Raw genomic sequence first — 60095 nt, 5'->3', positions numbered from 1 at the left:
AAGTACTATCTGGGCTAATTGTCTGCTTATAATTTGATGACTTCGCTGTTCTGAAGTCTCCGAAGGGAACCTTGGCAGTCAGGGGGGGAGACTCAGACTGGTGATTTATGAAAAGCCACAATCAATATGTGATATTAATTTTGAAAATGAATGTCAGAATGATGTAGTCCTCGGGTCATTTAACGTTTCACGCTGTAATGTGCTTCATGGCACCGGATCAGAAGCTTTCTCTGTTCCAGTAGTGAAACGACAAAATTGCTCAAAGTCAGGGGATTGTGTGACAAATGTACGCAGCGTGTCTCAGCGGATTACTGTTGAGAAGGCTGAGTGTGCCGATATATAGCACTTAATACAAGTTCAACACAATGAGTGGGGACAGACTGATGGAAGTGCTCTGTTAGTGAATACAGTTGGTTAACCGTACTGCAAGTAATGGTGAAATGCTAAATTAATAACGTAGGGTTAAATCAATCACAGTTCACATTGTGCATCCGGTGCAGTCAACAGTCACGCTAGCTAACGACAAACATAACTACTGCTAGCATGATTTTAGCTAATGCTAGCTACGCTGACAAGCTATTATTTTTTCAGCAGTTTTCTTAAACTGTTTTTTTTTTTTTTTTTTTTTTTTACAAAACTGCGTCTGTTAACGTTTCCACTCTCTCAAACGAGTAACTTCGCAAAAAATAACTTTTATCAGGACTTTTGGTCTTGTTTGCTGTGTGTAGAGGGGAAAAACAAACCAACCGTGTCAGCGCGTGGGTGGGGCATGACGCGTCAAACTGCGTCAGAGGCGGAGCTAGCTTACCGAGTGACTAGGTTAGTTCCCGCGGGTAACTATCTGTTAGCTAATGTAACATACAGTGGTATCTGTTACTTGTATTCCAGATTACTTGTTTGTCAGCTATTGACTCCAAATGAGTCTAGACGCACTATTTCAACAAATCCTTCTAACTGAACATCAACTGACTGAACAGACACAGAAATTCAAAGACGGTATGACTGACGTTTAAGCTAACACGATAAACTATAACGTTAGCTAGTAGCTAACATTGGAAGACTAGTTAAAATGCTACTTAGCTGGGTTAGCAACATAAACAATGAAGAAGGGAGGGTCCCCCTCTTTATCCACCCACAGTTCAGTTTATATAATTTAAGGTGTATTTCTTATGCTCATATTTAAGTCACATTATAAACAGTGATTTGTGACAAGTTGCTCAATGTATTGCGGTCTTCTTTGGCAGGTTATTAGCTAATCAGTTATTTTTGTTTCAGTCAAAGTAGCCATCATCAGATGCAATGAGAAAATCAAGAACGGCACAGAAAAGTATGAAAAGGCCAGTGAGGAACTTGATGAAAAGGTGAGGCTACATTACAGTCTAGTTGTTCTCATTTATGTGTTGCTAATAGATGAATTATAATTACATTTTGTGACTAGAGCCACCTTTATAATGTTTAATGGCTTATTAAATATTAACAGACTTGTTGTTATAGATAGATAGATAGATAGATAGATAGATAGATAGATACTTTATTTATCCCCTAAGGGAAATTCATGATGTTGGGGGGGTTCTAGTCGATTTTCAACAATTTCAGTACCTTTCAAAGTAAGCCAGCGTAAATAAGTGATGAATGTTACTGCTGCCCGTTTGATGGTAGGCTCCTGGTGATTCAGAACAACCTGATATTTTCACAGCATGGTACTCTTTTGCATCATGGCATATCATTTAGTTTGACTTTGAACAGTACATCTAGATAAGTGTTGCGGGTTGTTGCACTAGGATCAGTAAAATTGTACATGAAGAACTGGTGAATAATTTTGTTAATATATTGTCCATGGTGTCAAGAGGGAAATTTATAATTTTACTGTTTATCCAATAGGATAGACTTATAAAACAGAGATGTTTTATGATTTTTTTTCTGTATTATAAATACATAAAGTTTATTTTGTTGTAAAATACATAGATGTAATTGCTTTACCTTGAGTCATACAGAATTAGTAGCATTCACTCATGAGGTAAAGAAGTGCATATTGGCATATTGACGAGCTGATCTGCTTTATGATTTAAAATACTTAATGTTTCCCATTCGTTTCATCAACAGTGCATAGGATCGATTGCAAGTGCCAATGTAAAATCAATGGCTAATTTCCACCGGATAGCATTAGTGAAACCTTTTAGTATGTGTGAGATATGATGTCAAAGGCAAGCTTGTTGACCTTTCAGAAATATTGCCAACTTGTTCCTGTACTTGTAAAAGTGGACATCCGATCAAAAGAGCAAATGAGTAGATCTAATGAAATAGAACACTGTGTCTGTCTGAGTATTAAATTCCTCTGAAGACTTACCTTTTCTGACCCCTTACAGTGGAATATTGAAACTGTTTACATCATAGGGATACACAGGGTGTGTTTACAGCTCAGTGTGTTTACAGCTCACATGATGTAATGTTTCACAGTATGTCAGGGCTGTCTTAAGATAATTATAGTGTTTAGAAAACTTGGAACCTGATTCCGCTCGATGGAAACGTACAGGAGCTCCTCCACTACTGTATGAGAAGCAATAAACTCATTTCCTTCTTGACAGCTCGAGTAATAGACTGAAAGCTGCACTGAAAATCATGCCTGAGGCAACTTTAAAAAGCATCCTCCATGAATATACCTTCCTATATAATGTGGCAATTTTCTCTCCTGTTGGGACGTACCGCGCAATTACACAGAATAAAAGACAGCGGGAACTAAATAAGAACAGTTAGAAAGTGAGTGGTATATATAGATGTGCTGAAACCTCTGTTTTTAAAAATAGTCAAAGGAACAAGTCATTTTCGTTCATCATTTCCCAGTACAGTACAGTATACAATACATAATGATTGCGCTACCTACCCACCCTAGAATTTTCATCACATCTCATTTCTCCTCCGCTGGGATCAGTAACATCTCTCTGACATGTAAAGTATCAGTAATGCATCTCCCTCTCTGTACATCTGTCTCTCAGGTTGCATCTTAATTTCCCACTCATTTATTTACGCTCCAGGCGCAGCAGTCGTCTGTGATGAGGCTGCAGCACGACCTGATCAAGAAATGTGAAGACCAGATGTTGAAGAAAATTGAGGAGCTGCTCTGCCAGAAGAGACATCTCTGGGAACGTCTAGTAGGTTGAAGCCTGAATCAATATTGACATATCATATAGTAAAGGTTATATGTAATATGGATACACATTACCATATCAGGCATATCATTCATATCAGCAGACTTTCTTAGTTCAGCTGTGCCATATTTCTGTCAGACTCAATTTTTTTTTGGAATTAATTGATTAATTGGTCTATAAAATGTCCAACAGTCCAAAATCAAAATAAATTACATTAACAATGATAGAAAACAAAGAAAAGCAGCAAATCTGTGTATTTGCAAAGCTGAAACGTTTGTGAAATGACTTCATGTATTTGACTCACAGACGTTAAGCTATCCACCACATTTTTTTGACGTGTAAACACGGTTTGATTAAAGAGCTGTCATTCTCGCTAAAGGATACTTCTTAGTTAATCCCAGACACATGCTAATGTAGTAAGAGACCCTTAACAAAAAGCATGCTGTTTTACTCTTGAGGGATACACTCATTGATCACATTATATGCCCACACAAGCCCAGGTTGTCAGCCCACTCACAGGGAGCACTGTGGGGTAGGAAAATACACAAACCCATGGAAATGTAAGAGACTGCACAAAAGTGAAAGTGAAATACTGCGATGCCTTCACTTAAAGAATGAGATTTTAATAAAATTGTATCATTAAAATATATATCACTAATAGCAGAAGTCGTTGTGGCATCGCAATCTGTATTTGCATTATTGTTGGTGAGCATTTCTCATGATCCTGCTTTCCATACCAGTCCAAGGTAAAGAGGGAGTCTAAAGAAGAAGAGGAAATCTTCCTTCAAGAGATCTCAAGGTTCAACAGTGACTTCAGTCTTCGAGGGAACAGAGAAACAGTGTTCGAGAGCCAAACACACACTGAGATCCTGGACCTGGAGAGGGAGGTGGAATCATTATACAAAGGTCATAAAACACTGTTTATTGTACTGTTGTCACAGGAGACAGACGTTATATAATGCAGATGTAGGCCCTGACTCCTCATTTCAAAATTATTATTTAAGTCTTGGTATATTATAGAGTATAAGTAGATGAACAAGTGGTAGTAGGTAGTTGAATTATAATCATGGGCACGATCCCCGACATGTTGACAGTATATCGCTGACACAGTGAAGAGGTAGTCAATATGATTTCAGTAAGAATATTATTTAAATCTATTGAAGGTGAGTGGAGAATGAAAAAAACCGAATGAAAATCAGAGCTCAGTAATGAGATTCACGACTGAAGAGTGTGAAAATGAAAAGCTGTACTTTTTAATTAATAATAGGATGTTGCACGGATCACAGACTGAAAGAAGCTGGAAGGTGTTGGAAAGAGAAGAATTTATCATTGTGGAAAAACGCTTAAAAAATATACTCAAAAAAACACGATCCTTCCGTGTGAAAATCTGTCAGTGGCTAAAAGACAGGATTTAGTTTCTGTACAAAGCTTCTGAGCTGTAAAATACCTCATTTTATTACAATATCTAAATTCTGCACAGCTCACAAACGAACTCACCTGGCCTCTGCAGCACTAATGACACTCTAGTTGTGAACAAACCACCACTCGTGTGTTTGGTAAAAATAATTAGCAATTAAAAAAGTAAGATATCAGAAAGTTAGGAGTTTTGAGAACATGTGTCTCATGTAGTGATTGTTGTAGAGAATTTTCATGGCACTGGTTTATTAGAAGACAGTATAATATATTTTTGAAGTCTAGCAACATTCAACATTTAATGATAAATTATACTTTAATTTGGTTTCGACTCTTTTCATTAGTTCCACAAGATTAAGGCTATAGCTCCTATTGCCAATGGCAACCAACGTCTTCCCATTACTCATTATATCTGGGCTCAAGGGAGCACCATTATGTGATTGTGTGTACAGTTTAAGTGAAGTTCAAAAATGCTCACTTTGCACCTTTTGCAAAAGAAGTTTTCTTTGGTTGAGCAGTTTAACTTCAATCTAAATCTCCCTTCTTCTCTCCCTCCTCAAGCAGACATGGAGCTGATGAGCAGCAGTAACAGGCACATGAGCTCCATGCAGGAGCAGAAGAGAGCGCTCCAGCTTGAACTACAGGGTCTGGATAACAGCCGGAGAGGTGAATACCAAATGTTCACTGTATCTCGGATAATCTGGTTCTGAAAGAGCAGCTGCAGAACTGCTAAACTTTTTTTGACTTCTCACAGTTTTCAGTTTATAACCCCATTTTTAAAATACATTCACACAGTCTATAGCAAACCATCACTTTTCCAGCTTGTTATTAAAGTCATGTCTTTGACTTCGACGGAAATCAGGGCTATAAACGTAACTGCTGCCAAGCCAGTTAGAATCTGATAATTCTACCACGCTGCCAAGCAGTTTAATACTGAGCCCAGATGTTGGTCATAAACCATGTTAGTTTCTGGCCTCATGGTTAGGTTGGAGGGGACATCACTGATGTGAAATTTGATTTTTAATTTGCTTGACTTCACACACACACACACACATTCAGTCTGCATACTCAATAGAAAGAAGACAGGTATAGGTGTGTTCGGAACAAAAACAGCACCGTGTTACAGCAAGAGCATTGCAAGGTCATGGTGGTGGCTGCTCTAAACTTAGTCCCATCGTCTCAGCCACCTCAGCAAATGTCTTAACGATGCACCTACAGTACGTGTCTGTCTCGTTTGAGAGAAGTCATTTTTGTGATTTATTACTCTTGACTACAGACCTGGATCGGCAGTTGAGTGTGGCTGAAGCAATGACAGCGTCTCTGAGAGCGGAGAGCCTGTTTGTCAGTCAGAAACCTCTCACTGACAGCACCTGTCTAAGGTGAGTACCATCAGCTGTCTGGATGCTAAGGGAGGTTTTAATATTTAGACACACAGACGCAGTTTGCAGCACCAGATTTGCTCGCAATTACATTTAGTCACAGAATATAATCCTTATGAGACACAAAAGAGTAAACACTAAATGCTGCGGGGAAATAAAAGCAAATAAAACACAAAGGAGCAAAATAGAATAAAACAAAATGTAAACACAGCAGTAAGCCATTTAGCAGCTCATAAAACATGTTATTTCGCAGAGGTTTCCTTTGAGCTTCCTGATATTTTAAATAGTCCGTGCTGAGCAGCTGTGATGTTGCATTAGTTGAGCGTTTTGTGGACTGTGAAGGCTGTCGGGCCCTGGTTTATAAAAATACAACCACTCCCCTCTCCTCGCTACAGCTCTATGTTTTAGTATAACTGATAAAAAATCATCTTAGTAGCACTAATAGCACAAGTCATTCTTGAAATGCACTTAATACACTTAAAAAATAGTGTTAACAGCACAATACAACCCAGCATTCTGCATGCTTGTTAGATAAAAGGTGTATTTACGAAGGGTAGAACTGAATCATGCTGTGAAAAGTGCTGAATAGACCAGTACCCAGCTCCCGCCTGCGTTTCTCTTCCTCTGTCCTCCTGGCTGGGGTCCAGCTCCAGAAGTGTAAATAACAGAGCATTAAGACCATTTGGCTTAATTAAGGCTTTGATCTGCAGTGTATTTCATTCAGTCAACAAGTGTTGGAAAAAAAAAAAAGGCAAATGTGATTGATGCAGGGAAGTGAATGAGGGGCGGCGTGTTGCTTATCCAGCGACTTACCAGCAAATAAATACTGTTTGGTTTTAGTGGAATCATACATCAAGTTTCAAGTGGGAAAAAAATCTAACTTTTGTTTGTAAACCAAGCGTATAGAGGAACGTGAACACCCATACCTTTTACATAAACATACAGTACATATATACAGTATATATATTGAATTAGATATACAATAGGAGGAATTCCCATCCAAAATACACTGTTGCTCATAAAGTTGGAATAAAATATTGTTTTACCTCTTTCCGTGAAATGATTGTGACAATGTGATTTATTGCATTTCACCTGGGTAATTGAGACACATAATGTAATCATCGCACCTGGTCAAAAGTGATTACTGATGCATTTAGATAGAAATAAACAGAGGATTGTGTCTGAAAACAAAATTATTCCAACTTTATGGGCAACAGTGTATTTGTATTAAGGACGGTAAACTGGTAAACTGTGTGTTTGTGTCACGAATGAACGAGTGAGCAGAAAATTGATAATACAAATAGAAGTCCTTCAATGAGTCTTTGTAGTTAGCTAACCTGCGTCCGGGCTTCAGAGAACTATCTAAAGACATCTGAGGCACATGAACACTATGGAAATGTAGGCGTTAACACTTGTGAGTTTCACCTCACTGGGAAATTTTATTTAGAAATATGTTTTCCATTTGAACTGGGGAAATACCCCATACCCTCCTCTGGTTGTGACACTTAATTTATGACAGCATGGATGGATCAAACGGAGCCGACTACACATGCGAACAAGTCTGTGCAGACAGTCGATGTAGAATAAACAGAACCACATGTTGATGCTTCTTGACATCTACTCTCCAAGTCTCTGAAGCTCTGCTGGAGGGATGGACACCATTCTTCCCCCCCAAAGAAAGAAAGTTGCATCATTTGGTGTTGATTCAGAGTTAATGATGGTGGTTGGGAGCATTGTCTTCTCCAGTATATCATTCACAGCATCTCCATCCTCATCAAACCAGTCACTAACCCCCCCCCCGTGCTCCGTATAGAGACGTCTGCATTAGCTATGTTTGTCTACTCATTCATTCAGATCAGTACTCATCACTATCAGTAAAAAACCAGCAGCTTGCGGCGTCTTTTCTTCTGAAAAGGTTATGAAACTTGTGTCAATCATGGAGTCTGTCACAAAGCCAGATGCTGTAATTTAGTAGAAGTTCGCTGTGAGCGGTAAATCTACACATTTTGAAGTTGCACCTCTGACACTGAGTGGGAGAATAAATGCCTGTGTAAGTACAAAGCGCAGATTTCCAAGAATAAAAACGTAGCTCAACAAAACAACAAAACACTTGGTATTTAACCTTTCTGGATGAGTGCTCACACGTTCCTTATCTCCTTAGATTCTCGAATCCAAACACAACAACGGATACAAATAAGGAACAACAGCAACGTTTTTGTAAAGACATGAACATGTGTCTGCACGTCTCAGTAGAATATGAATTAGTTGTAGAATATGAACTGAGGCTCTTCCTCTGTTGAAACATGACTGGTAGGTGAGCGCTGGCCCACCTTGTTTCTCCACAAAGGGACTTCCTTTATCTAATTAAAGAGTGAAGATCAATAGTGTTCCAGGAAGGAAGGGGCCATTGTTATTGCTGATGCCACCACTTTGGATAATGTCTTTTCTACAATACTATGGATGTGAAGTGATTAACAACCCCCCCACCCCCGAACCTTATCTAGATGATAATGTCTAAACTTTCAGTTTTTAAATCAGAAGACGAACATGTATTAATTTATTCTAACTCTCTAAAAATCACATTTAATCAAAGACGGTTTCACCATGCCTGTTATTAGGACAAGGTACAAAATCTTTGCTTTCACTTTCAGCTGTGTTTTGCTCATCTTTATTATTTATTATCCTCTGTCCTTTACTTCATGTTCTTGCAGCCTTGCCTTAAATCACGCATGTGGCTAGCATGTCCTGTTCATCCATCAGCCTCGTTAAACATACTAGGTATGTCATTACCCCCCAAGCTTATTAGCCTCAGGAAGTGCTGAGGATGTGGCTTTGGAAGAGTGAGCCCCCCCCTCCCCCTTTCCTCTCACTCGTTCTTATGATCATCCATTCTGAACTGAAGCCATCAATCCTGTCTTCAGCCTCCGCAGCGTCTCTTTAAAACACATATTTAACTCTCCGCTTATTGATTGTTGGAAATTGAATGCGTGTCAATTTGAATGAGTGCTACAGTCGTTTAAAAAGTGTTCATTGTGCAGAACAGAGCGGCAGCCCGTGCGGATCATTCACTGTCACAGTGGAAAGATACCTAAAGTATTCAGTCGATGTGCTCGGGGAGTTTTGATGTGTAGGGTTTTCTTCATTGATGTATCACTGCTACATTATTTGTGAAGGCTCATTTAAAGATGTCATTGCAGTGCAGGAATCTAATAAAAACCTGCAGAGACCACCAGTATCCAAAATGCCAAATGAGCATCTCGCTGCGAGAAGCATCACTCTTCTTCTGCGACTACGCTCACCTTAAAAATCTGATTTGTGTTAAGTTTCCACGGTGAAGTGTAAAGTTTAAAAACACTGCTGTTGGTTCTCCAGACTGTGAAAATGCAATTAAAGTTTGGTTGTTTTATTGTTTCATTAACTTCCAATAAAAGGAAGAGAGAGGTAGGAGGCTCGTCTCAGATTCATGTGTAGCTCGGTATGACTCCCTCACACACCTGCCATAACAGTTAAATCACAGCCAAGGTATCAGGTAGCCTGGACCCCAAGTCAATGATTTTTCCAGAGGCAAAGTGAACCGAGTAATACAATTTCATGTATGTTTATGAAATTATTGGGTGAAATATTTACTTTGCTACAATAAGAGCAGACTGTTGTTTCAGTCTATGACAGAGGGACAGCGCTCTCCTCTGTGGTCACTGCATCAGGTTCATATACTGTACTTTTACAGTTTCCTTGCTCATGAAATGCAGGTAAAACAGATCAAATGTATTTATTTTTGTGGAGGAGAGATTGTTACAGAGGTACTGACTGATTGTTTTCTGTTTAGGAACAAAACCTTCACCAAGGTGTCACAGCAGTAACATGTATTCTGTGGGGAAGGTAACCAGGTTTTCATGATCATATGATTATCAAAATAAAAGTCAGTCAGATTCATGCAAATAAATATTTCAGTTGTAACCAGTGTAAGGTCAAACTCTCGCATCCCTCCGTCATCCCTTGATCCGTCCTTCCTGCAGCTTTGTACTTTAAACCTTCCAACCAGCCTTTGAGATTTGCTCCAGTTGGACGACTGCAATGTGAGAGAAATTTCTAAACTTGATTTACTGCTGTCGGTTCATTCTATGCTTAGTAAATTTGTCCCTCGGGGCCTCCCGTATATCTTCATGCCTGTGCAGCAAGCCCCTAGGGACGGCATCACCCCACACACACACACACACACACAACAATGGGGATCAGACGTTGAAACATTTTACATCACGACTGCGGGGTTACTCTTAAATCTGTCCTGTTACTTTTATCAGCAGCTGCCTCAAGTCTGGTGTCTTCTGCTGTTTGAAGTCAGCAGGTGGGTCACAGAGATTTATAACGACGCAAGGGATCCATGTGTCAAATGTTCACTAAATATCAGGAAGTCCCTAATTTCCATTAGCGACGAGGAAACTTTAAACTTACAACAAATTATTCTGGATATTTCATCCGTCAGAACATTCATGTAAACTTTACCTGCTGTGGAAATTTGGCTACAGGGTTTGCTAAAGGTTTTAGTTGAACTATTACCCTGAACCAGACTATTTCCAGTAATGTAAAGTGTTTTTGTGCAAACATACTGAAACTTAAAACACATCAGTCATGTAAGCTTTCTATTGAAATAGAAACCAACTGTTATCTTCACCTGATTATCTATGCGTTGGGTTATATTTTGCATGTGTTTTCGGTGTCACTATGAGCATGAATACCAATGTGGAAAACAGGTTTTACTTTCATTTAGTTCATTTTCTCAGTGGAAAAAACACAATGGCAAAGTAACAGATAACGTAGTGACACAAACACAATAAAAAGGAAACAAACTTCATTTTCTCAGGTAAGAAAACATCAAAAGGTTTAAACTCAATATGTAGAAGTGAAAATGCTGAAGCTAATCTTTGCAAATGTCCCTTTCGTAAGTTTTCTCCCAGCACATTTTCAGTTAACTGACATTGGTTTCATTTGTTTACCAGATTGAGGAAGGAGCTGGAGATGCATAAAAAGGCAGCGCTTGAGCTTCGGCAGGAGGAGCTCAGCTCAGAAATACGGCTCCTGCAGTCAGTAAGTTGCTTGTGTTATGAACAAGGCTTTTGTTCAGGCTAATAAAAACTATTTCAGATAGCACACAGTCATTCATATGCTTACAGAATCAGACGGGATTATTTGCATGTCATACCAGGACAGAAAAATAATATCTTTCAAGAACGGCTAAGGTGTAGCACGCCGTTATTCATTTTCAAAATGTTGCCATGGGAAAAGGAAGTTCAAAACCTTTTCATAATCAGCCTCTTTCTGTAGCGGGTTCTTTGTATTCTTTCATGCAGTTTATCTTTTTTCATTATTTGCAGATGCTGGACAGCAGCCAAGGGAGTGAGCAGCATTAGGTTTGGCACAATGATGATACAGGAAGGTTACACTGGTTCACTGATTGTCTCGGCTGTTAAAAACAAAAACAAACGCGCTAATGAATAAGAAAAAATGAGAGAAAAGAAGGAACAAAAGAGAAAGATTCTAAACTGAATGTGCTGTAATAAAATTAATCTAAATGTAGGTTCCATCTTCATGTTAGGATTGTTTCTTCTTTAGTTTTTAGTTTGAGAAGTTACATGAAAACAGCAGATTCAATTGTGAGTAACCTCAGAGCTGAAACTAAATGTTTTTCTATGAAATATTTGTCATTTCTTTTCTACTCCAAAATACACTGTTCAATTTATTTATTTTAACAACTAAACACACATATACATAGTGAACAGAATAATGTGTGTGTGTGTGTGTGTGTGTCTGGTAGAATATAAAGGAAGTATTCTTAAAAGTGATTGTATACTGCCCTCTAGTGTACGAAGACTAACACTGCAATAACAGGGGTTGTTGAGTTACATACTGAAATATCATTGAACAGCATGTAAACATGGGTACAATTATTTTATTATTGCATGATAGTTGAAGGCTAATAACACTTTAATTTCTGGTTAATTTTAACTCAAGCACTGACATTGGATTTTGTACTTTTAATTTAAATAAAACAAACAATGAAATAAAAGCACCGGGTCACTAATTTTCACTGTTGAAGCTGGGCTGCATGAGCAATATGGCTAAAAATATTATCACAATATTTTTTCATATTGATTGATGTATATCACTATATGTAGATTTAACACTGGTAATGAGGAAGGAAACACATTCAGCATGCCTTTTAACTTGAGCTCTTATCATATCAGATATAATGAAAAAGCAGACAAGAGGGACTGCTGCTGGAGTCTGAACTAACGTTACCACAACAAGCTTATTGTTTGGCTTGTTGCGTTTCCCGCCTTTCTCACCACTTGCCAACTGCACGTTATGCAACGGATATCGTTCTGCTGTTTATCCGGCTTTAAAAATCCTGTTTTTGGTAATAATGAACTGGTGTCTCTGCGCAGGTTAGTCGAGTTCCTCCACACCAAACTGGGAAAAAGCTTTTTTTTTAATCATGTTTAAACAGGAAAGGGCCTCCAGTTGGAAACCCCACTAAAATATTGCTGTTGTGTGCTGCAGCATCAAGATTTCCCTTCACTGGCACCAAAGGTCAAATGATGAAAAACGGCTCCAACAGTAGTGTGTGAAGGATTGTGAGGGATGATCCAGATACTAAAAAGATGTAGATGAATATGGACAAGTGAAGGCCTCAGCACACATGAAAACAGAACATTATGTCTGTTGCCACCTTGTGGGCGATGTGTGACATTACAGTTTATCACTGTTAATCCCTCAGTCCAGAGAGAGTTATTTCCGTAATTGATGATTAGACGGTCTGTCGGCCTACACCAGAGGGTCACTGTGCGGGTCATTTTCTCTCTGATTAGAGTGATTCCTAATAGAATGAGTGGAATGTCAATGGCTATCTAATGAGATACTGCATTCTCATTTTGACTTTTTAACCTTGACCTCCGTGAGCTGTGTCTGGATGTGTTAGCGAAAAAAACCTGAAAGCAGACCGGACAGCAGAACAGAGCAGTCCATTTGGCGGAGTGGTTAACCTCGTTTAATCTGCTGCTTGAATCCAGATCTTGCCATCAAGATCATTTTACTAATAGTCACTCACATAAATAGTGAGTGACTGCTGGTAAAATGGAGTCAGACGTAAAGCAGCGAAGACGGCAGTCAGACACTTGCAGGTGTATCCATCCTTTTGACCTAGAATGGATTTATAGCCAACAATCGATGGAAGACATTGCTTGTTACAGCACCTGACAGTGTAAGGCCTTTTAAAAACACATACAGTATAATGTAATGCATCTTCGTTTTAGCCTTGGTGTGTGAAACCAGATGCACTGACACTGAACTAACAAAGGAAACCATTCACTTTTCAACTAATTCTAAAACTTTATTTCATCTTAGAGGGACTTTCACAACATTTGTGACTTTGTTGATGCATCTTCATGTTCATCCACACACAAGACAGCCATGCTGCGACTCCCCCTGTATGCCTTCACTCTTCAGTTCAGCGGTAAAAGTTTCGATGATGCTCCTCTGCAGTTCGCTGTTGCTCTTGGTCGTCAGGCAATCCTGATGTTTTGGAAAATACGCCGTCTTTGCCCCTGAAATTCGAATAGGTGTCTCTGGAGAAGGAAGGAAAACAAGTCAGGTTGGTCTTCGCAACTTAACATCCTGCATAAATGTCACTCTTTAAATACGTGAGCTGCCTTGTGCAGGTAGTTTGAGAGACATAAAGGCAATAAAACATCACTTCACTGACAAAATCGGGAACATTTGAAGAGGGGTTGGATCTTTGTAAATTAGCTGTGTTAAGTAGCTTCTGCTTTGACCTTAGAAATCAGCAAATTATATATTATTAAATGCAACTGCAGGTTCATAGAAAGTTACTAAAGTGCAGCCTCACCGTTGCACACGGCCAGTTTGTTTCCTCCTACGTATTGGGTGTCCCACTTATATCGAGTCTGCTCAGTGCATTTATCAAACAAGCGACTCCTTCTTATGAAACCAAAATCATAACCCTGTGAAAGAAGACTCAAATTATGTCACTCATCATTTTTTTTTCCTTTTTGCACAGAACTACCAGTTATTACAAAGTGTTTTTTTTATATATATATATATAAATATATTTATAAATGTGTAAAACTGTGTGTACCACTTACATCGTTGCACAGAGGTTTGCAGTAGGTGTTGTTGCCAACTGAAACGCACGCCAGCCCCCCGTTGCTGGGCACTTCGGCTTCAGGGCATTGCTTCGGCTCAGCGCTTTGGCATCCTATAAAACAGTGAATGTTTAATAAATGATGCTTCCACCTGTTAGATGTCTTGTGTCTATTGTCATCTGCAGCCCTTCTCTTTATCCTTTCTGCCTAAACCCTACACACTCCTGTCCCTGAGACATACCAGAGGGAATTTGACGATATCTGGAACCATCGCCAATTAGTACATTAAAAAGTCCATCAGTAGAAATGACACCACCAACATTTGATCTTAATCTGTGATGTCAGCATCTTCAATAGGTAGTAATCCTCCTATTTCCCAGCAGAGTTCAGTTAATTCAGTGTCTCAAAATCCTTTGACAAATGTGATAAATGTGGTGTACCCCACTGCTCATGAGGACTCTGACTCTGTGAAAACGATCCATCGTAGTCACTGTAGTGCGCTATAAGTTCAGAACATTAATCCTAAAACCAGGTGGAAAACCTCAAACAGGCCCTTTGAAGAAGCGAGGCCCCGGACAAAACGTCCTCGCACTCAAGGTCTAAGACTGAGCCGGTTCTCACAAAGACACACAGTTCCACTGCTGCGTGTAAGAAGAACACACGCGGCTCGTCCTCATACCTTTCAGCTGGTGTTTGTGCAGAGAATCAGCCAGATTCCTCATGGACAGCAGCACTGCAGCTGTCTGCTGTTCACTCCATGCAGAAGTCAGGTTATCACCACACTCTACTGCCACCTGTTGGTTTGTAACAGACACAGCACTTGTTTTGTCCCTAACTGCTGATGTGATGTGGAAATCAAATGACAAGCAACAGAAATTAAAATATGTATATATATATATATATATCACACGCTGGTTTGATGACTGGGTTGTTTTTCTTCTTCCAGTGAACACAATGTGAGCTGCATATACTTGTATGTGCACGATACAGCAGCTGTTCTGGTATGATGAACATTTATTGTTTACCTTGAGATCAGCTGATAGACGCTCCATCAGCTGAGTTTGCGAGCTGCATTTCCTAGGCACAGTTTCATCTGCAGCGGCAGAGGACGACAAGACTGCAAGCAGACACATACACACTCATACTGTATCTGATATAATAACTTTTATCCCTCCATGATTTCTTTTAGCCACATGAAGTTTCTGTCTCATTATATTCTCCGTTTCAGACAAAACATATATAAGTGAGAGATTTACCTGCCAGAGAGCAAATCCAGATGAGAAGTCCCTTTAATGCCATGGCCTCTGAATTTTTTAAAAACTGAAGTCAGGAAACTGTGACACATGAATTTATTGACTCCGTCTGCCGGGGCAATGTTTACACAATTGGCCAATAATCGTTGTCTGCAGCCAAGATTGTATTCACTGTGCTGCCAGCATTTCTAGAACGTCAGCTTCCAGCCTGTGTTGTAACATGAACCTCGTCTCTGCAGATGTGGATATCGTTAGGTTTCATGTATGATTGACATTCAAATTATAATATTTCCAGAAGTAACAGTTGTTCTGTTTTGTCCTAATAAGACATTTTCCCAGTATGTATATTTCCCTGCTTTGTGCTGATGGGGCAGCAGTGGTACACGCTAGCCGCTGTAATTAGCCTCGATGCTGTTCCTCTTCACACAGGATGCCACTACTACATCATAGTTGGGAGCCGGCTACGGGGCCAAATGTTGGTATGACATTCACACACACACACATGCACATGCACATGCACACACATACACGCACACGCAACATCAGACACACTGGGTGACTCAGTGTCAGTCAGTGAGTTGTGCCACGAAGGATGACTGTGTAAATAATTCACTGTGGATGTTATTCATTATGGATGTCTGACGTTCTGGAAGCAAATGAATTATTGAAGCTTTTAGCTCAGAGTGATTGAGCTCATTAACACAGAGAATTGACTTTTTATGTTTGATTGGGGGAACAAAGATTAGTCCTCGAAATGGACCCGAGAACTGTCATTATCTTCTCACCAACATGTCCTCTCACACGCTGCACGTCTTCTCTTTGTGAGTTTCCCCTTTAATGTGTTAATGATACTGTTATCCACAAATCCACACAGCGTAAATATCCACGGTTGATTGGATGATTAGGTTTGTTGAATGAATAAAAAATACAACAAATAAATCATTAATAAAAGCTTAAATCCGTGACGTTCTGCGTCGGTTCGAAGGACCACAACGGAGTCTCTTAGGGATTTACGAACTTGTTTGAGGTTCTTGAAAAAGTCTTGAGATCCTTCCCGAGCCACACCACGTCTCAGCTGACTCTAACGACAAAGGCCCTGCTCACACCTGGTATTAACATCCGCCTAGCTTAGCTGAAAGCAATGCAGCGGTACACCGGGGAACACCTAGTCTGGCTCGGTCCAAACGGAACAAAACCAAAACAAGACGTTGGATTTTTAAACCCACAACTTGTTGTTTGTAGACTTCAGCTTTTGTAGCAGGTTGGTTAAGATCAGGAAGTGATCACATCATGATTTAATCATTGGTTTTTGGCCTTTTCTGACTGTGTACAAAGGCACTAGGCATACATACATGTGCAAACAGTGGGCCGATCGACCTTCGACACACACTTACACACATCAATATGGAGCCAGACGCCCCCCCGCCCCACAGAGGCCCTTTGTGACTGTGTGGTATAAAAGTGATGATGAATGGCGTATATGATAACAACACGCTCCCCTCTCAGTCTAACCTTTCTCAAATACTCGTGACATTCTCCCCGCGGCGCTCCTTGTCTACCTCCCTCGCAGGCATTGTGCCGAATTAGCCAGCCATGGAAAACGGCTACTCTGTTGTCAAATGATTCACATGGATGAGCCGCAGAAAGCCGAGCAGTCGGAGCTAATTGGTATTCAGGAAGTCACTGCTCTACCTGTTTCAAAGACTTTTCCTGTTTGGGAGGATCACTGCGCCTCCAGGGAAAGTTTGAATGCAATTGCAGCTGATAAATAGCTAATAACGTCTATTAGCTCATTTTAATTACCCCTTTGCTTTTGATCACGAGGCTGATTTATTTTCTTAACACGTAAGAAGCCGCGGCAGTTGCGGATCATTTTAAAGTCGCAGCAGCGAGGTTCCCTGTAAGAGAATTTGGAAGATTAATGTGCAAATGCCTTTGGAAGCAAGGGTTTAACACGGATATTCAACCCGGGGCTTGTAAAGATACCACTAAACTGATCTTGTCAGTTGAAAAACGCTTTTTCCGTCTAAACAAAAATCAAAGTAAAGGGAACGGAGAGACAAGCAGGGAACAGGGCAGTTGAAAGTGGGCCTGATCACTCCAGCTGTGCTATATCAAACATTTGAAGCCCAGCAGGAGGCTCCGAAAAGAGGCTTTCTTCTCCCCGTCTCATTTAACCCTGCACACTAATTAACAAACTATTATAGGAGCAGAAATGTCTGCTGGTGGGATTAGAACATGCAATGAAAAGTGAGAATAGTTGATTGACAGCTCCAATCATCGTTCATTTCCTGCCCCCCCCTCCATTGTTTAGAGTGCACACATTAGTCGAATGTTAGCGAGGCACCACTTACGGCGGAAAGTGAAGGAGGAAAGAACATTTTAAATAAAAGAACATCTTCACTCTCACTCTCTAATGTTTTCTAAATGGATCTGACTGAGTGTGAATCGGTGTGAAGAGGTTCATACAGTCAGTCAGTCAGTCAGTCAGTCAGTCAGTCAGTCAAATGAACATGCAGATTTCTCAACACATACAGGAATGAAGAGAACATCCACGTGCGGAAACAACAGCCCAGAACACACACCAGATGGAGGAAACTATTAATTTATCAAATATTTATAAGATGCAAATGTTTCCCTGCCGGCTTACCAAGCTCTTGTTTACCACCTGTCCTCTTACCCCTCCCCCCCCTTCCTGAACACCAGCAGGCCTGTGAGTTTAACTTGTGTCTCACTGATTATTCCCTCCGCAGCTTGTTGGCTATCTTATTTGTGAGCGACATACTTTTCTTTTTTTTCTTCAGTAAACATGCCTTTTGGTAAGTATTCCTTTTTGCCCGTCACTTAGCGTATTTATCTCCCTGCCCTTCGCTTCCTGTCTCTTTCTTACCTCCTGTTTTCTTCCTCCGGGGCTTCCACTTCTATATGAGTTTACAACCTAATTGGCCATAAAAGTACGCTAATGACTGTCTATGCATGTTCTTGTTTACTGCTCACATACTGTACAGTTGATTCTCCTTCCGCTCCTGTCCAGTTTTCTTCATATGCAACTTTTCTGCATCAGTGATTTTCATTTCATCTCAGCTCATTATTGCAACTTTCTGGGCCAATGTGGTTAAAGTACTGATATTATAATTAGCTATATTGTTTATTTCAGTAATCCATTCACATCAATGGGGGGTTAGACTTAATATTAGGCACATCTCTCAGTATAACAATAAAACTCTCTGAAACAAACCTTGTAGATTTCAGGAAGTTGAGAAAGGCCGCATTACGTTCAGCTACATGCACGTACCAAACTGCCGATTGAACGTATGTTTATGTTGGTAAAAGTTGACCTGACTTTGAAGGAGGAGGAAAAAGAAGTTTGTAGGACACAGACGATGTCCTGGCTTTTGTGATCTATCAGCTTTGTTTTTTGTTCTTCTCTCCTGACCTCAACCGAGGACTTTTTGGTTTCTAAGCTAAACTTAGAATCAGACCTGAAACCTAGGGTCACAAGTTGTGTTGGAAGGCGCTGACAAATGCATTATATTAGACCCACATCGATCATACTTAATGTCTAAAAAAAAACTGAAGGAATAACCAACTGAAAAACAGTGGCTGCACACTTCATTTTGCAGAAATAATATCAGAGACTACAAGAAAAAAAGATCAAACAAACAAAAAAAAACAAACTTAGTTTTCATATGCAAAATTGGTGCATACATCTATAAATGGCCGTTCATTCTCGCTGTTCCCTGGCGGCTCGCTGACTGTTGACGTGCCATATTGGCGCTGTGCTAAAGATTTGAAGCAGCAACTCGTGCAAAACATAAAAGAAAGCCTGCTGTATCATCCGGACGGGATCTGTGTGAGATGTGGGGATACGCTCCACAGCTTCGCGGGAGAGAGGCGCACAGAAAGAGCAAGAGTTCATTGTTCGTGTCTTTAAAGGGTTAGCACTGCTGCCAAAAGGCTGACAGGACGCCAAAAACCCAGTGCCAGTTTCTTCTTCTTCTTCTTTGAAGAACAAAAACAACAGCATGAAAGCTTTTTGAATGGTGCAAGAGGAGGCTTTGTTAGCGATCAATACAGTGTTCGCTGAAAGATCATGGACTTTTTAATTTCCCATATTATAGGAAGTAAGATTCCCATGTGTTGTTTGATTATAAATCAGGTCTAGGTTCTATATTAATACTGTGAAAGTATCAAAGCCTCAGTCCACAGAGATGCACACAGTCTGTATTCAGAAACTGAGCCTTAAAACCAGCCGTCACAACTTCCTGGAACTTTGTGATGTCACAACTAAACAGTCACCGCCCTCAGCACAACCCCCCCCCCCGGACCCGTAGTCCAACCTAGAAAACTACAAGACAGAAAAATGTTGAGGAAATGCCGTCAGATGTCAGGAAGCCAGAATGTCATTGCACAGCCTTCCCAAGGACAATATGAGAGGCCAGTGATTAAAGCCTCTTTCATCTGAAACACCGGAGCATTTCAGACCGAATTAGACCGTCTGTTCGGCTCCTTTCAGCGCTGACTGACCATCGCCATTTTCATTTCAACTTATAGATATTAAAAACTTCAAAGAAAACATCAGACCAAACTTTTAATGACTTGTTTGCTTTGAAAGGAAGAATCAAACTGTTCCTCGCATCCTTGTTCATGGTGGTGATTTTATTCTTTGTCGTTTACACGAAGCTAACTTTTAAAGATTAAGAACCTGTGATGCAGCGATATCCCGCCTTGGTACATTAATATTCTTACAAAAAAACAACATATATTCAATATGATATAAAAAGTAATTTGAAAGACACAAACCCATGACGACACATCGATCACAGATAAAATTATATTAAAATCCAGCAGCAGAAGCAAACACACAGAAGAAGGAGGAGTTTTGGCTTTTTCAGCTACTGGGAAAAATGTGTTTGTTGCTCCTCGTCCTGCTGAGGCTTCTCGTCGACTGAGACAGAGTTTTAACGTCTTACAGAAGTTTGATGACAATTGCAGGCCGGCCATGTTGTCTCCAGCTGGGGATATTTGGCACTGCCTGCTGGAGTTTTTCCAAAGTGTATGTAGGATCTCAGCTGGAGCTTCTGGGGGAAATGACCCTTAAATTACATGCCACCGAACATCTGTGAACTGTAATAACATTAAAAAAGAAAAAAAAGACAATCAGCAACCTTTTGTTTCAGCTGTTTTTCTTGTTTTGTTTTTTATTTGCTCATTCAACTCAGTCATTTTGCTGTTTCCCGGAGAAACTAATGCTGCTAATGGTTGGTAAGATGGTAACAGGCTTTGCAGATTAGTGCTCCAAAAGCGGCTCGGGGATCCCAGGTCCCAGATGTGGAACCCTTCCCTCGTTAGGGAAGTTTGGCTCGACAAAACATTTAGTTATTCCCGCAGGAAAAACTCAAGTTTGTGTTGAGACAACTTTGAAGGCTGAGTCGTAACGTCATGTGTCTCACGCGATCTTAGGGTTAGGGTTAAGAGTGTGTGGCTAATGTGTTTGACAGTGTGCACGTCTCCGTGTGTGTGAGTTATGGCTTTAATTTTCCCCTTTATGTGACTGTAAATGAATGCTATTTGAATAAAGCTACTGAGGCTCATAAAAGTGCCTGTGTTGAGATAGTGGATCTAGTTAAGTTCCTTCTCACATTCAAAGAGGAGCCAGCTGATGGGCAGCGACAGAGACGAGAGCTGAAAAGAAAATTATTCCACTCGTCTCCATCAGTTATAGTATCTTTAAAGTCTGGTTCTGACTGTTGATGATATATTTTTTGGGCCATCGCCTTTAACACTGACCTGAAAGATCAGGAAGAGGAGCACGACATGAAGTCAAAGCATAATGCGGGTGGAGGCCTCAGTCATCCACGTTTCCACTTCAGCCCCGCGGCAAATTTATTCCTATTACTCATTTGATTTCTTTTTCAGACCGTTGTGGAGAAAAAAAAAAAAAAAAAAGACATAAAAGGGGCTCGTTCCAAAACGATATATCAATTCTAATATATCAGTTTCAGAGAGACGTTTTGCTGGCTGACATTCATGAGCCAATTTTTTTGTCGAACGCAGGTGATTATAAAACCAGAAAATGAACCGATTTCCTCATCTTTAGATGATTTTGTGTTGTCATGGTTACAATATAAACCCGCTGGTTTCACATGGGAACCGAACAACGCTCTCCTGTGTCACATCCACCTCGACCTCCTCCGGACGTGGACCATGTCTCTCTTTATACGACGTCACCGACACTTTTTCCCTTTCCCCCTAAAGGATTAACTATGGGTCATAAGAAGCTGCTTCACAAACGTATATAAGTTCGTTTTTAGCAGGAAAAGAGTCTGATACAAACTGGAAATATGTCACTTACCCTCAGTGGGATTAAATAACTATTATTGAATCTAATGAAAATAACTCAACACCAGCTGAAAGTCGAAACATCTCCAGGTGAAATGTTCCTTGCGATTCTGACGGTTCTGAAATGTCAACGTGGTCAAACACACGACGACTCTACAAGCACAGATCCGCTGCTTGTCTTTCTTTTTTCCCCTCAGTGATTTCATGAAATGTCTCTTGGGTCACCAGCTATTTTTACCATCTCGCCCTCCGTCTTCCCTCCACCCGCGTCGTAGCGCAGCAGCATTAGCATATGAGTCAGAGCACCAGAGGGCGACACATGCGGTGACGTTTAGTCTCCATGCAAAATGAGGCGAGCAGAGAAAGACGCCTGACTTGCGCGTCAGGCGTCGTTTACTTCAAAACCTGCTCTGTGTGAGTGTGCAGGTGGATTGTGTGTGTGTGTGTGTGTGTGTGTTTTAACACCACAGGACTTAAGCTGCTCCTTTTAAATAAAATGTCGCTTTTGTCTTTGGATTTCCTCCACAGTCAAATCTGTCCACAGCAGAAGCCGCAGCCTCAGTCCGTCTTTGTCCTGATCTTTCTTTCTTTTTCTTTTGTTTTAGATTTCCTGCAAACAAATCAATACTTACAAAATTCAGCCGTGGAAGGTAAACACGAGCCTCTGTCCCTAGCAAGGTGCCTCCAGCCGAGTAACTCATTTTGCTTTTCCACTAAGCTGACTGAGGAAACGGAGGAAGAAGTGAGCAGCTCGCTCCTGCTTGACAATGTGATATTCACCGTCACTCAACCTCCTGCACCTAAACTGTATTTATTTATCTATTTTTTGTGTTTGTTTTCCACACACATATAAACAAGTCTCCTGCCAGTCACTGGAGAGTGTGTGTGTGTGTGTGTGTGTGTGTGTGTGTGTGTGTGTGTGTGTACGATGTGCAGCGATGTGTGTTTATATACTAAAAAGGGCACGTTGTGCAGCAGCTATTATAACCTCTGCAGGGGAAATGCGTGGAATGAGTAAATCAGCAGCCTGTAAGCTCACACACAGATGATTGCACCACCTGAAGCTTCGTCACTTATTGACTAATTGTTTGTCTGCGAGCAACAGCAGCTGGTATCGAGTTCAAGGTGCAAAATCCTGTTACGGACGAACGTGACGTCCCCGGTCTGGTTAGAGAGTAAAGACTGGTTCCTAAATGCCAACACCACCAGGAGCGTTTGGTGTGTATGTGTTGCAGCAAGTGGAACTGAAGCTACTTTTCCCTTTAATATCCGGACACTATAAAAGAGACGAGACCGAAAACATAACCTCCTGATATGTAGCTTTTTTTTTTAGCTGTTTAAATGACACTAATATCCTCCTGATTTTACATTATTGATTATGTGCCTCTGCTGAGGGACAGTAGAATGGTTCAGGCAAGAGAGAAGTTTCTGGGACGTCTTAGAGTTATATTTATGGATTCACTGCTTTATAGGACTTTATAGCGAAACGGTGAGATGAGCATGAGAGGCTTGAAGACGTGAGACATAAATCATGAGCTGGTGTCAGAGGCATCTTTTCCATTTTATGGCACAACATGCTTTCTTGGCCTGCTGCGCCATGTGGGACGGTTTCATTACCTCGTGGGACAGGATGTGAAGAGTTTAATCCTATTAGACATTTATGTTAAATGGCGTCATAATTAGCATCAGCAGTTCCTGAGTTATGGACAAAAATGTGGTCTGTGAGGTCACTGTGACCTTGACCTTTGACCTTTGATCACCCAAATCTGATCAGTTCATCCTTGAGTCCACGCGAACGTTTGTGCCAAATGTGAAGAAGTTCTCTCTCGGTGTCGCGTTTCACGAGAATGGGACTGACCGGCGCCGGCGTGGAGACGTAGAAAGCTAAAGAGGTCACATGGAATATCAGGATCACGCAGGTGTCGTTCTAATTGAACATAAAGATTATATTTGGTTGCTTCCAAATAACATCACTTTAGATTTGCCGTACCTTGTGCTTGAAGGTGCACTCATCGGCCCTGAGTTTATGTAGTGCTAATGATGGCTCGATATAATGCGTCTCTTTAAATTGTTCACAATTAAGAGTGAACTGTTAACAGCTTAAAGGTCATCGCAGTTAATGATGCAGCAGGTTTTGATGGTTTTTAAAGGTGTCTTTCACGTTAGAGAGCTGCTCGTTTTACGCATCATTTAGCTCTGCATAGTTCTGGTCACTGAACGGTCCACAGCTCCACGCGCTCCGGCGGCTTCCAGCAGCACCGTGTGTGAAATTAAATATTTGAGGTTGTCCGATTGAAATGTAAAAGCAGTGTAGAGATTAGAAACATGCATTTACTCACATTTACTTGGGAGTATGTTTGCTTTTAAAATTTTGTTGAACAGTTTAAACTCACAAGTGACAAATACAGGATAAAAGCTGAACGCCAGTAGAACAAGTTGGCAAAAAAGACCAAGTCCAAACTCAAAGTCTGAAATCACACGATTGTAGTTGTGAAATGTTTGTTGGTTTCTCCGACCGATATTACGAACACAGTAAGTTTCACTTCACTTTACTTTTCTGGACATGATGATGACCTGCAGTCGAGGCTGGAGTTTGGATTAAGATGAACACAGACTGTTGACTGACTCTGGCACTTTCCTATTTTATTCACTTCAACATTAGACCATGCGAATAAAGTGTTACCTGTTTACCTCTTGGACCTGGGCCTCCTCCGTAATTAAACCATTTCTAAACGATCGATTAACTTTTCCTCAAACCTCGTATGTTTTCAGCGCGGTCGTGGCAGCGGTTCAGACTGTCAGCTTTAATTGCTTATGTTTTCAGCCGAGAAGAAAATGAAGGAATTTGTGTTTAACTGGAAACGAACGGCACCGAGTCCCGTCATTGGATCATGTTGCAGATCCAGCGGTTAGTCTGCGACTGGCCCTCAGGTGGACCATCTGCCCAGACACACAGACAGATGGCCAGATGGCCTAACATATTTACTGGCCCTGGGGCCCCCACACGCAGACGGGCCGGGAGGAAAACTGGAGGCTTTCCACATCAGCCTCATGCAAAATAAACACACACAAACAGACTCTCTCTGTCACAGATGTGCACACAAAAAACACACACAGAGTGGAATGAGATTCTCTGACCGCGCAGACTTTAATATCATCAAAAGAAAATGGCTGAAATGAGAGAGGAGCACGGGGAGTCTAGTGAAATAAAGAGAAGAAGAAAATACCTTTGATGCAGTTTAGTTAGACTCACCTCTCTTCCTGGTCCTGTAATTAAGTTCGATTCATAGCTCTTACACCAGTATGCAAAAGAGTTAGTTTAAAACAAACCATCTGTTAACTGTTCACTGCGGTTTGGTAAAGTGCGGTGACGACTGCGTGAGTCGAACGGTTCAGATACGACTCCTCGAATTAGTCACGAGTTTCTCCAGACGCCGCGATCACAGGTAATAAAAACAAGGTGTGCTCGGAGGACGCCTCCGAGACAAGTCGGGGATGGAAGATATCGTGGTGACAGAATCTGTCCACACACATATAAACACCTGATGGCCGAGATAACACACGCACACGTGCACACACGCACACGTGCACACACACACACGCACGCGCAGCTTTCATCCTCTCAACAGTGGGACACAGTGATGTCATGAAAGTGTGGAGAGAATAGTTTGAGTACAGATACAAATAAAACCTATAATTCAGACGTTAAATGTATTTTCTTTGTGTTTATGAACTGTACAGGGTCGTCTATCTCTACCCTCCGATACGACCTGTAGACGCACGCAGCAGCCGTCCCCTCCCGCCGCCACCGCCATCATCATCCCGGCTGCTAGAGGTCGCCGTACAATAAACTGTAACTATGGGTCATAATCAGCCGCTTGCTCTGACGACCCATGGGATCATCTTTTTATAGGAGGACAGGGTCGCTGAGTACTGTTGGTTTAATCCTAGATATTATCTGTGAAGTGGGATTTGACATCAACAATCAAAACAACAACAACAACAACGCACAGTTTCATGCGCTACATCCCGTCCTCCTCTCAGCTGTCTGACCTGTGCTCAGTCCGCCTCGGTTTCTTTTTTCCTTTTTCCTCCGAGCTGCAGCGCTTCTTATCTCCCAAGTCATTTTCCTTTCAGTGATTTTGTAATCAGCTTCTCATCATGACTGTCTCCAGCCCACTCTTAATAGGTTTCCCTGTGGCTAATATCAGCTCCTTGTCTCTGTACACCATTAGCCTCTTTAATGAAAGCATGACCCCCATCTGCGGCCCTGCTTCTGCCTCCCTCTCGGCCCATCCGAAGCTCCAGACATCACAACAGAGGGGTGATGGAAAATGTCACATCTCGTCTTTATTCAATTTGATATTAGCCGTTACGGCTCCTCGGAGGCTCCCGCAGAACTAACGCTGGAAACAGTCACGGAAGCAGGAGCCGTTTGGTTTGTCTCGCTGCTTTTGTTTGTTCCTTGAGCTTGTGTTTGTTTTCTCGGGAGTTTCTTCCACATGGCGGGATCGTAGTATGAGCTCAACATAACAAGCAGAAGCCTGCAGATTTTTTTTTTTTTTACCTCAGCAGCTGCTGTAATTCAGCGGCAAAAGACAGACTGAAAGGAAATCTGGATTGGGAAGCAAAACATCCTTCCTACTTTCTTAAAAGACTGGATTAACCCTAGATCGCTTCTGAAATAGGTCAGGCTGAATTATAGTGCTGTGTGTGTTTCGGTTGCAACACTCTTTGAATTCCTCTCGGTTTCTAAGAGATAATTTGGACTCGACCAACCAAACATTTTATATATTAAACACACATCCGTCTGCTAATTACCCAAACCATTTAAAGATGGATTGACATATCATTCGCAATATTATTGGAATGGAAGAATTCAGATGTTGCAACTGACCCAAACCCCCGGGGACAGTTGCAACCTATTGTAAATACATTAGCTAACTTTAGCTTTTTCCATAAGCGCACAGCACTCTGAAAATATGCACTGTTGTACAATAATATTTATTTAATTAATAATATTTATCAAAGAACAGTTATTGTGTTTTGTTTTGCATAGAACACACGGCAACCTTGAACCAAAATAGGCACAATTAATCTGTTTACTGCTTATGATAAAGAGAACAGGCAGATATATTATAAGACCATGAGAGGCTGACACAACAATTGCCAAACTAACTTGTTTGTTTTCTCGCATACATTAAACTGAGCAATTATTGTTGCATCTGTTGTGCTATGGGACCAAATTAGCTGCATATATTTCCTATTTTGAAACTAAAAATGTGTTGTTGCAACATCAGCCATGACAGAATGATCCTTATTCAGGAGCGCTCACGATTCTCAGCCACAGCTCCAGAACTGCAGCCGCTCCGAACAACCGCTCACACTGCGACGTCCTGACGAAACCCGCCTAACTGTGTCTACAACGTTTCCCAACAAACACAGTAGGTACAACAGGCGGCACAGCGATTCCAAAAAACATCCAGACCAACGCGGGCCACCAAAATCTAGATCCAAGCGAAACAAACCAAAAATGAACATCATGGGCTAGCTGGACACACTGACCTTGAAACACGCTAACCGTATTACGTTGAAGTCAACAAGAGAATGATTTAAAATAATAAAAGTTTTAATGGATTCATACAAAAGGTCAGGACTGTGATAAAAATACAGCTCATGAAATATATGTCATCTGTCTTCCTGGTGTGAGGAGGGTCTCACTGAGCATGTGCAGTATGTGTCATCGCCCTAGCTTGTTTCTGATTGGAGGAATGAGACTTGCTGCAAACCGTCCCCCAGTCTCCCCCCATTTGATTGGACATCAACCTTTCAAAATATGAAGTTCGAAGTTGTATCATGACAGTAATTATTAATGAATCCGAGACAGGAAACGAGTCAGGGGAAGTTTTTCCAAGAGTTATCTTCAGTTTTCTTCAGCACACCGTCAGAAGTTTGGGGCGTGTGCATGAAAGCATCACAGGTAGCGAGGTGAGTCAGAGAGCTGGAGAGAGGGGTAAACAGGTGAGCAGCGCTGAACGGCCTCAGCAGTGAGCAAGAGCTGCACAAGGAGGAAATGTGTTAGTCAGTCACCACCTGCACTGCTTAGAAGCAAGCTAAAGTTTTGTCACTCAATACTTGGGGTGAGTTAGCATGGTATTATATAAAAGCCATGTAGGCGGGAGAAGGTCAGAGCTTTTGTCAATGTCGGATTGAAGCGCACAAGGCTGTGATTACTTCCTGGAAGCAGTGCAGACCCAACACATGCCAAACTCAAAGCAGAAAAGATTTTATGTTTGATTTTTTTTTTTTTTTTTCCCAATGCTAGAATGAATCAGTGGTTATTCTGCACACTGCTCTGATGTGAATGTAATTGCACCTTTGTTAAACAAGGTTGTTGGTTAAAAAGAGAATTATCTGCTCCGCTTTGTCATGCTGTGGTCGAAAAATATGTTTTGCAAAAGCCAAAGTGCTTTAAAAAGTATTATTTCTAACCACCAATTCACAACTTGCCCCTGCCATCGGCCTGTTTTGCACGTATACGGCTGTTAAATCATTTCACACCTGTGGATCAATAGTGTCGGTGTCTGTTCCTGCAGGTTCACCATGAAATGACACGTTGCTAAGGAATAAGTCCACTTACATCTACACCTGTACGTGTGTCAACAATTTGTACGACGTGCTTTTTGTTCACTTCCTGCGCAGGTGTGAGGTTAGTAATGAATCAGGCAAACAATGTAATCATGAACGACATTCCTTCAGCTGTAAAAGCACAGCAGTGTCCCTCATCCACAGGCCCGTGCTGATGGCAGACAGTGAATCAAACATCTGTGTAAAGGTATCATCGCGGATATATTGGCAGGAATGCACAAACAGATTAAAACATACTTGAGGTTACGATGCTCAAACATGCAGTTTCTTTCCAAATTCCTGCTCAGTGTGGGCTGAAGTCCTGTGAAGTCTGTAAAACCATTTAATTGCTTGAAACCTGTCCTCCCAGCTGTATCATTACTTCCTTGTTCCTCTGGAGCTGTAATCTTGAACACTTCAATAATTAATGACAAACTATTCTTCTAAGTGCTGCTCTGGAGCTGCGGTTCTAACCGCACAACTTTATTACAGATGTGCCCAAACGTGCCGTTTAAAGAAAACACCCGACACGGCTAACAATGCTTATCACGACGAACGCTACGGCTGCTTCTGAGGGAGCGGTTTATCTCCTGAAGTTTAGGGTAACCCTGTAGTTTCCCAGAGGGACTTTTTTTTGCCCCCTTTATTCTACAGTGAGACGTGTGGAACATAAAAAGCTGTAAGTCAGAGACTCCCCGACGCCCCTGAGCCCCGAGCCTGCTGGGACATTTTGGTGATCCAGACATGATTGTTTCTTTTCTCCACTGACACTGTGATATGAGAAAGCCATTTTCTAATACGGCCGCTGTGGAGAGCAGTATAGATGTGATGTGGTTGGAAAGCATCAACATAATGTGGATTTAAAGGGGAAAAAAACAGTGAGAAAGAGATGTATTTTTTAAAAGTAACTGTGGCCACGAGCTCAAGCGCTCTTAGAGTTAGATGAATTTCTTTGCCAGTGCTGGGGGTCCCTCTGCGGGGGATGTTGTACGTATTTTAACAGAAAACAGATTTGTTGTCTATGAATATTGTGTATAATGTATTTGGAACTCGCCAGATACGTAAATTAAATGAATAAAAGTGTTTCTATCAACTGTAATTTTATATATATAGCGCCGTCTGTCTACTCTGTCTGTGTGTGCGACTGTAGTATGGGAAGACTGTACTTATGGCAAATAAACTACAGTTAATACATGGTTACACTTACTACACTACACTTACTAAATAAAACATCAATGAGATTACTGTGAATGTGCTGTCTGCAAGACAAACATTCAAATCCTGTCTTTGTATGACGATGCTATTTCAAGTCATTCTTAGTTAGCAAAAATAGCGACTTGGAGCATTTTGCTTTTCTGTCTGTTTCCCTTCATGTCAGTGTGAGTGACCAGCATCACAAGGTGTGGAATCTAATCCAATATGGATGTAACTCCCGGGGGAAGCTGTGCTGATGAAATCATGCATCTGTTGCATGTCTGTCAGCTCTGGAAGAGGGAGCCAGCTCTGTCCGTCTTCCTGGGGTTCCTCAGGTTTATTTTTCCCCTCATTAAAAGTTTATTTTTCATTTTGATCCAAACTGAGGGTCTCTGAGGCTCGAGGTGCTGAATGTCGTAAAGCTCGGCAAACTTGCGATTTGTCGGGGACGGAAACGGGGGAAAAAAGTGATGATGCTCATCAGTCGAACATTTCATTCAGATTCAAGATATGAAGAAGGCCAAGCGACCGTGCGGTAGATGCTCCCTGTTTCTCGCAGCTTGGCTCAGTGTCGTCAATGGCGGTTGGTAAAAACTGAAACTGGTTTCCTGAGAAAAACACACAGTGAACTCTTCGCTTCTTTAAATCAGAGCGCAGGGGAAGGATCACGAGAGAGGAGACGGGGACGATGATGCGTGTGGTCTGCATCGCTCTGCGTCTCCTAGAAACACAACTGCGAATACACCTCCCACCTCACCACCCACCCACATCAAAACACACCGATACACACTGATACACACACACACACACACACACACCTGCCTCCATGCTCATCTTCTCCTGCCTACCACTTTCTCTACCACCCACCCTCCCTCCCCTCCTCTGCGGGTGCTGATACGGTGCACTAATCACCAGCATAATAAATCAATGGCCCAGCCAATAACCATTACTTCAAATTAGAGCTGCTTGCTCCTGTGAGGGAAAGCAGCTGACACCTTCATAAAGGCGCCTTTCATTAGCGGCTATCGACCTGGACCGAGCTAGCACAGAAACCTGCAGGACAACAAGCGCGGCGGGAGGCGGGAACGGCGGGAGGGAGGGGTGAAAGAGAGACGTAAGAGACAGACTGCTACAGGAAGAAAATCCTAAAGTTGTTTCCAGTAAATAAATCTTGGCTGCAAATAAATTCCCTCTGCCAGAATTTATCCTCCTTTAACAGATGGGATTGGGTTCACTGCTTCTGAGAGGCAGAATTACTGTACATGTGAGTGTGTGTGTGTGTGTGTGTGCGTGTGTGTGCACTTGTTTTGAAGCAGGGAAGGGATTGGAGGATGCATAAAATGGCAGCCTCTCTGTGTCTCTCTTTCTTTCCATCTCTTTCACTCCCCCTCGATCTGTCGGAAGCACAGAACTGGTGCATCGATGTAGGTCACATGTAAATCAGCGCGGCGGGTCGAGTTGGCGTTGCCTCCCTGGTGGGATGCCCCGGCTGAGACATCATGCATCATCTCAGCTTGCTTATTGTAAGGCAGCCACTCACACTGTTGGTTTATAGATCACTTATGTAAGGGCAGTCTTATGTGTGTTTTTTTTTTTTCGTTAAGGCTGGCGTTCACTCACTGACCCACAGATGGCAGTGTGGGATAGTCGGTCTGGGCTGCTGGTCATGGCTGTCCGGTCTGCTGCTTGAGACAGGCAAACAGGCAGGTCCAGGTCAACACACACACACACACACACACACACACACACACACCTCTGCTCAGCTGGGGTGGCTGGTGGGTTAATTGCTGCTCTGTGCTTGCGTGAGGGACAGTCCTCGCCACAACGATTTAACTGGCGAAGCACTGCTCGATCTTTGAGGGAGGGGCTCAGGATACAAACCTGTCTAACCGGAGGCTGCTGCTCTTGTATTATCTCCTACACTCAGTCGGCAGCTACATCAGAACATGTTCCTGGATTGTGTTCAGTTTAGGTGCCGACAAAACAACCTAATTTGGTCCTTCAGGTGTGGAGATTAGTTTCACGGTTCTGTCAGAGAACAATCCCAACACTGACTGAAGAGGAACATTATGGAAGAACCTTCTTTCTCATGTAAAGTCTGCAGAACTGTCTTTAATGGATCTGCATAAGTACTATCTCAGATTCTTAGAGGTGGATAAATGACGTTTATGTGCGATTGCCCTGATCACAGCCACTTCTTAAGGCATCAGCTGAGGGTTGATTGTGATGCTGCAGGTACAGTAGGTCTGCATGACTCCAACGAAGGAACAGTGAGCTTGAAATAACATTTCCCACGATTTGGATTTTTCTCTTTTTTTTGCATCACAAACCGCAAAAACTACCTTAAGAGGTTAGGGAGTTTCCTCTGTGTCCCTGCAACACTTTTATATTATAAGAGATATATTTATATTATAAGAGAGGGATCATACGTCATGGGGCTGAAAGTATGAAGTTTGTCCTCAGGGTGGCAGCGGAGAAAAGCCAGAAAAAATTTAAATTGAAAGCGTGTGTGCCCATTAAATTGGAGGCATCGGAGGTGCAGAGATGACATTTTAGCCTTAGGTTGGTGCTGAAGAGTTTATCAAGTGCTTCACGCTGCTATTGTAAACATGCTGCTTCAAGTTGATGATGCTTCCCACCATCTAAGACTATCAAAGGCTCTCTACTGTGCATGTTATATTTTTTTTTGCAGACTTGGTAACAGTTTAAGTGCAGTTCACATCCAAACGTCAAACCCTTTGGAACCCAAATAATGAGCGATAACTGTGGAAATATGTCACTAATGGTGAGTAGCAGTTAAATTTTACAGTTTAGTCCCACTGTATGAATCCCCCGCCGTCCTCAGAACACACTGATATAATATCAAATTTCACACTTAATTATTTCTTCGGCAGGAGGAAATGGAATTTGTTAAACAAGCCACTTCAGAAACAAAATACTAGAAATGAGCCAAATCTAAAGGTGCATTAGAGATGTAATATATATATATATATATATATATATATATATATACACACACACACACACTATATTGCCAAAAGTATTGGCTCACCAGCCTTGACCCGCATATGAACTTGTGAGTGACATCCCATTCTTAATCCATAGGGTTTAATATGACGTCGGTCCACCCTTTGCAGCTATAACAGATTCAACTCTTTTGGGAAAGCTTTCCACAAGGTGTAGGAGTGTGTTTATGGGAATTTTTGACCATTCTTCCAGAAGCGCATTTGTGATGTCACACACTGATGTTGGACGAGAAGGCCTGGCTCTCAGTCTCCGCTCTAATTCATCCCAAAGGTGTTCTATCGGGTTGAGGTCAGGACTCTGTGCAGGCCAGTCAAGTTCATCCACACCAAACTCTCTCATCCATGTCTTTATGGACCTTGCTTTGTGCACTGGTGCACAGTCATGTTGGAACAGGAAGGGGTCATCCCCAAACTGTTCGCACAAAGTTGGGAGCATGGAATTGTCCAAAATCTCTTGGTATGCTGAAGCATTCACAGTTCCTTTCACTGGAACTGAGGGGCCAAGCCCAGCTCCTGGAAAACACCATAATCCCCCCTCCACCAAACTTTACACTTGGCACAATGCAGTCAGACAAGTACCGTTCTCCTGGCAACCGCCAAACCCAGACTCATCGATCAGATCGCCAGATGGTGAAGCGCGATTCGTCACTCCAGAGAACGCGTCTCCATTGCTCTAGAGTCCAGTGGCGACGTGCTTTACACCCCTGCATCCGACGCTTTGCATCGCACTCAGTGATGAATGGCTTGGATGCAGCTGCTCGGCCATGGAAACCCATTCCATGAAGCTTTCTACGCACTGTTCTTGAGCTAATCTGAAGGCCACATGAAGTTTGGAGGTCTGTAACGATTGACTCTGCAGAAAGTTGGCGACCTACGTGGCCTACCACTTCATGGCTGAGTTGCTGTCGTTGCCAATCGCTTCCACTTTGTTATAATACCACTGACAGTTGACTGTGGAATATTTAGGAGCGAGGAAAATTCACTACCACGCTGGAATTCACTGAGCTCCTGAGAGCGACCCATTCTTTCACAAATGTTTGTAGAAACAGTCTGCATGCTTTGGTGCTTGATTTTATACACCTGTTGCCATGGAAGTGATTGGGACACCTGATTTCAATTATTTGGACGTGTGAGTGAATACTTTTGGCAATATACTGTACATATATATAATATCCCTCTCTCATTGGATTGCATTGCATGCTAGGGTAAATTTGATTGGCTTCACTTGGAGTTGCTGGGTCTCAATGCTGATCTGAAGTAAAGTTTTGATATCAGAACCTTATGGTTGCTGCCCAAACAACACACAGTGTTTCTACCAGCCTGGGTAAAATCCAGGGGGCACTTCAGCTTCTGAAGGGGGGCATGCCAGGAAAAAGTTTGAGAACCACTGCTGTGGAGGCACAATGGTGCTAAACCTGGCAAACTCAGCGTGATGGCAAGACTCTGTATACAGTTATTATATCTGGCTGTTGCTCGCCAAGAAATATCTCCAACACACAACTTCCTGTAAAATCACAAAATGTAAGTTGGACATTTCTGTTTGTGTGTAGGTTGACCGGATTAAAGACAAGTTACAAGGTATTTTATTCATATTATATGCTGAACTATTCGTTCTTTTATATTAGGGTTAGTGAAGACTACAAACGTGTTGACCTGCAAACACCTCCTCATGTTTTTTGAAGGGAACATAGCATGAATTTATTTATCTCTCTCTCTCTTTAGTACGGTGCCAAACATTTATCTTTATTTGAGCTGCTGAATTATAATGTTAAACATAACTCAAGTCTCTGTAATGGAGAGGACAACCCAGTTCCCCACTGACTGGCAATCTACCAGTAACTTCATCTCATCACATCTTCCCACCAACTGGCTTCGCTGTCCCACGCCTGTCTCACAGCAAATTTTATTGATGGCGCCACCTTACACAAGACAGGAAAGTGAGTCAGTTCGATTTTCTGCAGCAATCTTGTGTAATTTTTATACCTTTCTCTCTTCTCAGGGCAGTCGAAGGTAGCGGTTAGTGTATCATAATTAAAGGGAAATTGGCAATAGTCGAACAAGGATTGAAAAAGGCAATTAAAAGTACTGCCAGATGAACTGCCTGAACCTAGCTCAATCAATGAAAACACCAGGGACTCTTTATTGTGAAAAGAAAGATAATAGATAGATAATTTCATAACATTCTCCTTACTCAGTGTAGGTGGCTGCTCTGGATGGGTAATTTCTGATAAAAAAAAAAATAGATATGAGAGCTCACAGAAAGAAAAGCACAAGTGGAGGTGAGTGGAAGGTGGATGAAGGAGAGAGGGAGAGAGAGGAGCTGGAAAGCACAGTATTTGTAAAGTGAAAAGACTTAAAGACAACTTTTATTGTCGAGCTTTCCGTCCTTCCTGCACTTGGACGTGTCTATTCTGCTTTGCTTTGCTTTCACAGCAATAACAGGCAAAATCCACATCTTGGTTTTGCAGGAATCCAAGGCTGTACTTTTCACACTTCTCTCGCTGCTGCTCACAGCCTTTTCTGTTGGCATTTTAAAGGGGTATCTAAATCTAATTTGGTGTCTTATTCAAGTACATATGCTGTAAACTTCAGCTGCTGCAGGATTAAAACTTGTGGTTTGTGTTGGGTCTCGCTAGTTCTGTGGCCCTGTCCTGATTGAAACTACACACTGATACATCAGGCACCTGCCCATCACAAAATTACATGATCAAGCTGCTGCTTACCTCTGACCTCATGATGGTCGAAAGGTCTGGAAGCAAGGAAAACTACATTTTAGCTATGCTAGCGTCTCCTCTCTACTTTGTGTATTGTGCGGATTAGGAAATGTGAGCTAGCTGAACTTTGCCGTCATTACTGATGTGAAAGTTAGCATGTTAGCACACTAAACTAAGATGGTGACCACGGTGAACATTATGCTAAACTTCAGCATGTTAGCCTTACCGATCTGAGCGTGTTAGCATCCTGGTGTTAGCATTTAGCTCAAAGCAACACTGAGTGTAACATGCACTGTTCTTTCTGGATGTCCCGGTATGTTCAGACACAAAACCAACGTGGTCGGGCTTCAGAAAAGATTGTGGTTTGGAAGTACTTCCTTAAGGAGTTAGAGAATCTCCGTTGTCATGGTAACAACAATAAAGACACGGTTACGGTTGTGAGACGGCCACGGATGAAAGATACAACACTGCTAGGTTTCACACAACAGTGGTCTCCTGTGTGAAAGCCACAGTACAGTGTATTTTAGCCTCGAGTCTGTGCATCTGATCTCACCACTAAATCTAAAGCTACACACACACACACACACACACACACACACACACACACACACACACACACACACAGCTAACAGCCCACCTCTCTATCTCTTCAGCTGAAGCCAATCCCAAGTTTGCATCAAACAAACTATGATTGTCAACAGGTTTGGCAAATCCTTAAGACAACCAGGAGCCGTGGAACACGCTTATAAACAGTATCAAATCACTTTGTAGTTCGCAAAACACAAGCAATCACAGATGCACGGCAGATGGTTTCCTTTGCTGCCTTCATTGAAAAACTACATCGCTAAATGATGGAGTAATTAAGCTGCAAAACTTCAGGCCAAATGCTGGTTTTCTCAAATGACCTATGACACTTTTTCAGCCACTTTATTGTGCGGTAACAACACATCTGTCAGCTGCTGCTTCACACAGATGCTGCAAACCCGCTATTTTTATTTATTTTGTGTGTGTGTGTATAACTGTAGGAGTGTATTATCTGTGAACTGATTACCTCCGAAGGTCAAGATGTTTTTCAGTTTGCGCTCTAACAGCTTTGACTTGCTAAAAGCCCTGAAATCTAGAGAGTGGTACACTCTAACATATGAAATATGAATGTAATTCTTGGTTTTTATGTGCATGTACTGCCATGGCGAACAGCACAGAGTCTCTTTATTCATTTATTTAAATGATATTCCTGCTTTTGGAATAACTTGAGGGTTTGATGTAAACACTGTTTAAAAATCATTGTTTTGTTCTGTGTGTGTGTGTGTGTGTGTGTGAGAGTGAGTGAGTGGAACAAAATGGAACAAAATGTCGCTCACTGAGGGTGGTGCCTATGGGATGGCAATGTTGCACAATAGAAGAGATTGTGTTATTTAAGGGGGAAAACACACTGTGCTGGTGACATGAACTGTCAGGTCACAGTAGGTGTTGATTTGTGTGAGCGTGTCCTTGAGTAGAGTCCTGAACTCACTTGTTCCTGCGTGACCGCACTCTGGACCTCGTGTATGTCTAGATATGCAAAAGTCCTTAGTTACACAATTTCAAAAAAAAAAAAGGAAGTATGTTGCTTTAGAATTTAAATAAAAATGATAATAAAAGAGAAACTAGCAGTTTCAGTTTGCATCCTGGTAAAACTATAGAATTGGCCATTTGTTGTGTTTTCTTTTACTTTCTTTTACCATGCAAGCCAAGCGGCTCCATGAGACTGGACTTTGACTCGGCGGTGCTTTGAGCTAAATGCTAATAGCAACATGCTAACAGCAACATGCTAACATGCTAAAGTTTAGTATTATGTTTACCGTGGTCGTTGTCTTAATTTAGTGCGGTAACACGCGCTAAACTTTAACATTAGCAATGAAGACAAAGTACAGCTAATAGATTTTCAGGTATTTACTTTTAGGATAAATAGAATTTTTTACATGATGATGGCGCTAAACGACTTATTTATTTTGATAAGCAACTGTTAGCCTGACTAGCCTCCCTGTCGCCAGTTATTTCTGTCCTGCACGAAGAATATGGAAACTCTCGATACAGTATCTCCACCACTGCTGACAAACATCACTGTCGGAGTCATGAATTCACCGTAGCGGGTCTGGACAATGACAGATCGGATTAGATACGGGACTCTGAGATGGCAGGGGACTGGAAGCTTTTCTGGCTGCAAGCGTACTTACTTACTTATTAAGCAGTTTAATCAAGTTTTCAATTACAGTTCCTTTGGCTACAACACTTCCTAAAGGATTGCTCCTAACCAAGCCTCGCCGTCAGCCAAATGATTGTGTGGCGAGCTGGACAGCAGAGCAAAAAAAAAAAAAAAAAGCTGCGGGATATGAGCTAAGTCCCTATTCTCTCACTCTCCCTCACTTTATCCACAGTAATCCGCGAGAGCCCCGGATGATAATGGGTAATGGATCTCCAGACCCCTCCCTTCCAGAAACACACACGCACACACACACACACGCACACGCACACAGACACACACACACACACACACACTCAGCCATGATGCTGAAGGTGCAGGTTGCTGCGTCTAACATACTGCGTCCCCGGACCTTGTATCCACAGCGATTAACTGGCTAACAGGATTATTCCATCCTCCATCTCTCCATCCATACATTCCATCATGTGTTATCCTTTCCCCCCTTTGAAGCAGGTTTTTTTTTTTTTTTTTTTTTACCTCCCTTGCCACAGGTATTGGGAAACGTGAGACATGGGAAATACTGAGGTGTTTAAAATGGGAGAAGTTCATGAACAACTTTCACTGCAAAAATAAAAAAGTAAAAGAGTGACTTGGTGAGTCAGTTATATTGGGCTCGTGGGTTGTGGTGTTAATAACACTTAGCCTGTTCCCCAATTTCACTTAACTGTTTATTTATCTTTCTTTTTATTTATTTGTTTTTTACATGGGAAACATTTTTTTTCCAGTAAGTTCTACATAAAGCGTCTGTTGGTGCTTCAAACCCCTGACTGGAGGAGTGCTGGTTTGAGCGTGGCAGCCAACGCCGGCTTTAATCAACGGCTTGAGAGGCACGTTGACAAAATACCACTTGTACCAACTGCAGTGTGAACGATGTGGACTAATAAACACATATTTAACTTTTTTTTTTTTGTTGGCTGAATCCAGTTGGAGTAGGCACCAGGACTCTACTGTACCATTGAAGTGAGTTTCCCTGCTGTTGCCAAATGGAGTGCAGCCAATGTAGTTTCCTGTTTTGTACTAACAGGACATGATACAATACAGACACTAAGCTGCTTAGTCAAGCTGCAACTTTTGAATGCTATTTTAAAATTAAAAATAAAAAAAAATCAGACGTAAAAGCTTAAAGAAATCACGACTGCGGTATTTTCTGACGGATTTTTTTATGTCGTGGGAGAAAACATGAAAACGTCTTGACCTTGTGTTAACCAGCAATTCAACCAAAAACACATTCAGAAAACCCCCCAGACTTCAGGACGAGGGAACGCGAGGCGCTTCTTTGGCACAGTTACAATCTGTAATTTAGAGGTCACCTTGATAATCCGGTGTAATCCAGAAAGAACAAAATCAGATTAAAAAAGAAAAATCAACAAGAGCACACAGAGAGGCTAAACCTTCAAAAGGTAAAATCAGTATTTATTGAAAAAAAGGAAACCCTTCGAGAACCTACTCTAAGCTCCTTGAAAAATGATTCCATCTACGCTGAATCTACTTCATAAAAACTACATTTCTGTGGCGCAGGAGTTCGGGGGCAAAGGAAGGTTAGCAGACGGATGAAAGGCAGCGCTGTGTTGCTCCTCTGACCCGACCCGGTGGTCAATATCCTAACTGAGACAAATCAAATGCCCCTCGATGTCCACTAGCCCGGGGCCATTCGATGCATTTCAAAGCGCTTGGATCTCGAACCTTTTTGCAGAAGCGCAAGCGGCTCCTTTTAACCGATGCCCGGCAGCAACAAACCCACAGAGCTGCAGAATAACTCTCCTCATCCGCGGCGGGTGCCGATACTCGAATTGTCGGGGGGTGTCACGTACGCGGGTTCGCAGCCTGTTGAAATACACACATTCCCCCGGTCTCTCCCTCTACCTTTGTTCTTCACATGCGAGTCAGCTGGCAGACGCCTGCCTCGTTAAATTCACCCGCTGCTGCACAGAGAAACCGTACAGGAGAAAAATGACCTACTTTTCAGTCAAGTCACTGTGTTGCAGGATCAGTGCACCCGTGGGGGCCCCAGGGCCAAAAGGAGTCGTGGGCCCCTATTGAGATCTCTTCTCTGTGCATATCTGTGTGTGCCTCCTCACAGCAGCACATGACTTCTGCTTTTTTTACTCTGCAGCTTGATAAAACATCATTTTATAGAGGATTATGCACCATTTATTAACAATTTCAACTAACCCAGTAGATGTTTGTTTGTTTGTTTGTTTTTTTTTTTTTTGGTTTGTCATTGATCAGCAGCTGCAGAACTCGTCGTCTCTTGTTGATAATAATAAACGTTTACTCCACTACAAGGCAGGACCTTCACACAAGGTATTAATGCTGGGCCGGCTTTAAAACCCTTATCATCGTGGTGAACACTGCCGTGCATAAACCAAATCAAATTTCGCTAATTACTACCAACCAATTAATACAAAGTGAACATGGGGCTTTCAGGGCCCCTGGGGTCTTGGCCCCGGGGCAGTTGTCCTTGAATCATTAAAATAAGTTTTACAAAGTTTATTTGTCGCCCGGCAGCTGAATGAAAAAGCAGGAACACAGTACATGGTCTACAGTTGGTTAGTTGTATTCACAGGCTTCATTTATTCTGAATATTTGTGTTTGTGCAAATAATATTTTGGGAGATATGTTTATTTGCTCTCTTGCTGACAGGTCGATACATGTCTGTGTTCAAATCTGCACATTTTTAGATTCACTCACACCTTCTGAGGATATCATTATATCATTAATGTCCATTATGAATAAACACCCATAAATCCACACAAAGAACTCGCCTGAGAATCATCAGCTTTTTAAATGTTCTGCAGTATCGTTGTAACCCAGTGATAACTGTCTCTACGTGCACGGGTACTTTTGCAAACAGGAACTTCTAATATCTAATCCTGCGACTTTAAAAAGGTACCAAACTGTAAACAAACTTATAATATAACAAATATAACTCACTGAATCCATGGCAACAATTTACTTACAGTTTACATCCTCCAAAGCATTACAGAACCTGTAATTACAATCCCATAAAAATGGTTCTTGTATAGGTTTTACCAAAAAGCAAAGTCACTGGGTTAGCCAGCTAACTCTTGTCCTAATTCAGATTTTGCTTTATGACACCAGTGATGCGTTTTAAAAAACGTGTATGTGTCGGTGTGTTAGTGTTGGAGTGATGCCTTTCACGTGTGATTCTCTGGCAACATAAAAGATATTGATTACAGCAGCTTTAATGGAGCTAAATTTACTTTAGACACACACTTCAGATCCACTCTGAGCACACGGACTAAAAGCGTCCTCTGAATCCTTCCAGAACCGAGATGAACTGAGTCAGAAGTGATGGACACAGTTGCGTAGCCCTCCTGAGGCAGGAAAATAACAAGAGCCTAAAGGTGTCATTCATAACTGCCCCGCACCTCCCACATGACTGTGTGGGAGAGAACAGCTCAGATATCTATGGATCACACCGTGACAAATTCACCGACAACCCACGCCGCTGTTGCTGTATTGACACTGTTGACGGCGCGTAGATTGATGAGTTTGAGCTAAACTGATCTATAGAGCTGACTCTCTTCTTCTTTTTTTTTTTTTTTTTTTAAACATATTCCAACTCACTTAGCATGAAATAACACCAGGCTGTCTTATCTGCACTGGGACAAATCATGTTGAGAAAATCTTTGCTTCACAGATACCAGTTCCGTAGATAATGAGCATGACATTTCCCTGACAGCAATTAGTGCTTCCCTCATGTCATGTTTGTAGAGCGGAGATTAATCTTACCATCATTCTGTAATTTATACAGTCACAAATAAATGTCTATTATGGTTTTACTGTAAATGTTTCACACTCTGTGCTGAGAATAAAGTTTGATGTTTGTGTAAAATAAACAGCTGGAACAGAAGCACAAACACAACAACTCACACCTGTATAATAATGAGGCATTAGGGCATTAAGCAACATTATAATCAATAAATTGCCCCACCCTAGTGCTGCACTTCATTTCCATTTCAATATAAGATAAATTATTCATTGTGGTTGAGCTTGCTCTTCAAAGAATGATTGATTAATTTGATTGGAAACTCATGCAATTATTCATATGAATTCATTCCTTTCATCTGTTTTTACAAACACAGCAATTTGATTCCATTATAATAATCAGTGTGTAATGTTTAATCAACGTTTAAATTGCAAGCATCTTATCCACTTCAGGTTTGCCAGCGTGGAGCCGAAGACCTGCACTCTCTCTCTCTCTCTCTCTCTCTCTCTTTTAAAAAAAGAGAAAGTTTATTAGCATTTTATTTGAGACATAGTGAATTATTGAGTTGCGTCGGCCTCTCAGGGCAGGAGGAGGGCGAGGAGGCCTGGATTTAAATTTTGTATAGTGCTGTGATTCAGGGTTGGCTGTGATTTTCTATTTCTGTTCTCAAAGATGTCGGTCTATTCTGCTGCTGCCTGCCACCCAAACCGTATCTCAACAAGACAACAACAACAACAACAACAACAAAAAAAGACACTTCCAGAACAGAAAGGACTGAGACCGACTGATCCTCTTCTACTTCCTGTGACGCAACAGAAAAGATCTGAGCCGGCTCGGGTTGGACAGGAGGAGACGGCTGACGGTTATTTAGAGCGCGACAGTGAAAAGGTTTTTGTTACGGAGCATCACTGTAAAAACGTTACGAGGACCGGACAGGATCTTGCCGAGTCTAGACACAGTTGCTGTGAGTAATGCTGTGTCATATCTCACACACTGTAAATGTAGAGTGGGAGAAATAAAACATTCACATCAGCAGAGACATCAGATAAACCGATGACTACAATATGAGTAATGAAGAGAACTACAGAAGTATCCACTGTTGGAAATAAAATCCACTTAATGCAATTAGTCAAGCTAATTATGAAAGAGCCAAATCGCCTGCAGTTTATTTACATCTGGTTTGTGTGAGGCTGCGAGGAACGTGACGGATTACGTTACTCTGACGACGACCGAGCGCACGGTTGTAGGTTTGTTAGGATTTTAGATTTCACATTGTTTTAGTTCCTTCCCTCGCTTCGTCTGTGAACCTAAAAATAAAAATAATGTCTGATAAGAGCTGATGAAAAAGTTCATTTGGAATTCATCGTCATGCCATGAAAGGACAGACACAGTTCTGGCTTTGAATCCTTTTATTTTTATTTTGTTAACACTTGCAGACATCCCCTGGTATCCGCTGTAACCTCATGGTTAACGCTAACAAGTCTGGTCGGTATGAAAGTATGAAAGAGCCCAAAGAATCATTCAGATCTCAAAGTGTCAGAGTCCGTGAGTGTTGGGATTGAGCCTGTGGAACACAGTGAAAATAGGTAATTTAGGCTATATGCTAAAAAATGGCTTATTTCCACTACATTTCCATGCGTTTCATGTGATTACAGGTCGTCGGTTTTCCTCCCGTTCCTCCGGCAGAATGCAGCGAGCAGCAGGTGAACAGTGAACAGTTCAAGCTCAAATCGCAAAAAACGAAATCAGATTGTTCCTAGGATTTAAAAAGAAAGAAAGAAAGAAAGAAAAATAAAGGTATTTAAGATAAGAGCGGCGTCCGACAACTGATTCATGGCTCATGGGCGGCAGGGAAAACAAGAAGGATGATGCCGAAGATGATGAAGTCAATTTGTGAATAAATGGAAAGCAGAGGTGAAGGAAGAGCTGCAGAAATAATCCTGTATATAGAATATTGAAGGTAAAACAGGGGCCTTGGCCTCGGTATCTGATTTTTCATTAATCCCATAAATCTAATTTTCTCAGTATTTCGGCTTTACACTCTTTTTAATTATCTATCATTGTAATCATTATCATTTTAATGCTGTTTCTTTTAATGCTGTTTCTTTTTTTAATGTTGTCATGCATTATGCAAAGCACTCTGAATTGCTTTTATGTATGAAATGTGTTACATAAATAAACTCTCCTTGTCTTCCTTTATTAGATAAAAAGAGATTATTATCTTTAGAAATACAGACTTTTGAAAACAGCATTTTGTTTTCTTGAAGAAGATGACGAACCTAAGAAAACTAAAATATCGTGGGATATCTATGGAAAAAATGCAACTTTTGTCTTCGTCCTGACTCAACTTTGACCACAGCTTTCTATATGATCACAGACCGTGTGCATCCTGTAGGTGCTCTGTCTGTGCAGCAGCTGCCGGTTGTTAGGTACAGCTTGCACTGGTCAGCACGTGTCAGTGGGGCTCTAACCCCCCCCCCCCGTGGCCTGAACGTGCTGAGTGCATACTAACACAGGTTTTTTATCACAGAGCACTTACACAGCACTCTCCTCTGCTGTCTCTGGGGCTTTATCGTCTTAGTCAAGCTCACTTTGCACCATACTTTGTTAAACATATGTTCAAATCCGGGTCCCATTTTTAATTCATACACTTAATGACCCAGGAGCTCTGCACATTTAAAATGTTGTAGTGTGTCACTGCTGCCAGAGGAGTGGTGCTCAGCGGAGCGGCTGGTTCAGGAACATTTGCTCTGTATGTTTAAGAGTTTAAGTCAAGATCTACGAGTATCTCTCAGGTCCAGATTCCATCTGTTTTGGCTACATGAGAGTAAAAATGTGAAAACGGATCCCCTTTGAGGCGCAACACAAACAAAGACAATCAGAATTTGAGAGGTTTGCTCTGATCCACAGAAGCTTGATTTATCATATTAGCAGAAAATAACAAACAAAAAGCCTCAAAAATCCGTCTTCAGACTGTGGGAAAAACCACTTTGTCTGCAATTAGGACTGATTTGTAATGCGTCTGCCGGCACACTTTGCTGTTCCGATCGCAGCCTGTGTGTATCATCCTCATTAGCTTTAACACGTCAAAGCAAATCAAAACACAAGGCATGAAGTAAAGTCAAAGATTCCTTGGGTTTTTTTTTTCTAACTCTTTAATCTCAATGAAACTTTGCTACAATAGAACGTGAAACCTTTTTGGTGATTATTACTTTTTAAAGCAAAAAGCTGCGTCTGTCAACATATTAAGGGAACACATGTAAAGGTTGCTGCTTGAGAACCTTGAATGTGAAATTTAAATTAAAGTGTCTTAAGAAAATGTTGTACGTTATGCATCATTACTGATTGTGCCACTGACACTGCTGAAAGCACTGATGCAGCCAAAGGTGTGTGTGTGTGTGTGTGTGTGTGTGTGAGATTAAAGAGGGTCTTTAATGATTTAAGAAGGCTGCAGAGCAAAAGCCAGATGTCTTTGATGTGCTGAGGGTTGCTGTCAGAGTAGAAACACAGGTGTTAGATAGACCTCTATTTGTCTTTCAGTCGAGCAAACACCAGATAGAAAAACTAATTCTGCACAGTTATGCAAATGGCTGCATGCACATGGAAGCACACGCCTTCATTCGCACGCAGAAAGTCCCATACGGCACACACACACACACACACTCGCTCAGAAACTCCTGCACCAACACACGCTGTCATGTGCGACCTGTGTGAGACTTGTAGGAATGAGATGGCTGCTTCTGACATATCAGTTTGACCCTGGCTTCACCAGGGTTGCAAGTGTCGTGGCGACCGATGTGTGTGTGTGTGTCTGTGTGTGTGTGTGTGTGTGTGTGTGGTGTCAGGGCTAATGTGGTGTACGGTGACATTCTGATAAATCTCCAGGCGGCCTCCGCTCTGCCCTTTCACAGCTGCTGACTATGTTAATGGAGAGTGGAGATACAGGGTCTGCTGGGTCTCTCCCTCTCTCCACCCCCCCCCCCCTCCCTCTGCAGACACCTACAGTATCTTATATTTAAGTCAGTGCAGCCTGCAGTCCCACCTGAGGGAGGAAGCCTTCAGTTGAAATGCACCTCGATAAAAAACAAAATTTGTGGATGGATATTCTTGCACTCTGCCCCAAAAGTATCAGCAGTGTGTCGTGGAGCGGGACACACACCACCGCTCACAGGCCGACAGCCTCGGGACAGAGGTCCGGTATAAAAAAAAAACAAAAAGAAAAGATGCCTGCAGAGTCTTCCATCTGGTCAATGCTGCAAAAGCAGAGCTCACAAGTCAACTTCACTCGTTTAGAGAAGAGCTAAAAATACTGAAAATTATAAATGCCTCTTGTGGGCGTCTCTAGTGCTTCACAGACATCAAAGCCTCCATTTCTTTCATCATCACTTACACCTCTCATTTACACCTCTGTCAAACTGTCTTCTGTTCTCCCATTCTCTTTATTGTTAGCTCTCCAGGTCTTTGTTGTTTGTTTTCTTGGTGAGAAAATGTTTAATTTTGATTAACAGCACACACACACACACACACACATTTATATATACATATATATATATATATATATATAAAAACACAGTTGATGAGGTAACTTTATAATTTCCATCAATCATTACTGGAATTTTATTCAAATGAAAATCTGCTCTCAGCTAAATGGTCGACAGGACGGCGGCTGTTTGCGGTCATCAGCTGCCAAACTGTAATCAGGTATTAACAGCCCCACAAACTCACTTGGCATCAACATCTGGGTTAATGACTGCGGAGTCAATCAAAAAACACTGGCCCCGAGAAAAGCAAATGTGTCCCGCGCAGAGGTTTGCACCTTTTCATGTCTTATCATTTACCTTCAAGTCACGTAGCACCGCCTCAGTTTCTCTGAGACGTAAACAACCTCTCAGTTCTAACAGCACGTTATCGTGGGTCCGAAGGTTCCTGAGAATCCTTAAAGACTCTCCTTTCTATCTTCACAGGTTGTTATTGGTCAGCCCAACATGGCCCCCGTCGCAGGGGAGACACCAGAGAGGGGAGTGGGTGTGACCCATGACGGACAGTGAATGTTGACTCTCATGTTTTAGTTCTATTTGTTAATCTAAGTGAATTAAAACCAGGCTGTTGTGGCTAAAGCTCAGTGGCAATCAAACACCTTCCCAAGGTAGCGTAATGAAACCTCTGACCCAACGTACGGTATGTCTGGCCCATAAACTTCCACATCTGGCTGTTGACTGACAGCTGGAAGACTTTCTGTGTGTGTGCACCAGAATTGGTCCAGATGTAGAAGAAGCGTCGTATAATCATACTGTATATATGGGCCAGAAGAAAACAAGCATGTGGCCCAAGTACTGGCCGGAAAAGATTATTCCACAGATTTTTAATCTGCTTCCCAAACTGTAACTGTGACCCAAAAAAAAAAACTTCATTTCTAATTAGTTATATTTTTCTAAATAACATACATTATTCATTATTCTATATTTCCATACAGGACATAATGAGCCCTGTTTTTGTGGATTAGGAAAAAGGGTAAATAAATGTTTTTATTGTGAAATATACAGCGTGTGTTTTGATCTAGACGAACAGAAGTGTCTTCAAAACTACGATGAGTGATGCTAAACGACCTTCTGGGTTTTCAAAGGATCACCGGGGATTTATCTCTCAGGAAAACAGATGTCGAGTTGCTGCGGCTTGAATGTAAGAATCGTGCAATAGAGTTAAAGTAGGTGCAACAAACTGATCTGAAGAAACCTGTAGCAAACGAGTTCATTCAGTGACAGGACTATAGCAGTTACACGAGGCTAAAGCTGGTCATACGTGGCTAACAACAGATCAATTTTATTTATTCATTTTTAACACATGATCCTAAAGATCCCTCTTCTTCTTCCTCTTCAGCTTCCCACAACCACATACACATCTTTTCAGCAAATGGTCCCAAAACACAGCAGAAAATGCCTGCAAGGATTTAACCATAATGTATATAGATGACCCTTCCGGAGCAAATGGAGGAGAGAACTGTAGCCCGCGGCAACCCAACATCTACCATAGCCTGATGTGTCAATAATGGAAAGTTGTGTTGACAAGGGTAATTAGTCACTGTGCAGCCTCTGCTTAGCGGGAGGAGGGTAGAAAAAAAAAAAAGTAGAGAGGAGGAAAATACGAAGAGACGAGATGCAAGGAGAGTCCACATGAAGGGAATGAAAGAGGAGGGATGAAGAAGGAGGAAAGGATGATGAGAGTCGCTTGTAAAAGGTGAAAGGAAAGAGCTAGGAAGTGGTGAATGAAAGGTGGAGAGGTAGATTAGAGAGGAAACAGAAATAGGGGCATAATGGAAAAGACAAAGACGGAGAGAAAATGAATGAAAATGAGACGGCACAAGCGAGTGAAGGGGGGGGGGGCTGAAGGACAAGTAGAAAAACAGGCAGAGGTGCAGAGGAGAGGCGAAGTGCATATTGGAGATATGAAAACTGTATCTGAATCCTTGAGGGTTGTTCAACATTTGCTCTGTTGTTCGATCGCTACGTGCTCTTGACATTCTTTTGACCCGCATTGAAATAGACTCCTTTTCATAATTACTTCCTGTGTGTGTGTGTGTGTGTGTGTGTGTGTGTGTGTGTGTGTGTGCATTAGACAGTGCCTGAGTGCAACAATGCACAACTGATATGATGATTTGTCCTTTTACAGTCTATTCTTAAAATGATTTGAGAAGCGAATTGCTTTATAGTTTTCACATGTTAAAGTCTGTAATTCACAAAAAATCTTGAGTGATCACAACTTGCGTGTAATGCAATATGTGATGACTATAAAGACACTCCAGAGATGCACATGAGCGTAAGCCAAGCGCTGAGCAGATGACAGAGAAACAACAAATTGCTTTGTAATTTTTTCTGATTTGGGGCCCATTTCTGAAATTGACTGGAAAGCACGAAACCAAAGACGTGCAGTTCATGCGGAGCTGCGGAGGAGCGTCAGGAACTCAGCGCTTCAGATTGGACTGTTATTGTAATTCAGTTGTAAAACATGCAGACATCACTGCTGCTCTGCAAAGGTCTGGGCACTCGTTATTAATAATCATAATAATAATAACAACAACAACTGTATTTGTGCAGCGTCTTTTAAAACAGTTACAAAATGCTAGAGTTTTAATGCAAAGTAGTTAGACTAAAGATATTGTCTTAAATCAACCTCAGTGCCGACTGTTGAAAGATTTCCCACCAGAAAAAGTTAAAAATGGCATTTTGTGTAGTTTAAAATAGAATGAGACAAAACTCAGAACGGACTGTATTAAAACTAAGTTTACTGAAAACGAGTCAATGAAATTCGATCTGCCTAAACGGAGAAGATCTGTGTCAAGCCAAGTTAGTTTATTATTTGCCCCCGTGGGCACGTCCTGCTGCTGGAGGCATAAAAGCACATAGAGAAGAATGTAAAAAACTGAATGTAGCATGAAAACACAGAAAAACATTTTTTTTTTTAAAAAACCAAACAATATACCAACAGTTTATGGGTAAATAAGTATCCACCGTCACCGTCACCGTATCAGTGTCGGAGACGTGGGATTTTACCATCGCGTCTGGAAACAGGACGTTAAGTTGGTCCTGAACAAACAGGATCAGCTGTGTGAGTCACGTGACGTAGAAATGAAAAGCATGAGTATTAAACAAACACGTTGTCATTAAAGATGAATTATTAGTCCGAATGATTGATTTGGACAATCGAACGCTGTAAAAGATGATTGGATCACGTCCTCGTTGCAAGTCAACAACTTGAGTTTTACATACAGAACATAATGCACTTTATTTCTTTACTGGTATTTTAATTCGTTATTCCAATTATAAATTACTTTATGCAAAAATATACTAAACTGTCGGTGGGGATTCAAAATGAGGATGATTATTAGTCACTTCAGAGAGTTTACCATGTCAGGAAAACAGTTATCTTGATCAATATTTATATGTAGCGAAAAAAAAAAATCACACAACAGCATTTGACTGACAGGAAGTTGCAGAACAGGTGTGTTGACTCGCCATGCAGGTGAATCTGTGTGGGTGGGTGTTGCGTTCACATACAAACGTTCCATATGTTCACACGTGCTCGTCACAAACATCTCTCACAGCTCAGGCACGTCTTGAGAAAATGTTGGGATCGGTTTACCTCAGAAAACTACAGTTACCGACCAGGATGTGATCATCCCTGCATGGCAGCTGTAATCAGAGCGTGTCCCTGCTATTACTGGATAATGGACAATCATCCGTTTTCAGCAGGGACGAGAATAAAAGGCTCCTTTCTAACCCTTTCTAAACAACCGCAGGCCTCACTATTCTTGACATCTGCGGCTCACGTTTCCTTTCCTTTTCTTCAGAACTCCCCTGCACTTGCAGGTATATTAGTATCTAGTATATATATACAGTATATAATAGTTTAGTTAGTAGTATTATGCAGTCAATTACACTGAGGTATTTTTTAAGGAGCCAGGTGTGGTGGGAAAACTCTGATCTGGATAAAATACCAGAGAAATCTTTTGAGAGATTTAGCACTTCACTCCCAACAGAATCCACGTGACACACTTTCTTTCTGAACTTTTAAATCTGTTTTGCTCTCAGTCACTATCTGAATACAAACACCTCGCCGCTCTGGTATTTGAAAAACACCTGCAACTCGTGAAGAAAATGTGTGGGGTGTGTTTTCACCTCTATTAAAAGCTGAAGATGCGAGTGTGTCTGGGCATCTTCTGTGTGAAAGTGTCTTCCTCTCACCTTCCTCTTGATTCTCTTTATTTTTTTTAATTCTTCCTGTTGCTCACCAGCTTTCCATTTTGAAACTCCAGTTTTCGCCATGGATGTAATATTTTAGCCGAGGTAGCAAACAAGTGAGAACATAAAAGTTCCTATCATTGTCTTATCACAGCAACAGGCTTTAATATGAATGAAACAATGGAAGGAGTTTTCCCTTGGGGATGTCAGAGCCCCTCCCCCACGCCGTCAGGCTGAGCCCAGCCACCCTGCGGAGGAAACTCATTTCGGTCCATGATGATCCATGATCTCATTCTTTCGGTCACTTCCTAAAGCTCATGACCACAGGTGAAGGTCGGAATGGAGGTCGACTGGTGAAATCGAGAGCAATGTGTTCCGGCTCAGCTCCGGCTGTCCGGTACAACGCCGGCTTCACTTCTCGCTGTAGGGCCACCACCTGCAGGGATAGACGATGTTTGGTCGGGCTGCGATGGAAACCGGGTCGGGGGCGCGGGGGCGCGCCGATAACCTGGCTTCGTAGACTTTCGTGGTTTTGATCCATAATTAGCGTTTATTTGGTTATTTTTGTGTATTAACCTTCTAATCGCCATGAGCACGCTGATTCCTATCCAGTCCGCAGTGGGCAGTGGCCTCGGCTCCAGACAACAGTGGGGGGGGGGGGATAAATAGATTAAAAGACTGAAGCAGCGGGAGACTCGCTTTCAGTCTGGCTCGCTGTTTATTATGGAGCTAAATGAAACTGGGTGGCAGACGGGTGAGAGGCTTCACTGCTCTGAGATCCAGCACCATTCATCTGCATTAAGACCACTTATTATAGAGGCAGCCATTTATTTTCTCGGGCACTTTCTTTTTCCTGTTAGGCTGAATAAGTGAGAGAGAAGTGAGGGGAGGGTGGGGTGGGGTGGTGGTGGGGGGCTGGAGAGAGAAAGGACGGGAAAGAGAGAATTGATTTTGCAGGATGAATGGAGCTAATGCTGTATAATATTTATCTCCACTAGATTAACGAACCAGTGGGCGCCTGGAATAAAGGGAAGCTTAATTGAACATCTCCAACATCCCTCTTTTTCTGGCTGTTGTCTCACTGCGTGCCCTTTTCTTGCTTTTCTCTCTCTGTTCATCCCCTCCCTCCCTCCTGCCAGGACTCCGACAGAACAGATGAAACGGGCTGCAGTCGTTCGTCGATGGAGGACAGAAATAAAGAGGAGATAAATAACGGCGGATGGAAATGTTGGCGGTTTTTATCAGTGACTGGCGCCGTTGCGACACGGATTTGCATTTTTTTTTTTTCAACAAACTCCGATGAAGATGCACAAGAGCGCACACACACCCTGACAGACACTAAAGACAGACTCACACAACACTGGCAACATGCAAACACACACGCACACACACACACACACACACATATATATATCTGTAAAGGTTTAAGGCGTCTGTGCAGCCATGTGTCACCTCAATATAAAAACATGCTCCATTATCTTTGCTGTAGTTCGAGCTGCAGAGACTCAATCGTCCCTCATGTTCGGGGATTCGTTACAGCAGGTGAAGGAGACTGTGCAGACAATAACACTCGTGAGTTTTACACTTCCTGTGCATCCATCTTAGTTTCTGCAGAGCTTTATCAGACCTTCCAGCAGCAGTGAGAGGCAGCAGAGACCCTGCAGACAAGTGTGTCAAGGTGTGTGTGTGTGTCTCTTTTCAGTGCATCAGTGCAGGTTGTATGGTTGCTGGAGGGAGCAGTTACATACCTCCCAGCATGAGGCACTCACACACACTAACACACACACACACACACACTTGCTCTTGTATCTCTGTCTTTGTGAGGGCCGTTGAAAGGACGTTTTGTTTGGTCCTCGCCTGCTTGAAGGTCAACGGTTAAAGTTAGTAAAGGGTTAAAGACTGTATTAGGTTGAAAAGGGCCCTCAAGCACAGAGCAAGTAAACAACAGGTGCACGCATACATGCAAAGAAACTCGAGCATAACATGGTCCCCTGTCTTATTAACCTGTGGTCAGACCTTCCTCAGGGCCTGATATAATGAAGTGGCCTGTTCAAACGTGTATATATATATATATATATATATATATATATGTGTGTGTGTGTGTACAGTCAGTAGTACTTCTCTGGGGCAAGTCAGGACAGGGATTTCTGACTATGATCTCCTAATCTAACACAGTGACCATCTCAACGATGTGTAGTCTTGACATACATACGAATAAACCAGACCTCAGAGAGAACACATTGAACTCACGTTGAACAAGAGTACATCACCATGTGTTACGACACAGCTGAGCAGCTGGGACGAGAGTGCGCTAAACTGAGCTGAAACTGCAGGGACAACGACAGGGGACGGCTTTGGTCTTCATATTAACGAGTCAGTGATATTGTCTGATAATTTGCTGGTCGTCATGGGAACGTGAAGACATGAGTCCTTTCCTAATACACCCCAGACTCCTCATAAAAATAAAAAACAAAACATGTACACTTCTATATAGCTAAAAACAAATAACAATACCAGCAGTGTAAAGGTCTGTGTCCATGTGTAGTGTGATTATAGATCAGCTCTAGCTTCTATATTAATACTGTGAAAGTATCAAAGCCTCAGTCCACAGAGAAATGCACACAGCCTGTATTCAGAAACTGAGCCTTAAAACCAGCCGTCAGGACTTCCTGTAACTTTGTGATGTCACAACAAAGCAGTCACCAAGCCCCGCCCACCTGGACCCACCATCCAAACCTTGCAGGATTTGGTTTCTCTGAGTGTTTTTACCTGAAATCTGCTATATTTTTACTGGATCACTCAGAAAACAGTCAGCCAATCAGAAGAGAGGCTCAGAGCCTCCTCTCTTCTGATTGGCTCACTGACCTGTTGTTACTAGAGCTCCAGAGAGAAGCCTGAGAGAGGAGATGTGAAACTACACTGAGATGTTTTTTGCTTCTTAAAACCACAGATATATCTTCTCATGGATCAACACTTCAAATAAAACACAGGGTAAAGGGGTAAAATATGGATCTTTAAAACTCCTTTGAAACAACTACAGTGTGATAGCGTTTTTTTGTTTTGTTTGTATGTGAACTCTTCACACCCTCCTTGCCGTTGCCTGGATGCAAACTTTTTTCCTGTGGCAGACTCTTTCACTCTGTTTTCTCCTCCGTCTCCCTCACACTGTGATGATGATGACATTAGGACAGGGCACTTTGTCTTTGCTGTTGTCCCTTAAGCAAATGAAAGGCGGTACTTGCATCATCCTTGCATCTCTCCTCCCACTCTCTCAGCCCCCCCCCCCTCCGCCGGTTATACTTTGATCAGGCGTAATGAGTGTTTTACTTACGAGCGGGATGTACACACTTGGCTACATTCTCCTTAAGAGGTCTTTGTTCTGACTTCTGCATAAACACAATTACAATATGTTGTAATTACTTCATTTCATGCTGCTCAGGACCTTTTGAAGTGCAAGGCCTCGTAGCCCAGTCGCAACGACCTCAACACAAACAGGTGAAATTCAGAAGCAACAGGCAAAAGTTAATGTAAAGACCGTTTCATGAATAAGTGCAGTCGGTGCTCTGAGGGCGTGAAGATGCTCTTTTGAATTTCTGGTGGCTACACTGCTGTGACGATAAATCAGTGATTCTACTAGACGAAATATTGTCATCACACCCACAAGTCTATCTCCAATGAGAAGACGTGCACAGTGCGACCTCCTTTAACCTGGTGTTTTTGGATGAAGACAGAAAAAGACGGACTGCTGGTGCCTGTAAGATGCTCTGAGTAAGTTGCTGCGTGTCAGGAGAGTGCGGCTCTTTTTCCCTGCTCCACTATCTTTACTCACTGGCTCTATTTTTGCTCGAGGAGCTTGCATCTCTGACGCATTTGTGAATATCACTGTGTTACTTTACAGACTTAAATTTGACTTGAAATTAATTTTTACTGATGCATTTCATTTGTTTCTTATCATACATACACAGAAAGCAAGAGAGAGAGAGAGAGAGAGAGAGAGAGACAGAGAGACAAAAGCGAGGGAGATGGTCTGAACCTCTGTGCAGCCCCCTCCTGCTCCCTGTGATCACCCACACTGTGTTGTAATGCTGCCAAACTGACGACATAGTCCCCTGTTTCTTTGTCAGACAACAGAGCAAGAATGAAATCTGGCTGCGCCTCATAAATACTGTGTCTATCAGCGGTCGTCACCCGGTTGCTGGGGTGCAGATAAAAATCACTATTTTATTATCACAGCGGAGTTAGATAAAATAAAGGAAAATACAGGTTAATGACAGCAGCTGTGCTGTGAGACCAGCTGTGTTGAAGTCAAAAGGAGCAATCACAGGAGAGGGCACAAGGTACAAAAGGCTGTCACCAGAGGTATGTATTACCATGTCTAAATGAGCTGCTGGATTTATGCTGACAAAAAAAAAAAAACATGTTGGCAAAACAATTTGAAACTATATTATAAATGTGGCTGATGAGGAACAGACGGTTTCCAGGGGAAACTGCAGTGGAGTCAGACTATATTCAGTGAGACTAACCACAAAGGGTTTGTATTTACCAGCTGACATTATTCACCCTGCAAAGTGAGAAGCTTGAGATTGTTAAGATCACAGGAAAAGGTTTATTGATCCCCCCCTCAGAAAAAGAGTGAAGTGCAAAATATATGTGCTCAAAATAGAGCCTTATTCCTTTGTGTTGGGCAAAGCCATTTAGTGATGTGGGCTCCTGATGAGGATCCCACCACAGGTGCATTTTAATAACTTCTTTGTAACAAGATGGGACCCATTCATCAAAAATAGCACTGATGCACAAAATAGCTATTTATCCTCTTCTTTGGCACATGTGTATTAGAGTTAAAAGTTAAGTTAAACTTCACACTGAGATTATGTCACCGCAATAAAAACTGTATAATAACATTACCAGATGTATTATTAAAAAGAAATTCTGAGAGCCTTGGAAAAACAAAGAGTAATATTGATCCTTTGTGCTGTTGCAGGTGTTTCTTTTGATCGTTTCACTGTGTAAATAATTTTCTTTTATAATGGTGGTCTATAGGGAAATGCTCTTGGGGCCATGTGGAACTTTCTTGTTGCAGTACCACAGCTGGCCACTGGGGCATATTAGCAGCAGAGTTGGGGCTGACTGCTGCACAGTCTCCAGCACCATTAACACATCCATCAATACGACCCCAGGGGATCTGAGCACACCAGCCGAAGTCTTGCAAACATATACTGTATATCTGAACTGACCTGGGAATATGTTTCTACAGGATGTTCTCAGAGGAGCCGCGAAAAGGAAATTTATGCTTCTCATATATTCTACTGCTGCTGTGACTTGGGTAATTAGCCTAAAGTGGATGAGTGGATGGATAAGACCCGAGGAGAGTGAATCCCTGCATGCTTTGATAATTGTTTCTTTACTCCAGGCAAAGCTTTTGCTTCTCTTACGTCTGAGCGTTTCAGTAAAGAATAGAGCTTTCAGCCTTCAGAGCGATGTTGTCTTCTGGCTTTCCTTCACCGGATAGAGGGCAGATTCTATTTACTTCATTTCTTTCCTCCTTTCTGGAAATAGATATGTGAAAAGGAGAAGCAGAGGTGAGGAAGGTCTCTATTCATCTGTCTCTTTGTTGTGGGTTCAGTGATACAGGTAGAGGAAACGCTGAGAGAGTGCTTTCCAAAATAGAAGTTTAATGGACGGCCCCCAAAAGCCAGTCCAAAACAAACTTATTACCTGCAAACTTCACACTGTATCGATGTTTATCAGAAACTAATTTAAAATGGAAGTGCTTTTAATAAAACATGACAGGGTCTAAAATAATAAATAAAGGTAAGGTCCAAATGGGAAATGGTCTCTGCAGTGTTCCTTGTTATTTAATTAGGCTAAGAGGTGCACAAAGTTTGATGGTAGTACCTGAACTCAAGGTAAACCGATGCTGCCTCCATCATGTAGAGTTCATTATGTTTATGTTCATTGCATCCCTATCCCATGACCACATTTTCTACAAGTTTTCTTTTTTAATCCATCCAATAAAAGCCGTGAGGATAACCACTCACTCATCAAACTCAAACGCGTGTCTGCTGCGTCGCTGCTACTGCAGCTCTATAAGAGTTTGCAGATTACTGGAATATTGGATTTTGCTTCATTATAAATTAATTTCTATTTAATTTTTGAAAACATCAAAATGCCACTGTCTCCACATGCAGCTGTTTAAATATTTGTGTCGTATTTAGATTCAACCCTAGACATAGTGAAAGGTGTCAATTGTATGTTCCCAGCAGCAGCACAGCAGAAAATCACAGATGTAAATAACAAAATTAACGATGGCTAATTCCATGTAGCATCTCCAAGAATGATCTGTGAGTCAGCTGATTGCAAAAACACAACATGCACACAGCGACCTGCTCGCTTTTAGACTCATCTCTGGAGTCATCACACAGTATTGAATAGTATTGTGGATATTTTTGGGCAGTTTTTTTCCTTCCACAACAACAAAGTGGCTGCACTCCTTCTGTCAGTCCGGGCTCATAATAGTGGCATTTCGGGGGGGGGGGGGGGCTGTTTAAACCCGCTCTCCGTTTCAGTGCTGTATCTCGCTGTGAACTTGAAAGACTCTGAAAAGTTCCCTCCATTTAGACTCTCCTCTGTCTCCTTGTGATCCCCAAGTGGAATGTCTTGTCTGGCGCTCAGCATAGCAATATCCAACACCAGGTTAACATGCTGAAGGTTCCTCTCTGCAGATTCCATATTTCACTTTCTAAATCCAGTTCTTGCAAATGTCAGTTCAGTGTGAGCCTATATGGAAAATGCCTAAAGGTCTTTTTCTTTTCCCCCCCTTTTCTGATCATACAGACACTGATTTCTTTAAATATCTCACTATGGATATTTGATTTGACATGTTAAATGTCAAACTTGGTAGCTGCCACATTTATTTTATTTGACAGCTAAATCAGAATATTTTGGAACGTCTACTCCTCGAGGCGCTTAACAACAGGCACATAGTCCCGGGACTATCCTGGCCCACCTTTGGCGACACGCCGGGAACGTGGCCACCTGTGCTATTCATACCACGACAACTCAGTATATGTAAATCGACGTGAATGGAGACATTTCTACGACTGTTTCTGTTCTACTTATTGAATATAAGTAATTCTTTTTGTCCCATCCAGCTCATTCTCTTACCTGTACACAAATGTAATATAGGCTACTGTATGTTTATATATAGAATTTTCATATATGGAGTACATAATAAAAATGTGTAAAAAATTGTATGTAAAATCTTTTAGAAATTGGAAATTTTCATATATTGACATATGTTTGTCTATGCTCATGTTCCATAAATATACAGTATATATTCATTCCAAAGCCTGTCAATATATGTTGATTGACTGAGTCTGAGACTAAATAAATAAATAAAAAACATAAATAAACATGTATAATTTCTATATGTGTGCGGTTTTAATGAACTCGCATATAAATTACATGTACATCATTAACCTATAGGGTCGCAACATGTTATACCACATAAAAATTCATCATATAGATATTTTTAATAATTGTACATATACAAATTTTATGGGTATTTCATTTATATTATTTCTGTATGGATATCTACACATCACATTGTAATAAGAGACGAACAACATGAAAAATGCTTAATGCCTTTTCATAGAAAGCTCATTACTTTATTTGATAAAACATCCAAACTAACATGGCTAACAATCAGAATAAATGGTGGAAACCTGCACCTTTGTGTGTGTGTGTGTGTGTGTGTGTGTGATGGAACAGATTGCTTTTGCATGAGTCAAACCACTTTGAAAGAAAGACATAATGATAAGAATAATATATTAATATTCATGGAAGTTATTTGGAAAAATACTCTTATACTGTTATTTAGTAATGAGCTGAGGAGGCTATTTTGGTTGACACTGCTTTTTCTGTGGGTTAATTGCTATGCATGAACCTACTTTTTTTGGGGGGTTGAACCTCAGCGTTTTCGGATGGGCTGTGCAGACTCCTCCGTCTGAACAGAAACAGACCAGACCTTCCAGTGGAGTATTGATTGTAACTGATGGGAAACATCTAAATGGCTCTCAGAGCTTAATATTGTTTTCAAAGTCCACCCTCTGGCTACGAAAGATAAAAGTTTGAGGTTGGCAGCACGAAGCACGCTGCTGACAAAAGTAACCTTACTTCTCCTTCAGTTAAATATTTCAGTATTCTTTCCAGCTCTGCTCAGCGAATAATTTAAAATGTGCTGAATGTTTCTGTCTGTGAGCGTTTTCTGTGGAAGTGTCAATACGACTGCTTCTTCTCTGTACGAGCGAATAAACGTGTTTGATACTGCGTCTGTGTTGACAAAAGCATTAGTGTTTCCTTTGGACGCGTCGGCTCAAAAGCGTCAAGTATGCTCAACGGTTTGTTTTTTTCGCTGACAGGTTTCAGATGCAGGTTTTTCTGCTGCCACTTGTTTCTATATGATTCAAAATGTAGACTCTTTAAACGTGCTCATGTTCGGTTCTGTATCACAGTGAACATCTGGTCTGCTACTGTTTCTGCAAATGTTTCATTATCATTTCCCACAGCTTAGATGTAGGCATGCAGTGTCTAGGTTAAATCTATACGTCTCCGCAGATGGTGATTTTTATGTTTTTCTGAAAAGCTGAATTCTCCTCGAGCTCGTAAAATCTTTTAGGGAAAGAATCAGTTGTATTATCTCAAAATGCATCTGCACCAAGTGTCTTAACGTCCAGAATCCAGTGTTTTCATGGCTGCATCATTCTGTTTTCTAAATGTCCCTTCATGTTGGTTTATACACACTCCCCTGCTTCCCACATTTCAGCCTGGTCTATTTGTTATTTCTAGGAAAATTTGGGAAGAGTGCATGTTTGCTTTGTTGGATTACACAGCTCAAGAAAGTTTAAGCAGTCAGTCAGTGATTGATTTTCATATTGCACAGAAATAAACAGAGCCTAATAAATGTTTGATAGAAAAATACCAATAAAGCATATTGGATTACAGAATAGTTAGCTGTGATGTAAGTGGTTTGGAGTAAATGGGATAAATCATTCAAAACCAGTGGTTTGGTTTCATGTCTTGTTTCGATGATATAACAGGTGGAGACTTCTTTTCATATTTGTTGCTGTTTTTTTGAGCAGTTTTTTCAGGCTGCACCCAAACTGTTCACAAATGTGATGCTGTAGAAACCGCATCCATCTGTATTTGTTGCCTGGAAGGCTGTTGACCTTGGCCTTCATCTCTCTCTCATTCCCACCTCTCTACATCTGCCCCCTCCTCACTCCTTCCACCAGTCCATATCCCTACGCTGCCCCCTCACTCCACCTCTATCTAACCATCACTCCCAGCTGCCAGAGGTGTAAACATTTCACGTAGTGTGTATCCGTAGGGCTACACATCCCGTCGCGGCAGTGCTTCAGCCTTGACCCCCTCCATCCCCCCGCCACCTCTCTGCCCTGCAGCTGTCCATGTACAGCACCGCCACAGTCAGACCAAGTAGGAGCTGCTGCCAGTAGTTGGCCTTGGCAATGCAGCAGCTAGCTGGAAGGGAGTTAGCGGCGCGGGCTAACCGGACTACAACACCTTTGACAGAGCAACAACTTTAGAAAAAGAGGCTTGAGTCAAAGAGAAGAGCTGTGCACCTGCAGAGGGATTCTGCAACATCACAAACACAGTCAACACTGAAGTACGCCTACGCACACAGCAAGAAAAAAAACAGCACTGTCACCAGCCATCATTTTAAAGATCGAGGATACTTTCATACTCCAACAACAGTGAAAGAGGTTAAACCCAGCAAAACTGCAGTGCAAATAAATCCAGTTCACAAGTGCTTATATCTCACAACATAATATCTCATGTTATTGATCTAATAAAAAATGTTTTGGGTGGAGCCTTTGCACATTCAGCTCCTCTTCTCAGGACTAAACTCCCACTACAGATTCAGGAGATTTGAATAACTAAATATGATAAAAAATAAAAAGTTCCATTTCTCAGTCAGTAGCTGTAATATACAGGTGAGGTCAACATGGACGCTCACACCTCACGATCCAACAGCTGAAAGAAAAGTGACACTGACCAGATCAGCTGGAGGTTTCTCTTTCTTCATCAACCTGTTTAAAAATCAAATGTGACA

The 60095-nt window shown here is 41.7% G+C and overlaps 2 protein-coding genes and 1 long non-coding RNA gene across 4 annotated transcripts; 1 reads left to right on the top strand and 2 right to left on the bottom strand.

Annotated features, from left to right (window-relative positions):
• Positions 1-738: 738 nt before the first annotated feature.
• On the top strand, positions 739-13182 carry ccdc172 (coiled-coil domain containing 172). Of its 2 annotated transcripts, none has more exons than XM_056394752.1 (8): positions 739-833; positions 1276-1361; positions 3033-3149; positions 3887-4052; positions 5124-5225; positions 5836-5938; positions 10936-11023; positions 11311-13182. In XM_056394752.1, the coding sequence occupies exons 1-8, from the start codon at positions 770-772 to the stop codon at positions 11344-11346; spliced, it is 762 nt and encodes a 253-aa protein (XP_056250727.1). In that variant the 5' UTR covers positions 739-769; the 3' UTR covers positions 11347-13182. The 2 variants fall into 2 exon arrangements, with proteins under 2 accessions (XP_056250727.1, XP_056250726.1); XM_056394751.1 differs by lacking the exon at positions 739-833 and adding an exon at positions 844-996.
• A 130-nt stretch (positions 13183-13312) lies between these two features.
• On the bottom strand, positions 13313-15418 carry si:ch1073-126c3.2 (uncharacterized protein LOC555816 homolog). Its single transcript, XM_056394754.1, has 6 exons — positions 15354-15418; positions 15123-15214; positions 14777-14891; positions 14098-14210; positions 13842-13956; positions 13313-13560 (listed from the first exon to the last, which is right to left on the bottom strand). Exons 1-6 carry the CDS (start codon positions 15394-15396, stop codon positions 13385-13387), a joined length of 654 nt encoding a protein of 217 aa, XP_056250729.1. The 5' UTR covers positions 15397-15418; the 3' UTR covers positions 13313-13384.
• Positions 15419-19990: 4572 nt separating this feature from the next.
• On the bottom strand, positions 19991-22554 carry LOC130180947 (uncharacterized). The gene is made up of 2 exons (XR_008829497.1): positions 22325-22554; positions 19991-20477 (listed from the first exon to the last, which is right to left on the bottom strand). It is a non-coding gene; the product is annotated as an uncharacterized LOC130180947 (long non-coding RNA).
• Between the last annotated feature and the right edge of the window lie 37541 nt (positions 22555-60095).

The sequence above is a fragment of the Seriola aureovittata genome, chromosome 14 (genome assembly GCF_021018895.1).
Source record: "Seriola aureovittata isolate HTS-2021-v1 ecotype China chromosome 14, ASM2101889v1, whole genome shotgun sequence".
Taxonomy (NCBI): domain Eukaryota; kingdom Metazoa; phylum Chordata; class Actinopteri; order Carangiformes; family Carangidae; genus Seriola; species Seriola aureovittata.
The sequence above is the reverse complement of the archived record's forward strand: the minus strand, read 5'-3'. Positions and strand labels throughout refer to the sequence as shown.

Coding starts and splice junctions, on each gene's coding strand:
- ccdc172 (XM_056394751.1), top strand. CDS start 918: ATGAGTCTAGACGCACTATTTCAACAAATCCTTCTAACTGAACATCAA. Junction 1,362..3,032: donor GTGAGGAACTTGATGAAAAG/GTGAGGCTACAT, acceptor TTTACGCTCCAG/GCGCAGCAGTCGTCTGTGAT. Junction 3,150..3,886: donor GACATCTCTGGGAACGTCTA/GTAGGTTGAAGC, acceptor TTTCCATACCAG/TCCAAGGTAAAGAGGGAGTC.
- si:ch1073-126c3.2 (XM_056394754.1), bottom strand. CDS start 15,396: ATGGCATTAAAGGGACTTCTCATCTGGATTTGCTCTCTGGCAG. Junction 14,892..15,122: donor GTCTATCAGCTGATCTCAAG/GTAAACAATAAA, acceptor ACAAACCAACAG/GTGGCAGTAGAGTGTGGTGA. Junction 13,561..13,841: donor CAAACTGGCCGTGTGCAACG/GTGAGGCTGCAC, acceptor TTCCTTCTCCAG/AGACACCTATTCGAATTTCA.